General features: G+C 42.0%; 1 protein-coding gene across 1 annotated transcript; it reads right to left on the bottom strand.

Moving 5' to 3' along the window:
• Positions 1–37,255: 37,255 nt before the first annotated feature.
• NBDY (negative regulator of P-body association) lies at positions 37,256–53,652 on the bottom strand. Its single transcript, XM_061179232.1, has 3 exons — positions 53,412–53,652; positions 51,551–51,685; positions 37,256–37,270 (listed from the first exon to the last, which is right to left on the bottom strand). Exon 1 carries the CDS (start codon positions 53,645–53,647, stop codon positions 53,441–53,443), a length of 207 nt encoding a protein of 68 aa, XP_061035215.1. The 5' UTR covers positions 53,648–53,652; the 3' UTR covers positions 37,256–37,270; positions 51,551–51,685; positions 53,412–53,440.
• Between the last annotated feature and the right edge of the window lie 18,437 nt (positions 53,653–72,089).

Here is a 72,089-nt window from a genome sequence, read left to right as displayed (position 1 = left end):
AGGAGGATTCAGAAGATACAAAGAAGAAACTGCAAGCTCACTGGTGGAATCTCTGCAGGGTCGTCGGCAGCGGCGTTCACTGTGAACCAGGGCATCAAGGGAATCAAGAACTGCCTAGCTACACTTCGGGTTTGGTGGAAAGTGGCCAAGTTGGTGAAGAGCCCAGCTGAAGGTGAGATGGGTGGTCTGTGAGCTGGACTATGGATGGGGATGAGGATAATGGGATATTGGTACCTCAGTGGCTGCTGCTGCTGCTGCTGCTGCTGTTGATGATGATGATAATGATGATGGTGATGGGGAGAAGGAGGAGGAGGCGGAGGAGGAGGAGGAAGAGGAGGAGGAGGAGGAGGAGGAGGAGGAGGAGGAGGAGGAAGGTGATCTGATTGTTTCCCAGCCACCACTGCACAGCATCCACTGTGTGGAAGCTACAGGTAGGCGTGGAAGGCTCGGTGGGGGCAGGGAAAGGGATGACTGCCATTTCTGGAGCCACAGTGCCATCCAGCGGATTGCGTTATGTGAAATGCCCAGGCGGCCGAGCTGTGTCTTCTTCCCTGCGCAGGGAAGAGCGAGCCTGTGCTGGGCCGGACGGGTTCTGCGCAAGGCGCAGGAGGTCTACTCCACGGGGTTTCAGAGGCCTCAGAGGGCGCCGTGCCTGCCAGGGCGACACTGTGGGGAAAAGCAGGAGCTCTGGGAGCCCCGGACACAGCAGGCAACTCCCAGACTGTCCAGCCCAGGCAGCAGAGCTTCCCCCGTCAGCCATTTTGGGGGTGGGCCCAGAGGAATTCTGCAACTTTTCCTTCGGTGTCCCTGCTGGGGAGTGCCGGAGTGCCCTGCCTGCGGCCGCACTGGGGTCACGTGGCCCCCTTCCTCACCGGGAGCTGAGGGGCTTAGAGGTTCTGGGGCCGGGGCCATTTGCACCGGACACTCCCAGGGGCGGCCATCTCGTGCTGCCCCTGGGGTTTCTGAGGGCCTTGTCCAGCTGCAGAAGCAGGGTCCGGTCTCCCGCGGAGAGCACACATGAAGGCACGGCCCGGAGCCCATTGCCCATGTGCGCCCTCAGGACAACACACCCACCGCAGTCCCACCCCGTGCCGTCCCCACTGAGCCCGTTGCTTCCAGCCCTGTGGCTGTCTCCATCCCTGGAGACCTGGTAACTGGCTTTGACCGAAACCATCTCCGCTTGGTGGCAGTATGGCTCCATCAATGCCAACTAAGCTCCTAACCCCGCCCCCACCACCCCATCAGGCCTTCGACTTCCTCCCCTTGTTAGGTAAAATCAAAAGCAAAACCAAACCAACACAGACAGTCCCATGAAGGAGGAGAGAAAAGGAAAGAAAGCAGCCAGCCACGGGCACCCACGTGGACCACCAAATGCACAGGACAAAAGGACCAGTGGCCACGAGGCTGGACACCCTGCAGTCCTTTCCACTTCCTTTCCTCCAACCCCTTTTTCTGGACTCCTGCTCTTGGGAGAAGTAAAAGGCAAAGGGTACACCAAGCGACCAGGCTGGGTGACATTGCCTGAGGGTCTAGATCACAGGACTTCTCCTGGACTAGGCGGCGGCGGCCACCATGCTGGTGGCGAAAACCACGCTGGCTTGCAAGTCACATTGTTGCAGGACTCCCGTTTCCCTTTCAAGGCCCGGAGCTTCAGCTTGAGGCCACCACCTCGGGCTGGCCCAACAGTGCAGCCAGAAGTGGCTGGCCCAACCTGGAGGCGCCCCCAACATGGGGTGCCAAGGACTGACTCTGGGCAGGCTGGCCTTGCCCTCACACAGGAACCTGGCAAGGCCAACAGACATCGCCAGTCACAGAGCCCCACACAGGGCCGTGATTCTCTGGAGGATGGGCACAGACTCTGCTCGCACTTGAAGACCCCATTTATCTGGCTGAACAAGGGAGGCTTCAGGTTTACACTGGCAGCTTGGGCCCACCTGCTGACAGACGACTATCTCGTGGAACACAGAATGGCTGCGTGTCCCTTTTTGAGAGCCTCTCTGGGAATGCGTGTTTCAGCCATTCTCAGAGTACTTGCTGCGGGCAGGGGATGGGGGTGGGGCGGGGGGAGACTGGTGCGAGGGTATATAGGAAAGCACAGGTGACGGCGTGTGTCAGGATGTTTGTGGTTGTGTGAGGATGTGCTGTGTGTGGCGGGGTAGGAGATAGGGGGTGTGTGTGTGTGTGTGTGTGTGTGTGTGTGTCACTGTGTGTGTGTGTACACAAGCACGTGCTCTCACACCTGTCTAAGGTCCTTGCCTGACCGTGGGCAAGTGTTGCCGAGGGTATCCGGGTGTGGGTGCTTGAGTGCCTGGTCTCGTGAGCAGCGGCCAGCACCAACCTGCCTGGGCTTGTGGACAGGGAGGCGACCGCTGGTAAGTATACAGTGAAATCTATTCTGTTCCGATCACGCCATTGGATTGGGAACCAACGGCAAGCAGGGAGCAACTTGAGGAGGCTCCTACTGGCTCAAGATTGGACTTGAAGGGCTTCCATAAGGAGAACAACTGCACGGAATGGAAAGTCAAGAGATAATATTGCAAGCCTTGAGTTCATCCTGCTGTTTCATTGCGAAGTAACTCCTGGATCGTCTTTGGTTTTGTTGATGTTTAGTTCTGTGGGTTTTCCCGGAGGATGACAATGACCTCCAGCACTGGAGAAGGGAAAAGATGTCGAGAAGGAAGGGGAAGAGTCCAAACTGAACCACACGACTGCCTTCTCCTACACCTGTGCCTCCCCCTTAACCAAAGAGCAGACGTGCGAGGAGGACGCTGAGGAAACTAGGACAGCTCAGAATAGACAGTGAAAGGAATAGAGGGAAGCAGTAAGTGACCACCACCACCACCACCGTCACCATCACCACCACCTCCACCACCATCGCCACGACAACCTCCAGCGTTGCCGTGGATCCGGTGCAGGGGCGATTCACTGTGTATCTTTCGCCACATGCACAGGGAGTGACAGGGAGACACAAGCTGCCGGGAAAACAAAGGACAGGCCACCAGGCAGGCCCCTGACCTGGGCAGGGTGGCTGGGGTTGGGGGCGGGTCCCTCCTGAGCGCCATCAAGGGCTCCGACTCAGCAGTAGGCCTGCCCGGCATAAAGAAGGCAAAAGGAGAGGTAGAGCCACCTTCTGACATCCTGAATATGTCATAGGTACACTGCAAAGGGCCAAAGAGCCCCGGGATGTACTCAGGGCACGGAAAAGTTAGGTAGAACCCTGGGAACTCTACTTTAATAGGGGGAGGTAAGGGACACGAGAAGGGTGAGGTAATCCCCGATGGCAATTAAGGGATGGCTGTGAGGGAATGCCCCTTACTCTCCCAGTCCACGGAGGCATTTTCCCTTCCACAGGAAAAGTACATGTATTGGCCGGGTTGCGCTTCCCAGGCACGCACCCAGCCCTGCCTTTTGTCCAGAGGGAAGAACTGAAAGTAAGGCAAGTGAGTGGAAGGCAGGACCCGAAAGTGGAGGGCAAACAGAAATCAAAAGAAAGAACCATAATGGAGGTGAAGCATGAAGACCATCTCCAGGGCACTGTGCCCCAAGTGGGCAGATGGAACCAGCCGAGGCCTCCTGGGGCTTCCTGAGGGGAGAGCCATCAGCCAAGGCTAAGTCTCAGCCACTCAGGCAAGGGGCTGAACCGTGTCCAGAGAGAGGCCTGATTGCCGATGCTGTAGTGCCCAACTGGGAAGTGGAAATACCAACAGAAAAGGGCAAGGAGGAAGAGCAGGGAACAAGGAAGGTAGGGCAGTCGTCGGGTCCACGGAGACGGGCAGAGTGGGTACAAGTGCGAGGGCGTGCGCAGGCGTGCTGTCCTGAATGTAACCATGTGCGAGGGGGTGGGGGTGTGCGTGGGCGGGCCCGAGTGATTGCAGTAACATTAAGCACTGGCGCACACAGGCAAAGGTGTGAAGCGATGCTGAGAGTAGGGATTCCACCACTTGCTGCTCCCAATCCCCGCCCTCCTTGCTCCCTGCAGTTTCCCCAAATCAGTGTCCGATGTGCCCTGATGTTCCATGCCTGGGAAACATCCCCCTTCGCCCCTACCTGCCAGGAAGATGGTGACTTTTGTTGTCGCTGGATGTTTTCCGTGTGTTTGTTTTTTGTCACCAATTTCAACGGTGGGCCTACTTCCTGGGACAGCCTGGCCTACAAGATTGTCCCAAACAGCCAGTCCACTCCTCAATTCTAAGAGTCCTTAAGATACTTCAGCGTGTGGGAAATCCCTGGGACGTGGATGTGCTTTCCTTTGGAGCTCCCTCCTGCTCGGTCTACACAGCTAGGAAGAATTTATACGAGCCAAGAAAGGAAACGTTGAGGAAACCGTAAAGAGCCTCACGATCACCTTCCACATTGGTCTCGCGCCAGGCTCTGGGCGGCATGGGCATGACATCCTTAAACACTCACGCCACGGCGACCGCCTGCTTTCCTTTGCATCTGCGGACACAAAATGTCACCAGCCTCGGCAGTAAACAAAGGCTGTCGCCCTGCCATCAGCCCTCAGACACTGCAGCTGCCCCCAAGGGTGGCCCCCGAGGGCCATTCAGGATGGAGAAAAGCAGGATACTAGCCCTGGAAAGTTCAGATGCACATCTAGGAATGATTTCAATGGACCAAGACTCTTGTATCTTCCCAGACTTAGAAAAGCGCTCAAATCTCTGACTTCAGATGTCTGGGAGAGGTTCTGGTGGTGGTGGTGGTGGTGGTGGTGGTGGTGGTGGTGGTGGTGGGGCTGGTGGTGATGGTGCTCTGTTTATTTCATTGTTTTCTGTTTTGTCTTTGTGATTAGCAGCAATCTTTTGCTATTCCCCGACATGTTTCTATTTTTTCCTCTCTTATTCAACGAAAACTCCTAAATAGCCTGGCTCCTTCCTCCCTTACTTCTTCAGAACCTTTCCACAGCACTTTGTGAGTGGCTGTCGTCGTGTCTGTAGTCCTCAGTAAGGTCCCCGAATAAAAGGTTCCTCTCAGCTTTTACGTTGTACCTTTTTCTTCTCTCCACACATCCCAGTCGGCTCTGGATAAAGGCCCTGATCCATCGTTTTGAGGGTCTGCCTGGAAACGCATCATTCCATTAAGGTGTTGAGTGGTTCTTCAGAAGTGGTTGCTGAGATGTGTGCATGTGCGCGTGTGCGTGTCTGTGCGGGAGTGTGTGAATGTGTGTGAGTTTGTGTGTGTGTGTGTGTGTGTGTGTGTGTGTGTGTGTGTACACCGGGGATCCATAATTTCCCCTGAAAGATCTCACGGGTCTTCCAGGGAGAACACTAGGCTAGTGTCAGGGGTTAGGTTGAGAAGCAGAGAGATCTCCATGCCAAACCAACCCCAAAAGCCTCCTTCTTCCACATGACCCTCCAATCCCCAATCCCCACTTCCACTCCCTCCCCCTCCTCCCTGAACTCCCCCTCTCCCCAAGGATAAAAATTCACGGGGGCATCTGGAAAAAATTGAGCATGACATGTGGACGGGCTTTTGGTGCAGAACTGAAGCCTGACAGCCTGGCTAGTGAGGCCTGCGGGAAGAAAGACCCCGGTGGTAGCGAACTTGTGGACAAATGTAGGCGAGGCCAAGTGGCCTTCCCCAAGTAGACCCACCGGTGCGACCCATGCCATCCCCAAATGTACCACCCCTGCGCACACAGGGTGCTCGGGAGTTCCACGCAGGGAGGCAGCGCGGTGGTCTCTTCCGGACCTTCGTGATTCAAATAAAGAAGGGTTCACAACCTTCGGAACCTCCCCAGGATCTGCCTGCCACTGACCCAACGGATCTTTGTCCTAGTGAAGCACTCAACTTGAGCAGAACAGAGGTTGCTCCCTAGGAAGAGATGCGGTGCAGACAAGCCACAGGCCAGGAGGATTCAGAAGATACAAAGAAGAAACTGCAAGCTCACTGGTGGAATCTCTGCAGGGTCGTCGGCAGCGGCGTTCACTGTGAACCAGGGCATCAAGGGAATCAAGAACTGCCTAGCTACACTTCGGGTTTGGTGGAAAGTGGCCAAGTTGGTGAAGAGCCCAGCTGAAGGTGAGATGGGTGGTCTGTGAGCTGGACTATGGATGGGGATGAGGATAATGGGATATTGGTACCTCAGTGGCTGCTGCTGCTGCTGCTGCTGCTGTTGATGATGATGATAATGATGATGGTGATGGGGAGAAGGAGGAGGAGGCGGAGGAGGAGGAGGAAGAGGAGGAGGAGGAGGAGGAGGAGGAGGAGGAGGAGGAGGAGGAGGAAGGTGATCTGATTGTTTCCCAGCCACCACTGCACAGCATCCACTGTGTGGAAGCTACAGGTAGGCGTGGAAGGCTCGGTGGGGGCAGGGAAAGGGATGACTGCCATTTCTGGAGCCACAGTGCCATCCAGCGGATTGCGTTATGTGAAATGCCCAGGCGGCCGAGCTGTGTCTTCTTCCCTGCGCAGGGAAGAGCGAGCCTGTGCTGGGCCGGACGGGTTCTGCGCAAGGCGCAGGAGGTCTACTCCACGGGGTTTCAGAGGCCTCAGAGGGCGCCGTGCCTGCCAGGGCGACACTGTGGGGAAAAGCAGGAGCTCTGGGAGCCCCGGACACAGCAGGCAACTCCCAGACTGTCCAGCCCAGGCAGCAGAGCTTCCCCCGTCAGCCATTTTGGGGGTGGGCCCAGAGGAATTCTGCAACTTTTCCTTCGGTGTCCCTGCTGGGGAGTGCCGGAGTGCCCTGCCTGCGGCCGCACTGGGGTCACGTGGCCCCCTTCCTCACCGGGAGCTGAGGGGCTTAGAGGTTCTGGGGCCGGGGCCATTTGCACCGGACACTCCCAGGGGCGGCCATCTCGTGCTGCCCCTGGGGTTTCTGAGGGCCTTGTCCAGCTGCAGAAGCAGGGTCCGGTCTCCCGCGGAGAGCACACATGAAGGCACGGCCCGGAGCCCATTGCCCATGTGCGCCCTCAGGACAACACACCCACCGCAGTCCCACCCCGTGCCGTCCCCACTGAGCCCGTTGCTTCCAGCCCTGTGGCTGTCTCCATCCCTGGAGACCTGGTAACTGGCTTTGACCGAAACCATCTCCGCTTGGTGGCAGTATGGCTCCATCAATGCCAACTAAGCTCCTAACCCCGCCCCCACCACCCCATCAGGCCTTCGACTTCCTCCCCTTGTTAGGTAAAATCAAAAGCAAAACCAAACCAACACAGACAGTCCCATGAAGGAGGAGAGAAAAGGAAAGAAAGCAGCCAGCCACGGGCACCCACGTGGACCACCAAATGCACAGGACAAAAGGACCAGTGGCCACGAGGCTGGACACCCTGCAGTCCTTTCCACTTCCTTTCCTCCAACCCCTTTTTCTGGACTCCTGCTCTTGGGAGAAGTAAAAGGCAAAGGGTACACCAAGCGACCAGGCTGGGTGACATTGCCTGAGGGTCTAGATCACAGGACTTCTCCTGGACTAGGCGGCGGCGGCCACCATGCTGGTGGCGAAAACCACGCTGGCTTGCAAGTCACATTGTTGCAGGACTCCCGTTTCCCTTTCAAGGCCCGGAGCTTCAGCTTGAGGCCACCACCTCGGGCTGGCCCAACAGTGCAGCCAGAAGTGGCTGGCCCAACCTGGAGGCGCCCCCAACATGGGGTGCCAAGGACTGACTCTGGGCAGGCTGGCCTTGCCCTCACACAGGAACCTGGCAAGGCCAACAGACATCGCCAGTCACAGAGCCCCACACAGGGCCGTGATTCTCTGGAGGATGGGCACAGACTCTGCTCGCACTTGAAGACCCCATTTATCTGGCTGAACAAGGGAGGCTTCAGGTTTACACTGGCAGCTTGGGCCCACCTGCTGACAGACGACTATCTCGTGGAACACAGAATGGCTGCGTGTCCCTTTTTGAGAGCCTCTCTGGGAATGCGTGTTTCAGCCATTCTCAGAGTACTTGCTGCGGGCAGGGGATGGGGGTGGGGCGGGGGGAGACTGGTGCGAGGGTATATAGGAAAGCACAGGTGACGGCGTGTGTCAGGATGTTTGTGGTTGTGTGAGGATGTGCTGTGTGTGGCGGGGTAGGAGATAGGGGGTGTGTGTGTGTGTGTGTGTGTGTGTGTGTGTCACTGTGTGTGTGTGTACACAAGCACGTGCTCTCACACCTGTCTAAGGTCCTTGCCTGACCGTGGGCAAGTGTTGCCGAGGGTATCCGGGTGTGGGTGCTTGAGTGCCTGGTCTCGTGAGCAGCGGCCAGCACCAACCTGCCTGGGCTTGTGGACAGGGAGGCGACCGCTGGTAAGTATACAGTGAAATCTATTCTGTTCCGATCACGCCATTGGATTGGGAACCAACGGCAAGCAGGGAGCAACTTGAGGAGGCTCCTACTGGCTCAAGATTGGACTTGAAGGGCTTCCATAAGGAGAACAACTGCACGGAATGGAAAGTCAAGAGATAATATTGCAAGCCTTGAGTTCATCCTGCTGTTTCATTGCGAAGTAACTCCTGGATCGTCTTTGGTTTTGTTGATGTTTAGTTCTGTGGGTTTTCCCGGAGGATGACAATGACCTCCAGCACTGGAGAAGGGAAAAGATGTCGAGAAGGAAGGGGAAGAGTCCAAACTGAACCACACGACTGCCTTCTCCTACACCTGTGCCTCCCCCTTAACCAAAGAGCAGACGTGCGAGGAGGACGCTGAGGAAACTAGGACAGCTCAGAATAGACAGTGAAAGGAATAGAGGGAAGCAGTAAGTGACCACCACCACCACCACCGTCACCATCACCACCACCTCCACCACCATCGCCACGACAACCTCCAGCGTTGCCGTGGATCCGGTGCAGGGGCGATTCACTGTGTATCTTTCGCCACATGCACAGGGAGTGACAGGGAGACACAAGCTGCCGGGAAAACAAAGGACAGGCCACCAGGCAGGCCCCTGACCTGGGCAGGGTGGCTGGGGTTGGGGGCGGGTCCCTCCTGAGCGCCATCAAGGGCTCCGACTCAGCAGTAGGCCTGCCCGGCATAAAGAAGGCAAAAGGAGAGGTAGAGCCACCTTCTGACATCCTGAATATGTCATAGGTACACTGCAAAGGGCCAAAGAGCCCCGGGATGTACTCAGGGCACGGAAAAGTTAGGTAGAACCCTGGGAACTCTACTTTAATAGGGGGAGGTAAGGGACACGAGAGGGGTGAGGTAATCCCCGATGGCAATTAAGGGATGGCTGTGAGGGAATGCCCCTTACTCTCCCAGTCCACGGAGGCATTTTCCCTTCCACAGGAAAAGTACATGTATTGGCCGGGTTGCGCTTCCCAGGCACGCACCCAGCCCTGCCTTTTGTCCAGAGGGAAGAACTGAAAGTAAGGCAGTGAGTGGAAGGCAGGACCCGAAAGTGGAGGGCAAACAGAAATCAAAAGAAAGAACCATAATGGAGGTGAAGCATGAAGACCATCTCCAGGGCACTGTGCCCCAAGTGGGCAGATGGAACCAGCCGAGGCCTCCTGGGGCTTCCTGAGGGGAGAGCCATCAGCCAAGGCTAAGTCTCAGCCACTCAGGCAAGGGGCTGAACCGTGTCCAGAGAGAGGCCTGATTGCCGATGCTGTAGTGCCCAACTGGGAAGTGGAAATACCAACAGAAAAGGGCAAGGAGGAAGAGCAGGGAACAAGGAAGGTAGGGCAGTCGTCGGGTCCACGGAGACGGGCAGAGTGGGTACAAGTGCGAGGGCGTGCGCAGGCGTGCTGTCCTGAATGTAACCATGTGCGAGGGGGTGGGGGTGTGCGTGGGCGGGCCCGAGTGATTGCAGTAACATTAAGCACTGGCGCACACAGGCAAAGGTGTGAAGCGATGCTGAGAGTAGGGATTCCACCACTTGCTGCTCCCAATCCCCGCCCTCCTTGCTCCCTGCAGTTTCCCCAAATCAGTGTCCGATGTGCCCTGATGTTCCATGCCTGGGAAACATCCCCCTTCGCCCCTACCTGCCAGGAAGATGGTGACTTTTGTTGTCGCTGGATGTTTTCCGTGTGTTTGTTTTTTGTCACCAATTTCAACGGTGGGCCTACTTCCTGGGACAGCCTGGCCTACAAGATTGTCCCAAACAGCCAGTCCACTCCTCAATTCTAAGAGTCCTTAAGATACTTCAGCGTGTGGGAAATCCCTGGGACGTGGATGTGCTTTCCTTTGGAGCTCCCTCCTGCTCGGTCTACACAGCTAGGAAGAATTTATACGAGCCAAGAAAGGAAACGTTGAGGAAACCGTAAAGAGCCTCACGATCACCTTCCACATTGGTCTCGCGCCAGGCTCTGGGCGGCATGGGCATGACATCCTTAAACACTCACGCCACGGCGACCGCCTGCTTTCCTTTGCATCTGCGGACACAAAATGTCACCAGCCTCGGCAGTAAACAAAGGCTGTCGCCCTGCCATCAGCCCTCAGACACTGCAGCTGCCCCCAAGGGTGGCCCCCGAGGGCCATTCAGGATGGAGAAAAGCAGGATACTAGCCCTGGAAAGTTCAGATGCACATCTAGGAATGATTTCAATGGACCAAGACTCTTGTATCTTCCCAGACTTAGAAAAGCGCTCAAATCTCTGACTTCAGATGTCTGGGAGAGGTTCTGGTGGTGGTGGTGGTGGTGGTGGTGGTGGTGGGGCTGGTGGTGATGGTGCTCTGTTTATTTCATTGTTTTCTGTTTTGTCTTTGTGATTAGCAGCAATCTTTTGCTATTCCCCGACATGTTTCTATTTTTTCCTCTCTTATTCAACGAAAACTCCTAAATAGCCTGGCTCCTTCCTCCCTTACTTCTTCAGAACCTTTCCACAGCACTTTGTGAGTGGCTGTCGTCGTGTCTGTAGTCCTCAGTAAGGTCCCCGAATAAAAGGTTCCTCTCAGCTTTTACGTTGTACCTTTTTCTTCTCTCCACACATCCCAGTCGGCTCTGGATAAAGGCCCTGATCCATCGTTTTGAGGGTCTGCCTGGAAACGCATCATTCCATTAAGGTGTTGAGTGGTTCTTCAGAAGTGGTTGCTGAGATGTGTGCATGTGCGCGTGTGCGTGTCTGTGCGGGAGTGTGTGAATGTGTGTGAGTTTGTGTGTGTGTGTGTGTGTGTGTGTGTGTGTGTGTGTGTACACCGGGGATCCATAATTTCCCCTGAAAGATCTCACGGGTCTTCCAGGGAGAACACTAGGCTAGTGTCAGGGGTTAGGTTGAGAAGCAGAGAGATCTCCATGCCAAACCAACCCCAAAAGCCTCCTTCTTCCACATGACCCTCCAATCCCCAATCCCCACTTCCACTCCCTCCCCCTCCTCCCTGAACTCCCCCTCTCCCCAAGGATAAAAATTCACGGGGGCATCTGGAAAAAATTGAGCATGACATGTGGACGGGCTTTTGGTGCAGAACTGAAGCCTGACAGCCTGGCTAGTGAGGCCTGCGGGAAGAAAGACCCCGGTGGTAGCGAACTTGTGGACAAATGTAGGCGAGGCCAAGTGGCCTTCCCCAAGTAGACCCACCGGTGCGACCCATGCCATCCCCAAATGTACCACCCCTGCGCACACAGGGTGCTCGGGAGTTCCACGCAGGGAGGCAGCGCGGTGGTCTCTTCCGGACCTTCGTGATTCAAATAAAGAAGGGTTCACAACCTTCGGAACCTCCCCAGGATCTGCCTGCCACTGACCCAACGGATCTTTGTCCTAGTGAAGCACTCAACTTGAGCAGAACAGAGGTTGCTCCCTAGGAAGAGATGCGGTGCAGACAAGCCACAGGCCAGGAGGATTCAGAAGATACAAAGAAGAAACTGCAAGCTCACTGGTGGAATCTCTGCAGGGTCGTCGGCAGCGGCGTTCACTGTGAACCAGGGCATCAAGGGAATCAAGAACTGCCTAGCTACACTTCGGGTTTGGTGGAAAGTGGCCAAGTTGGTGAAGAGCCCAGCTGAAGGTGAGATGGGTGGTCTGTGAGCTGGACTATGGATGGGGATGAGGATAATGGGATATTGGTACCTCAGTGGCTGCTGCTGCTGCTGCTGCTGCTGTTGATGATGATGATAATGATGATGGTGATGGGGAGAAGGAGGAGGAGGCGGAGGAGGAGGAGGAAGAGGAGGAGGAGGAGGAGGAGGAGGAGGAGGAGGAGGAAGGTGATCTGATTGTTTCCCAGCCACCACTGCACAGCATCCACTGTGTGGAAGCTACAGGTAGGCGTGGAAGGCTCGGTGGGGGCAGGGAAAGGGATGACTGCCATTTCTGGAGCCACAGTGCCATCCAGCGGATTGCGTTATGTGAAATGCCCAGGCGGCCGAGCTGTGTCTTCTTCCCTGCGCAGGGAAGAGCGAGCCTGTGCTGGGCCGGATGGGTTCTGCGCAAGGCGCAGGAGGTCTACTCCACGGGGTTTCAGAGGCCTCAGAGGGCGCCGTGCCTGCCAGGGCGACACTGTGGGGAAAAGCAGGAGCTCTGGGAGCCCCGGACACAGCAGGCAACTCCCAGACTGTCCAGCCCAGGCAGCAGAGCTTCCCCCGTCAGCCATTTTGGGGGTGGGCCCAGAGGAATTCTGCAACTTTTCCTTCGGTGTCCCTGCTGGGGAGTGCCGGAGTGCCCTGCCTGCGGCCGCACTGGGTTCACGTGGCCCCCTTCCTCACCGGGAGCTGAGGGGCTTAGAGGTTCTGGGGCCGGGGCCATTTGCACCGGACACTCCCAGGGGCGGCCATCTCGTGCTGCCCCTGGGGTTTCTGAGGGCCTTGTCCAGCTGCAGAAGCAGGGTCCGGTCTCCCGCGGAGAGCACACATGAAGGCACGGCCCGGAGCCCATTGCCCATGTGCGCCCTCAGGACAACACACCCACCGCAGTCCCACCCCGTGCCGTCCCCACTGAGCCCGTTGCTTCCAGCCCTGTGGCTGTCTCCATCCCTGGAGACCTGGTAACTGGCTTTGACCGAAACCATCTCCGCTTGGTGGCAGTATGGCTCCATCAATGCCAACTAAGCTCCTAACCCCGCCCCCACCACCCCATCAGGCCTTCGACTTCCTCCCCTTGTTAGGTAAAATCAAAAGCAAAACCAAACCAACACAGACAGTCCCATGAAGGAGGAGAGAAAAGGAAAGAAAGCAGCCAGCCACGGGCACCCACGTGGACCACCAAATGCACAGGACAAAAGGACCAGTGGCCACGAGGCTGGACACCCTGCAGTCCTTTCCACTTCCTTTCCTCCAACCCCTTTTTCTGGACTCCTGCTCTTGGGAGAAGTAAAAGGCAAAGGGTACACCAAGCGACCAGGCTGGGTGACATTGCCTGAGGGTCTAGATCACAGGACTTCTCCTGGACTAGGCGGCGGCGGCCACCATGCTGGTGGCGAAAACCACGCTGGCTTGCAAGTCACATTGTTGCAGGACTCCCGTTTCCCTTTCAAGGCCCGGAGCTTCAGCTTGAGGCCACCACCTCGGGCTGGCCCAACAGTGCAGCCAGAAGTGGCTGGCCCAACCTGGAGGCGCCCCCAACATGGGGTGCCAAGGACTGACTCTGGGCAGGCTGGCCTTGCCCTCACACAGGAACCTGGCAAGGCCAACAGACATCGCCAGTCACAGAGCCCCACACAGGGCCGTGATTCTCTGGAGGATGGGCACAGACTCTGCTCGCACTTGAAGACCCCATTTATCTGGCTGAACAAGGGAGGCTTCAGGTTTACACTGGCAGCTTGGGCCCACCTGCTGACAGACGACTATCTCGTGGAACACAGAATGGCTGCGTGTCCCTTTTTGAGAGCCTCTCTGGGAATGCGTGTTTCAGCCATTCTCAGAGTACTTGCTGCGGGCAGGGGATGGGGGTGGGGCGGGGGGAGACTGGTGCGAGGGTATATAGGAAAGCACAGGTGACGGCGTGTGTCAGGATGTTTGTGGTTGTGTGAGGATGTGCTGTGTGTGGCGGGGTAGGAGATAGGGTGTGTGTGTGTGTGTGTGTGTGTGTGTGTGTCACTGTGTGTGTGTGTACACAAGCACGTGCTCTCACACCTGTCTAAGGTCCTTGCCTGACCGTGGGCAAGTGTTGCCGAGGGTATCCGGGTGTGGGTGCTTGAGTGCCTGGTCTCGTGAGCAGCGGCCAGCACCAACCTGCCTGGGCTTGTGGACAGGGAGGCGACCGCTGGTAAGTATACAGTGAAATCTATTCTGTTCCGATCACGCCATTGGATTGGGAACCAACGGCAAGCAGGGAGCAACTTGAGGAGGCTCCTACTGGCTCAAGATTGGACTTGAAGGGCTTCCATAAGGAGAACAACTGCACGGAATGGAAAGTCAAGAGATAATATTGCAAGCCTTGAGTTCATCCTGCTGTTTCATTGCGAAGTAACTCCTGGATCGTCTTTGGTTTTGTTGATGTTTAGTTCTGTGGGTTTTCCCGGAGGATGACAATGACCTCCAGCACTGGAGAAGGGAAAAGATGTCGAGAAGGAAGGGGAAGAGTCCAAACTGAACCACACGACTGCCTTCTCCTACACCTGTGCCTCCCCCTTAACCAAAGAGCAGACGTGCGAGGAGGACGCTGAGGAAACTAGGACAGCTCAGAATAGACAGTGAAAGGAATAGAGGGAAGCAGTAAGTGACCACCACCACCACCACCGTCACCATCACCACCACCTCCACCACCATCGCCACGACAACCTCCAGCGTTGCCGTGGATCCGGTGCAGGGGCGATTCACTGTGTATCTTTCGCCACATGCACAGGGAGTGACAGGGAGACACAAGCTGCCGGGAAAACAAAGGACAGGCCACCAGGCAGGCCCCTGACCTGGGCAGGGTGGCTGGGGTTGGGGGCGGGTCCCTCCTGAGCGCCATCAAGGGCTCCGACTCAGCAGTAGGCCTGCCCGGCATAAAGAAGGCAAAAGGAGAGGTAGAGCCACCTTCTGACATCCTGAATATGTCATAGGTACACTGCAAAGGGCCAAAGAGCCCCGGGATGTACTCAGGGCACGGAAAAGTTAGGTAGAACCCTGGGAACTCTACTTTAATAGGGGGAGGTAAGGGACACGAGAGGGGTGAGGTAATCCCCGATGGCAATTAAGGGATGGCTGTGAGGGAATGCCCCTTACTCTCCCAGTCCACGGAGGCATTTTCCCTTCCACAGGAAAAGTACATGTATTGGCCGGGTTGCGCTTCCCAGGCACGCACCCAGCCCTGCCTTTTGTCCAGAGGGAAGAACTGAAAGTAAGGCAAGTGAGTGGAAGGCAGGACCCGAAAGTGGAGGGCAAACAGAAATCAAAAGAAAGAACCATAATGGAGGTGAAGCATGAAGGCCATCTCCAGGGCACTGTGCCCCAAGTGGGCAGATGGAACCAGCCGAGGCCTCCTGGGGCTTCCTGAGGGGAGAGCCATCAGCCAAGGCTAAGTCTCAGCCACTCAGGCAAGGGGCTGAACCGTGTCCAGAGAGAGGCCTGATTGCCGATGCTGTAGTGCCCAACTGGGAAGTGGAAATACCAACAGAAAAGGGCAAGGAGGAAGAGCAGGGAACAAGGAAGGTAGGGCAGTCGTCGGGTCCACGGAGACGGGCAGAGTGGGTACAAGTGCGAGGGCGTGCGCAGGCGTGCTGTCCTGAATGTAACCATGTGCGAGGGGGTGGGGGTGTGCGTGGGCGGGCCCGAGTGATTGCAGTAACATTAAGCACTGGCGCACACAGGCAAAGGTGTGAAGCGATGCTGAGAGTAGGGATTCCACCACTTGCTGCTCCCAATCCCCGCCCTCCTTGCTCCCTGCAGTTTCCCCAAATCAGTGTCCGATGTGCCCTGATGTTTTATGCTTGGGAAGGATCCCCCTTAGCCCCTACCTGCCAGGAAGGTGACTTTTGTTGTCGCTGGATGTTTTCTGTGTGTTTGTTTTTTCTCACCAATTTCAACGGTGGGCCTACTTCCAGGGACAGCTTGGCCTACAAGAATGTCCCAAAGAGCCAGTCCACTCCTCAATTCTACGAGTCCTTAAGATACTTCAGCGTGTGGGAAATCCCTGGGACGTGGATGTGCTTTCCTTTGGAGCTCCCTCCTGCTCGGTCTACACACCTAGGAAGACTTCAGAGGAGCCAAGAAAGGAAACGTTGAGGAAACCGTAAAGAGCCTCACAATCACCTTCCACATTGGTCTCGCGCCAGGCTCTGGGTGGCATGGGCAAGACATCCTTAAACACTCACGCCATGGTGACCGCCTGCTTTCCTTTGCATCTGCGGACACAAAATGTCACCAGCCTCTTCAGTAAACAAGGGTTGTCGCCCTGCCATCAGCCCTCAGACACTGCAGCTGCCCCCAAGGGTGGCCCCCGAGGGCCATTCAGGATGGAGAAAAGCAGGATACCAGCCCTGGAAAGTTCAGATGCACATCTAGGAATGATTTCAATGGACCAAGACTCTTGTATCTTCCCAGACTTAGAAAAGTGCTCAAATCTCTGACTTGAGATGTCTGGGTGAGGTTCTGTTCTTGTTGGTGGTGGTGGGGGTGGCGGTGCTGGTGGTGGTGGTGCTCTGTTTATTTCATTGTTTAGTTTTTTTGTCTTTGTGATTATCAGCAATCTTTTGATATTCCCCAACATGTTTCTATTTTTTCCTCTTTTATTCAACGAAAACTCCTAAATAGCCTGGCTCCTTCCTCCCTTACTTCTTCAGAACCTTTCCACAGCGCTTTGTGAGTGGCTGTCGCCGTGTCTGTAGTCCTCAGTAAGGTCCTCGAATAAAAGGTTCCTCTCAGCTTTTACGTTGTACCTTTTTCTTCTCTCCACACATCCCAGTCGGCTCTGGATAAAGGCCCTGATCCATCGTTTTGAGGGTCTGCCTGGAAACGCACCCTTAAGGTGTTGAGTGGTTCTTCAGAGTGGTTTCTGAGATGTGTGCATGTGCGTGTGTGCGTGTCTGTGCAGGAGTGTGTGAATGTGTGTGAGTTTGTATGTGTGTGTGTGTGTGTGTGTGTGTGTACACCGGGGATCCATAATTTCCCCTGAAAGATCTCACGGGTCTTCCAGGGAGAACACTAGGCTAGTGTCCGTGGTTAGGTTGAGAAGCAGAGAGATCTCCATGCCAAACCAACCCCAAAAGCCTCCTTCTTCCACATGACCCTCTAATCCCCAATCCCCACTTCCACTCCCTCCCCCTCCTCCCTGAACTCCCCCTCTCCCCAAGGATAAAAATTCACGGGGGCACCTGGAAAAATTTGAGCATGACATGTGGATGGGCTTTTGGTGCAGAACTGAAGCCTGACAGCCTGGCTAGCGAGGCCTGCGGGAAGAAAGACCCCGGTGGTAGCGAACTTGTGGACAAATGTAGGCGAGGCCAAGTGGCCTCCCCCAAGTAGACCCACCGGTGCGACCCATGCCATCCCCAAATGTACCACCCCTGCGCACACAGGGTGCTCGGGAGTTCCACGCAGGGAGGCAGCGCGGTGGTCTCTTCCGGACCTTTGTGATTCAAGTAAAGAAGGGTTCACAACCTTCGGAACCTCCCCGGGATCTGCCTGCACCTGACCCACCGGATCTTTGTCTCAGTGAAGCACTCAACTTGCGCAGAACAGAGGTTGCTCCCTAGGAAGAGATGCGGTGCAGACAAGTCAAAGGCCAGGAGGAGTCGGAAGATATAAAGAAGAAACTGCAAGCTCAGTGCTGGGATCTCTGCAGGGTCGTCGGTGTCAGCGTTTACAGTGAACCAGGGCATCAAGGGAATCAAGAACTGCCTAGCTACACTTGCTGGTTTTGCAGAAAGTGGCCAAGTTGTTGAGGAGCCCAGCTGAAGATGACATGGGTGCTCTGTGAGCTGGACTATGGATGGGGATGAGGATAATGGGATATTGGTGTCTCTGTGGCTGCTGCTGATGCTGCTGGTGCTACTGCTGCTGTTGCTGCTGTTGATGATGATAATGATGATGATGATTTGGAGAAAAAGAAGAGAAGGAGGAGGACGAGGAGCAGGAAGGTGATGATTGTTTCCCCACCAGCACTGCACACAGTCTATTCTCTGGAAGGTAAAGGCAGGGGCGGAAGCCTCGGTGGGGGCAGGGAAAGTGGTGACTGACATTTCTGGAGCCACAGTGCCATCCAGCGGAATGTGTTAAGTGAAAATCCCAGGCTGCCGAGACCTGTCTTCAGACCTGCACATGGATCATCAAGGCTCTGTTGGGCCGCCTGGGCTCTGCCTAAGGCCCAGGAGGTGTCCCCCATGGGGTTTAAGTGGCCCTAGAGGGCCCCGTGCCTGCCAGTAGGACTCTGTGGTGAAAAGCAGGAGCTCTGCGAGTCTGGCACACAGCAGGCAACTCCCAGACAGACCAGCCCAGGGAGCAGAGTCTCCCCTGTCAGCCATTTTGGGGGTGGTCCCAGAGGAATTCTGCAAGTTTTCCTCTGTTGTCCCCACTGTGGTGTACCGGGGTGCCCTGCCTGCTGCCACACTGGAGTCAAGTGGCCCCTTTTCTCACCGGCAGCTGCACAGAATGGAAAGTCTATAGATGTTTTCACTCATGGAACACAGAACTGCTGATGTTCACTTTTGAGCACCCCTGTTGGAATATGTGTTTCCTATTTGTGCTTTTTCAGCTTGTTTATTGTTGTGTGTGAATTTGTGATAGACATTTTGTGTTTTTGAATGTTTGTGTGGGTTTTCAAAAAGTAATTTTTTGTTTTAGTTTTTTAGTGGTATGATATGTTTTGTTTTGTTTGTTTTTTTTGAGTTCATGTGTTCCTGGTTCTTTTTTGCCAAATAGACTGTGTTTAATTGTGGTTCTTTTTGAATGTAGAGGTCTCATTATGAAAGTTTTAAAATGTTTTTTCAGTTCTTCAATTCAGGAATGGTCTTAGAATGTTCATAGTGTAAGTTATGTTTTTCTTTTTTTGTTTCTCCCTTATTCTTATCTCCTTGGTCTCCTTTAGATGTAGGGAAAGAAAGCTTTGATAAAATATTGCGTCAGCTTAAAATTTGTTCAGGGTTTTCTTTAAGATATATCGGAAAATCTGAAGGAACATTCTGGCCAACCCTATAGCTCATATGTTGTTCAAACAATTGAAAGAGAAGTACCATACGATGTAACAATCCCACTTCTAAGTATATATCCAAAACAAATTAAATTAGTGTCTGTAAGATACATCTCAATTCCCAGGTTCATTGTAGTATTATTCACATTCGTCAAGTATGACATAACCCATGTGTCCACTGAATGATTGTTGGATGAAGAAAAGAAAAATTTATATACATTTATAAAATGGAAACTTATTTGTTGGTGAGGGGTAAATACAAGTTTTACTTTTTGGAACTTTGTGGAAATTTTCCCCCCAATATTTTCAGTCCTCAGCTGGTTGAATCCTTGGATGTGGAACCCACCGATACTGAGGGCCGACTGTATCCTAAGTGGACAACAAATTCTAATGTGGGGAAAGTTTTAGCATATTACATCCAATATTTCTTCACCAATGTATTCTCATACTACCCACGTGTGAGAGAGCTATTCCTACTGAAAATTCGTATCATTAATATTTAAAATAATAAATACTCAGTCTTACAGGGGTCATATGATGATCTCCTTTTTTTTTTTTTTGATGATCTCCTTTTTAAATCATTTTTACCACCCAAGCACTAACATGTGTCTAGATACAGTGTAGATTCTTTTAAATTTTAATATCTTACATATGGGCTTCCCTGGTGGCGCACTGGTTAAGAATCTGCCTGCCAATGCAGGGGACACAGGTTCAATCCCTGGTCTGGGAAGATCCCACATGCCACGGAGCAACTAAACCCCTGTGCCACAACTGCTGATCCTGCTCTCTAGAGCCCGTGAGCCACAACTACTGAAGCCTGCGTGCCTAGATCCTGTGCTCTGCAACAAGAGAAGCCACAAGAATGAGAAGCCCACGCACCACAACGAAGAGTAGCTCCCGCTCACTGCAACTAGAGAAAGCCCTTGCACAGCAATGAAGACCCAACACAGCCAAAAATAAAAACAAATAAATAAATTTATTAAAAAAATCTTATATATATTTTAATTTTTCCACTTGTCTGTCGTTTTCTTTTCACAAACTCCACTAATGTATTGGTTTCTCTTTCACTATGAGATTATTTTTGACATATTTTAACTTTTGACATGACTTTAACTCTTTCTTATTAGATGACCTTTTCTTATGGCATTTTGCAGAATAAATATTCTCATATTTTATCTTGTTAAATATGTTATTTTTTGTCTTTTTTGACTTCTGATTTATGTATCAGACTTGAGAGTATTCTTTTCCAAATGAAGAGTTATTATTTCCTCTTTTATTCAACTGTGGTGAAATTCAAGTATCGTAAAATTAACTATTATATTTTATTTAAAAAATTTATGTATTTATTTATAATTTATTTATTTTTGTCTGTGTTAGGTCTTCATTGCTGCGTGTGGGCTTTCTCTAGTTGCAGCGAGCAGGGACTGCTCTTCGTTGTGGTGCACTGGCTTTTCATTGCGGTGCCTTCTCTTGTTGTGGAACACAGGATCTAGGCGCATGGGCTTCAGTAGTTGTGGCTCGTGGGCTCTAGAGTGCAGGCTCAGTAGTTGTGGAGCATGGGCTTAGTTGCCCCGCAGCATGTGAGATCTTCCCGGACCAGGGCTCGAACCCATGTCCCCTGCATTGGCAGCCAGATTCTTTTTTTTTTTAACATCTTTATTGGAGTATAATTGCTTTACAATGGTGTGTTAGTTTCTGCTTTATAACAAAGTGAATCAGCTATACATATACATATATCCCCATATCTCCTCCCTCTTGTGTTTCCCTCCCATCCTCCCTATCCCACCCCTCTAGGTGGTCACAAAGCACAGAGCTGATCTCCCTGTGCTATGCGGCTGCTTCCCACTAGCTATCTATTTTACATTTGGTAGTGTACATATGTCCATGTCACTCTCTCACTTCGTCTCAGCTTACCCTTCCCCTTCCCTTGTCCTCAAGTCCATTCTCTACTTCTGCATCTTTATTCGTGTCCTGCCCCTAGATTCATCAGAACCTTTTTTTTTTTTTTTTTTAGATTCCACATATATGTGTTAGCATGTGGTATTTGTTTTTCTCTTTCTGACTTACTTCACTCAGTATGACAGACTCTGGGTCCATCCACCTCACTACAAATAGCTCAATTTCATTTGTTTTTATGGCTGAGTAATATTCCATTGTATATATGCACCACATCATCTTTATCCATTCATCTGTCAATGGACACTTAGGTTGCTTCCATGTCCTGGCTATTGTAAATAGAGCTGCAATGAACATTGTGGTATATGACTCTTTTTAAATTATGGTTTTCTCAGGGTATATGCTCAGTAGTGGGATTGTTGGGTCGTATGGTAGTTCTATTTTTAGTTTTTTAAGGAACCTCCATACTGTTCTCCATAGTGGCTGTATCAATTTACATTCCCACCAACAGTGCAAGACTGTTCCCTTTTCTCCACACCCTCTCCAGCATTTACTGTTTGTAGATTTTTTGATGATGGCCATTCTGACCAGTGTGAGGTGATACCTCCAAATTAACTATTTTAAAGTGAACGGTGGCATCTATCACTTTCACAATGCTGTGCAACCTCCACCTCTATCAAATTTCAAGACATTTGCAGCAAGCAAAAGGAAATTCTCTACCCATTAAGCAGTTTTCCACTTCCCTATTAACTGCCTGCCTCTGGCTGCTTTTCATCTCTACAGATTTACCCATTCTGGACATCTCATATCAATGGAATTATACAGTATGTGACCTTTTCTGTCTACTTTCTTTCACTTAGAATGTTTTTGAGGTTCATCCATGTTTAGCATGTATCAGAACTTCATTGCTTTCTATGGCTGAATATTATAATAGTTGATTTTATATATATACCACAATTTCTTTATCAATTCGTTCTTTGATTTGGGTTGTTTCCACATTTTAGCTATTGTTAAAAGTGCTGCTATAAACATTAGTGTGTAAGAATTTGTTTCAGTGCCTGTTTCAATTCTTTTGGGTGTATATATAGGAATGGAATTTCTGGGTTGTATGGTAATTCTATGTTAACTTTTTGAGAAACAGCTAAACTCTTTCCATAGCAGCTGCTCCGTTTCACTTTTCTATCAACAATTGTACCAGTATTCCAATTTCTCTACATCCTCACCAACACTTATTTCCTTTATTTGCCCCCAATTATAGCCATCCTCATGGGTTTGTAGAGTTCTGGTTTAGATTTGCATTTCCTTTATGACTAATGATGTTCAGCATGTTTTCAAGTCCTTATTGACATTTGTATATCTTCTTTAGAGAAATGTCTATTCAAGCTTCTCCATCCTTCATGGAAGCAATCTAAGTGTCCATCGACAGATGAATGGATAAAGAAGATGTGGCACATATATACAATGGAATATTACTCAGCCATAAAAAGAAAAAAAAATTGAGTTATTTGTAGTGAGGTGGATGGACCTAGAGTCTGTCATGCTGAGTGAAATAAGTCAGAAAGAGAAAAACAAATACCATATGCTAACACATATATATGGAATCTAAAAAAAAAAAAAAAGGTTCTGAAGAATGTAAGGGCAAGACAGGAATAAAGACATAGATGTAGACAATGGACTTGAGGACATGGGGAGGGGGAGGGGTGGGCTGGGATGAGGTGAAAGAGTGGCATGGATATATATACATTACCAAATGTAGAATGGATGGCTGGTGGGAAGCAGCCGCATAGCACAGGGAGATCAGCTCAGTGCTTTGTGACCACCTAGAGGGGTGGGATAGGGAGGGTGCAAAGGAGAGGCAAGAGGGAGGGGATATGGGGATATATGTATATGTGTGGCTGATTTACTTTGTTATACAGCAGAAGCTAATGCACCATTGTAGAGCAATTGTACTCCAATAAAGATGTTGAAAAAAAAAGTTCCTCCGTCCTTAAATTTGGGCTGTTCGTCTCTTTGTTGTTGAGTTGTAAGAGTTTTTTTCATATTCTGGATATGGGCCCTTACCAGATATATGATTTGCAAATATTTTCTCCCATTCTGTAGGTTGTTTTCCCTTTCTTTATGTCCTTTGCTACCCCAAAGTTCTCAATTTTGATGAAATCCACCTATTTGTTATTTTTCTTTCATTGCTCCTGCTTTTGATGTCATAATCAAACATTCACTATCAAATCCAAAGTAAAGAAGATTTACATTTGCTTCTAAGGGTTTTATGTTTTAGCTCTTGTAATTAGGTCATTGATTCATTTTGAGTTGAATTTCTTATATTATTTTGCACACGTGGATATCCAGTTTTCCCAACACCATTTGTTGAAGAGACTGTCCTTACTCCATTGAGTGGTCTTGGCACCTCTGTTGAAGTTCATTTGACCATATAGGTTTATTTCTGGGCTCACTAGTCTATGCTAGTATTCTATTTGTCTGTCTTCATGCCAATACCACACTGTTTTGATTACTGTAGTTTTGTAATATGTTTTGAAATCAGGAAGTGTGAGTCCTACAATTCTGTTCTTTTCCAAAATTGTTCTAGCTATTTGGGGTTTCTTAAGTATCCATGTAAATTTTAGGATGAGCTTTTTCTATTTCTGCAAAAAAAAAAAAAAAAAAAAAAGCCCAAGTATTTGGATAAGGACTGCATTGAATCTGTATATCATTTTCAGTAGTATGGACATTTTAACAATATTAAGTTTTCCAATCCATGAACATGGAATATATTTCCATTCATTTGTCTTCTTTAATTTCTTTCATCCATATTTTGTAGCTTTCAGTATACAGGTCTTTCACCTACTTGGTTAAATGTATTACTAGGTATTTATTTCTTTTGGATAGTCTTGTAAATAGGACTGTTTTCTTTTTTTTAATTAAAAAAAATTTATTTATTTATTTTAACATCTTTATTGGAGAATAATTGCTTTACAGTGGTGTGTTAGATATGGGGATATGTGTATATGTATAGCTGATTCACTTTGTTATAAAGCAGAAACTAGCAGTGAAGTAAGTCAGAAAGAGAAAAACAAATACCGTATGCTAACACATATATATGGAATCTAAAAAAAAAAAAGTTCTGAAGAACCTAAGGGCAGGACAGGAATAAAGATGCAGATGTAGAGAAGAGACTCTCTTCTTAATTTTCTTTTTGGATTATTCACTGCTGATGTATAGAAACAGCTGAATTTTGTGTGTTGACTTTGTATCTTGCAACTTTACTGAATTCTTTTATTAGCTCTTGTAGGGTTTTTTGGTATGTGGATCCTTTGGGATTTTTAATATATAGGGGATCATGTGATCTGCAAATGGAGATAGTCTTACTTCTTTCTTTCCAATTTGGATGACTTTTATTTTTTTTTCTTCATAACTGCTCTTGTTAAAATTTCCAGTGCAACGTTGAACCACAGTGGTGAAAGCAGGCCTCCTTGCCTTCTTGATCTCAAGAGGAATGCTTTAACTCAGTTATCATTAAGTATTGTGTTAGCTGTTTGTTGTTCATAGATGTCTTTTATTACATTGAGGAAGTTCTCGCTATTCTTAGTTTTCTGATTTTTAAATCATGAAATAGTATTGGATTTTGTCAAATGCTTTTTCTGCATCAATTGAGATTATGTGTTTCCTTCCTTCATTTTATTAGTGTAGTGTATTACATTGATTGATTTTCTTATATAGAACCACCCTTTTTTATTTCTGAGATAAATCCTACTTGGTCATGGTGTACAATCAGTCTATTCCCCCCCCCCCCATATATATAATGCAGTGTTGGATTCACTTTGCTAGTATTTTGTTAAGGATATTTGTGTTTATATTCATAAAGGATATTGGTCTGTATTTTTTTTTCCCTGTGGTTTCTTGTCTGGCATTTATATCAGTGTAATTCTGGCCTCATAAATTAACAGGCAGTGTTCCCTCCTCTTCTATTTTTGGAAGAGTTTGTGAAGGATTGGTGTTAATTCTTCTTTAAATATTTGGTAGAATCTATCAGTGAAGATCAGAGAGATTCTTGATTACTGATTCAGATTTTCGTTTTTTTCTTAAGTAGGTTTCAGTAAGTTGTGTACGTTTAGGAATTTGCCCATTTCATTTAGGTTAACTAACCTGTTTGTATGCAATTGTTCACAGTACTCTCTTATAATACTTTTTTTATTTCTGTAAGGTAGTAATGTCCCCACTCATTTCTGATTTAGTTATTGCTTTAGTTATTTGTGTCTTATCCCTTTTTTCCTTGGTCCAGGGAAAGTTTTCTCAATTTTGTTGATCTTTTCAAAGAACCAACTTTTGATTTTGTTTGTGCTATTGTTTTTTCTATTCTCTATTTTATCTACACTCTAATTTTTGTTATTTCCTTCCTTCTGCTAACTTTGGGTTTGGTTTGTTTTTCTTTTCTTGGTTCCTTAAGTTATAAAGTCAGGTTTTGATATCTTTCTTCTTTTTTAATGTTGACATTTACCAAATGTATACATTTGGTATATTGTGTTTTCATTTTAATTTATCTCACAGTATTATATTTCCCACATGATTTCTTCTTTGACCCATTTGCTGTTTAAGGATGTGCTATTTAATTCCATCTATTTGTAAATTTTCCAGTTTTCCTGTTATTAATTTCTAGCTTCAGTCCATTTTGGTGGGAGAAGATACACTGTATGATTTAAATTTGTGGACTAACACATGGCCTATCCTAGAGAATGTTCCTGGCAATTGAGAGAAATGTGTACACTACTGTTGTTGGATGGAGTGTGGTATACTTGTCTGTTAGATCTACTTGTTTATAGTGTTAAGTCTGCTATTTCTTTATTGGCCTTCTGTCTACATGTCCTATCCATTATTGAAAGTAGAGTATTTGTCTCCAACTATTATTGTCTATTCGTCCCTTCAGTTTCTTTGAAATTCTTGATATTTCATTTTGCATTGTCATAGATAATACATGTGCTACAACATTTTATTTCATTGTGAGGATACCCATCCAAATGGGCATAGACTTTCTGGTTTTTCTGACTGAAGAGTTGTTGAAGTCTTTGTTTCCCTCTTGGAGCATTACCTTCATGGGCTATTTCAGTATCTTATTTCCTCATAGGCACCATTAGGGTGCCCAAGAGTTCTAAGGTTTTTATAAGGCTTCATACAAAAACCTGTCAGTCAAAAGAGCACATACTCTGTGATTCCATTTATACAAAGTTCAAGAACAGGCCAAATTAACCAATGGTGATAGAAGTGACAATAGTGGTTACTTCTTGAGGGTACTGACCTGGAAGGGGCACAAATGGGTCTTCTGAGTTACTGGAAATGTTCTATATTTTGTTTTAAGTGGTGGTAGTTACACAAGTGTATAAATACATATATAAATTCACTGAGCTATATACTTAAGATTTATTACTTTACTATGAGTTATATCTCAATTAATAAGCAAAACGAAGAAAACAAACCAATGAACTTCCGTTGTGTACTTTATTTCTTTTTTAACAATCCTAATCAACCAGATGGAAAGATACTACACTGAGAATTCAATTCAAATCAATGTGCATCTACCAAGTGTGTATATGATATTTGCAGTAATAGACAAATACCAGGCAGAGAAGTAGCAAAGAGGAAGTAGTCACATCTAGAGACTGAGGACAGGAAATGAGGGAATATTTTCCTGAGACTAGGACAACTGAGAAGGGCTTTGAAGAACAAAATTCATGAGGTAGACAAGGGCCTAAAGATATTAGAGGGAGCCAACTGTACAAAGAAATGGGAATGAAATAACAAAGTTCAAGGAAAGCCTAGTGGAATATAAAATATAAGAAGAGGGTTGTAGAAGTCTGGGATGGGGGGTAGGAATTAGAGGCAACAAGCAAGGCTTGAGTAAGAGGATTATCATAGAAAATCTTTTAGGTCATGCTAACATTTTATCATAGAAAACAGGAAGTCATTAAAGGATTTTAAGTAGGGAAAAATATGGTGAGACACTAATTCTAGAGGCTGTACCAAGGGTCAACAGGCAGTAGTGGAAAAAGCTGGAGATCAGTTAGAAAACTATTATTGTCATTTAGGAGAAAAATGGTAAGGGTCCAAACAAGGGTATGGGAATGGAGATTTGGGAATGGAAAAGAAGACAAATTCATGAGATATTTTGAAGGAATAATAATTATGATTTCATGACAGATTAAACTGTGGAAGTGTGAAAGGAGAAATATGACATGATGCCCTAGTTTTTGCCTTGGGAGTATTAATACCAACAAGAAAAAGGTTTGTGGTGCTGCTGGTGGAGCCATGAAAAGTTCAGTTTTAGCTGTGTTCAGTTTGAGGTGCTGGTAAGGCATCCACATAGAAAAAACCAGCAGGCAGTTGGCTTCATGAGTCTGAAGCCTGGCATAAAGACTTGTGTTGGAGATACAGATTTGGGAGTCATCTGCATAATGTTTAATTTAACTCAAAGAAGTGAGTGAGATTGCCAAGCAGAAGTGAGAATCAAAACAAGGAGATTCAGGAACCACCAAATCTAAGGATCCAGATAGAGTATTCAGAAAAGGAAAGTGAGAAAACAATGAAAGAGGAGAACTGGAAGAGAAGAGTGTCATAGAAAGGAAGAGAGGAGATAATTTTAAATGTCACAGAGGGTCAAGATAAGGACTGAAAACAATTCACTAGATTTGTCAATTAGAGTTATGGTAACCTCTACCACAAAGCATAATGCATGGCCATTCTCACAATTTCCTGCATCTCTACATAAAGTTTATTAACATTCTCACCCATTTTTATCTTCTTTCCTCTGGTTAGTTTTCTCAATCCTATCTAGTCCACTTTCTTAAATATTTTAATGCCTATTTTAATATCATGAAATTAAATACACAAAATTTCAAAAATTTGTTATCAATAATATGAAAGAGAAATACAAAGAAAGTAGCTTATAAAGAAATAAGATGTATTTCAATATGTAAATGCTGGGACATAACACTAAAAGACATATGCAGAAAAATATACAGAAAATGCCTGTAAATGTGGCAACTACAAATGATGACTGATACAGGTGTGTTATTACTGTTATTTCAAATATCCAAGAGCAGCATTTTTATATGTGACATGATTTTCCAAAATTATGAACATTCTTGGTAACATCATGAACAAAACAAAGTAAGATCTTAAATTGGTTTACATGGTAGTTGTATTCTGGGAAAAGTCAGTGTATATTAAAACTTTCTTCTTTGTATATAAAATGGAGTTCAATTCAAGCCCTAGATCAACGTAAACATACTTTTCACCTATATGAATATCCAACGGGATATTCAAGTTGTATGGGATATAGAAAAAATAATTTTTGTGTAGGCTGTCCTGCATATTGCAGGACATTTAGGAATCTTGACCCTGCCCATGATATGCCAGGAAGCCCTCCATCATTATGATATTCTGTTTTTGTTTTTTTTTTAATTTTTTGGCCATGCCACGTGGCATGCGGGATCTTAGTTCCCCGACCAGGGATTGAACCCGTGCCCCCCTACAGTGGAAGCACGGAGTGTTAACCACTGGACTGGTAGGGAAGTCCAAATTATGATATTCTAAAATGCTTCTCACAAACTTTCAAACCATCCTTTGGGTTTATACTACCTTCATTGAGAGCCATTACTCTATTCTCGTCCAAAGAAGAAAACAAGTGCTTCCCTTGGCACTGCATCACCCTCTAACAACTAGGCCTATTTCTTTTCCTTCTCAGTTATTATGAATTGTCTTCTCTCCTAGATCATCAATCATCTCTCCCTCTTTTCTTGTTACTTTCAGCCGATACACTTTCTCAAATTTCTACCATTTTCTATATCATCTAATTTTTATCTTCCCCTTCTCATCTAAACATCTCCTATGAGTGGTCTACACCAACTAGCTTCAATTTGGCACCTCCTAGTCACTCCTTAACCCACTGCAATATGACTTTTGCTCTAACAACAACATTGAAACCATTCATGCTAAATTCACTAATGAACTTAATTCACAAATTAATGGTTATATTAATCATGGAATGGATAAAAATTTGGGCTAAAAGTTGTCCAGCTATCTTTAAAAATGGGATCACATGAGCCTGTAGACAAGCCTCTTCAGATCAAAGGCTGAACTGAGGGCCATAATTAAATAATTTCTTAAACCCAGGGAGGATTCCCAAAAGTGTTTTTAAATAGATTACCAAAGTAGTAGGCCACTGGTCTGACTAAACTAACCATACCTGATAGGAAGTTTTGGGGAGGCCCTCTCCCCTAAGCTAAACATTCCAACATAAATAAATGGGTCCTTCAATATCATTGAGGTAGTCACCCAATTCTTTGAAAAAGAAAAAAAAAAACAACTGTCCTTGTTTTACAAATCTAGTCCTTACAGAGCCAGAGGTATGGCTCCAAAAATAATCCAAAGCCCACCAATCGTTTTACCACTCCCCAAACCTTCCCTATTTAATTTAAGAGGCTCTTAAGTATTAAACAAAAGGAGAACAAAGTCATCCCAGGAGGAACTTGCCTTTCTCCTCCCATGCTTTTGAAATGCAAATATTCTACCTGGTTTTCTCCAGGAACCTTTATCTCTGCCATCTTTTTAAAATACAAGTTTTGAAAAAGAGGCAGGTAATCTGGAACTTATCAAGGACAAATAAAAGTCTTAAGTGTCTTCTCCATAAATATTAGTAAGAAAAGATTTAACCATCTAGACAGGTGACCTTGATTTGTATATAAATATTCATAAATATGAAGGAAACTGGCCAGAGTAAATTTCATGTTCACGTGACCTAGAAAATATTCAGTATTAAATTAATGTCTGGTATTATCTCCAGCTTTTTGATTTGATTAATATAGACGTCTTTAAAGTCATCAATGTTAAGTATAATACTTCTCTTGTACTTAGGTTTACTAGAGGTCAAATAAGACCTTTACTTGGTATGATGAAATTTTTATAAGTGAATTAAATGCAAGTGAGATAAGAGCTTCTGGATGAACTTTTTAGGAATAATTATGTTTTAGGAATGTCTACTTAAAAATAATCTCTCCAGGGTGTGGAGAAAAGGGAACCCTCCTACACTGTTGGTGGGAATGTAAATTGGTACAGCCACTATGGAGAACAAAACTAAAAACAGAGCTACCATATGATCCAGTCATCCACTTCTGGGCATATATCTGGAGAAAACCATAATTCAAAAAGATACATGCACCCCAATGTTCACTGCAGCACTATTTACAATAGCCAGGACATGGAAGCAACCTAAATGTCCATCAACAGAGGAATGGATAAAGAAGACGTGGTACATATATACAATGGAATATGACTCAGCCATAAAAAGGAATGAAGTAATGCCATTTGCAGCAACATGGATGGACCTAGAGATTGTCATACTGAGTGAAGTAAGTCAGACAAAGACAAATATCATATGCTATCGCTTATATGTGGAATCTAAAAATATGGTACGAATGAACTTACTTACAAAACAGAAATAGAGTCACAGATATAGAAAACAAACTTATGGTTACCCAGGGGGATGGGGGAGGGATAAATTGGGAGATTGGGATTGACATATACACTACTATAAATAAGATAGATAACCAACAAGGACGTATTGCACAGGGAACTCTACTCAATACTCTGTAATTACCTATATGGGAAAAGAATCTAAAAAAGAATGGATATATATATAACTGATCCATTTTGCTGTACAGCAGAAACTAACACAACATTTTAAATCAACTATACTCCAATAAAAATTAATTTAAAAAATCTCTCCAGATATTTGGAAATTTACTTGATATTTAGAGTTGTTCTAAATTAAGTGATGGAAGTTTATTGGATAGCTAAGTCATTCCCAAATAAAATAAGATACTGAGATATAAATTACTGAACAGAGAAACTAAAGGTATTTAGCACTAATGATAAATATGTTTGGTGCCACCCTGAGCTATTCTCTATAAGAAAGCATATGTTTTTAGAAATCATTAGTATTTATGTTTACCAATCTACAAAAAGTCCTGGTGTAGAACACAGTTTATGGTTGCTTAAGGAAAGTAGGGTGTGTGTTTTAAACAAAAGAAGGTATGAGGAAGGGCATTACATTCTCTTAAGGGAAAAGAGTAATTTTTGTCCTACAGCTGGTTGCTCCTAAATGGAAAGAAAAAGGACAAAGAACATAGATACAAAAAGTTGTAAAAGGTTTGTGGAAAAGGAAAAGGAAATTTAGTTGGGTAAATGGATTTTGTTGGGAGTGGGCTGGGGCAAGAATGGATTTGGTTTCTCCCTCCAAAGTTTTCTTAAAATGCTGCTTTTAATAACAGATTGTATGAGTTTCTTTGCCTTTAAGTGATCTGTATTTGCTTTTGAGATCTCTTTTAACTTTGGTTAAGGAATAAGTATTGTCTCACAGTGACCTATGATCTTATTTGACCAAGTGTTTTGAAACTTTTTCACAAACTTCCCAAGTAACAAATTTTAATTAAATTTCTTTTGACTTCCAGCTAACTTTGGGATGCTTTAGAGGGCCACTGAGGTATCTTAACAAAAAATATTTAACTAGTATTATTTGGTATGTTAAATTACATGGAGAACATTATCACATGAGCAATAAACCTACTTAAAATACACGGTATGGATGAATGGCATTAATATAGACATTCTAAAAATTATATAAAATTTCTGAAATTTGGATATGTCCTGGTATAATGCTATAGTTCTAGTTGTTATCTTAAAATGTTGTATGTCACAACAGTAACCAAGCTTCTTTATCGATTTCACTGTAATCAGATGTTTAACCATGCATGTTAAAGTCTTTTGTCATTTATAAACAGTTATTGTTGTACTGATGCTGTTGCAAAAAGTGCTTCATCTTCAAGAAGATTCATAGGAAGGCTACAGAAGCAGTTACAACAGTTCCACATCAAGATGTTGGCTACATGAGGATTCCAGGATTCCAGTCCTTACTACCCTCTGACTCAAAACAAGAAGCCATCCTGCCACTGGGGCCCCTAGATCAGGCATCCAGAGATTTTTACTCCCTGACAGGCAGGGTTGACACCCCTAGTCAGCTCTGAAACAGCTACAGAAGAGAGACCACCACCCCTCTGCTTCCCGTAAGATTATGGGAGTAAAATCTCTGAGGGGGGAAGGAAACAGGAGAGAAGGAGGCATGGCACAACCTCTAAAAGAATGACATAGCCCTTGAGGATATGATATAAACTGGTTAGAACTACCTAGGTCCAAGATGGTGGAAGATTCAACTTCCAGTAGACCTTGGGCCTCATTATATGCTCATTGTAATACACTAGCATGCTAAAAGACACACCCACAGGTGCCATGGCAGTTCTGAGGCCGACCATAAAAGGTGAAAAAGTGGGCAGTGGCACAATTCTTGAAAATCCCCACCCCTTTGCCAAAATAGTTGGAATAATCCTCCCACTCATTAGCCTATGAAATTACCCATCCCATAAAAAAACTGACCACCCCATATTTCGGGGCCTCTTGCCTTCTGAAATGGCCCACACTCTGTCTATGGAGTGTGTATCTTCCTGAATAAACCTTCTTTCACTTAAAAAAAAAAAACAGAAAACAAACTAACCTCTTCTGGGAGAGAGAAATGGAAAAATCAACCTCTTCTGGGAGAGAGAAATGGACAGACAACCAGCCAGGCTACTAGATAAATGCCCTGAGGAAGGAAAATATTATGGCAGAATAGACATGAGAACTCCCTTTAATGCTGAGCACTTCTATAAACGTAGACAAGGAATACGATGCTATTTATAAACTATAATTCCACCTGTGTCCAAAAAAGTGTGACTATTTCCCAAGGGGAAAGTAAAAAGTACCCACATAGCTATCCGTAAAGTCACTGAAGGGCATCAAAGCCTTACATTCTGAAATCTCCTGAACAGCATTCTGTAACAAGAAATTGAAAGTTAAAGAACAATTTGACATCGTGCACCAACTAATATAAAACACTGAGAAGAAAAAAACCTCATTTCAGTGGTATTCCTTGACAAAAGTACATAAGCTGAATCTAACCATGAGGAAACATTGGAAAACTGAAATCGAAGGAAATTCTATAAAATAACTGTGTTATATCTTCAAAAACATTTTTTTCTTAGACAAAGAAAGTCTAAGAAATTATTGTAGATTAAAGCAAACCAAACAGACATGACAACTAAACGGAACATATGATTCTGGAGTGGATCCTGGACCAGATTTTCTTTTCTTTTTCTTTACCTAAAGGACATTTATTGGCATAATTGGTAAAAAATAAATAAGGTCCTTAGGAAACACATACTGAAGTGTTTTTGAGTCATGAGGCAACTTATTGTCTAATGTTTGAAAAAATATATGTGTATGGGCTTCCCTGGTGGTGCAGTGGTTGAGAATCTGTATGCCAATGCAGGGGACACGGGTTTGAGCCCTGGTCTGGGAAGATCCCACATGCTGTGGAGCAACTAGGCCCGTGAGCCACAATTACTGAGCCTGTGCATCTGGAGCCTGTGCTCCGCAACAAGAGAGACTGCGATAATGAGAGGCCCGCGCACCACGATGAAGAGTGGCCCCCACTTGCCACAACTAGAGAAAGCCCTCGCACAGAAACGAAGACCCAACACAGCCATAATTAAATTAATTAATTAATTAAAAAATATATGTGTACATATAAAAGAAGAAATAAATGTATAAATATAACTATAAATATAAAATATAAAAAAATCATGATTCTTGATGTTTATCCAAAGGAGTTGAAAACTTATATCCACACAAAAACCTGCACATGGCTGTTTATAGCAGCCTCATTCATACTTGCCAAAACTTGGATGCAACCTTCAGTAGATGAATGGATAAATAAACTGGTATATCCAGACAATGGAATGTTATTCAGCATTGAAAATAAATGAGCTATCAGGGCATGAAAAGACATGAAGGAATCATAAATGCATATTACTAAGGGAAAGAGGCCAATCTGAAAAGGCTACATACTGTATGATTCCAACTACACGACATTCTGGAAAAGTTAAAACCATGTAGTCTGTAAAAAGATCAGTGGTTGCCAGGGGTTGAGGGGGTGGGATGAATAGGTGGAGCACAGAAGATTTTCAAGGCACTGGAAATACTCTGTATGATGAATACATGTCATTATACATTTGTCCAAACTCATAGAATGTATAACAGCAAGAATGTACATTGTTCAAGAGTAAAAATATAACTATGGACTTTGGAATATAATGATATGTCAATGTACATTCATCAAATGTGACAAATGTACCACTCTGGTACAAGATGTTAATAATGGAGAAGGCTATGCATGTGTAGGGGCAGTGGGCATATGGGAAATCTCTGTTCCTTCCTCTCAATTTTGTTGTGAACTTAAAACTGCTCTTAAAAAAGTCTTTAAACAAGGTCAACAAACTTAGCATCGTCAATAATGAATGGGACCAAATGGCATTTTGTGCCTCCTGATGTGATGCAATAGCAAGGACACAGCATCACCTATGTAGACTTCTTACTAAAAATGCTCAAATTAGTCTTGGGAAAGCAGACAAGTTTGGATTGTGGGATGAATGTAGGACAACTGCCTGGACTCATCCAAAATGCCAATGTAATGAAAAATTAAAAGAAAAGGATGGGAAGGTGCGATTCAAGATTTTAAAAGACTAAAGGGGCATGACAGCTAAATACAGTGCATGATTCTTGACTGGATCCTGGATCAAAACAAATAAAAAGATATAAAGGATATTGTTAGGACAACTGGGGAACTTTGACATGAATAGTATATTAGATAATTGCATCAATGTTGAATTTTTCTGAGTGTGATAATAGTAATGCACTCGTTCCTAAGAGATACACATCAAAGTGTTTAAGGTTGAAGTGTCACAAGATATGTAAGTTACTTCCAAAAGGTTCAGCAAAAAAAAGTGTATATATATATATATCTACAAAGAGAAAAAAATATGTAGAAAAATAAATAATTGATGTATCTACATGAAGGATGGCTTTTGATGTTCCTGAAGAGTTGAAGTTTCATAAAATAAAAAATTTGTGAAGAAAATAATGTTTGGAGCTATGAAGTTTATCCTTAATTCTAATTATACATCCTACTGGTAAATTCAGAAGTAAACCAATGCATTCAATTTTTTTTGGCAGAACATTTTCTGAAAAATAAAAGAAAGGAAAAAAAGAAATTAAGTAAGTAAAAGGATAGAAAACAGAAATATCATCCAAACAAAGTCTATCAAACAAAATAGACTTTAAATGTAAAAAGGTCAAATGAGTCACTAAAAAAGATAAAAGGTGTATCTATTTTAGACTTGTATGCACATAATAATAAAGCCTTGAATATATAAAGCAAAAACTTACAGAACTACAAGAATTTGACAAATCCACAATTACAGTGGGAGATTTTTAATTGCTGTCAATAATGGATAGATGTAGCAAACAAACAGAATTAATAGTAATATAGAAGACAAACAATACAATTAACAAGTTTAATGGACTTTTATAGAATGCTACATGAAACAATTAGAATATACAAAATATTTTCAGGCACACATGAAACACTTATAAATTCATCATGTTCTCTAGAACATAAAGCAAATCTCAACATATACTAAATAATCAGTATCATGTAAACCATGTTGTCTGTACTAAGTGCAATTAATTGGAAAAGAGTAACAAAATATTAAGCTAAAAAATATCCATGTGACCTTCAAGATGGCAGAGGAGTAAGACGTGGAGATCATCTTTCTCCCCAGAAATACATCAGAAATACATCTACATGTGGAACGACTCCTACAGAACACCTACTGAATGCTGGCAGAAGAACTCAGACTTCCCAAAAGGCAAGAAACTCCCCATGTACCTGTGTAGGGCAAAAGAAAAAAGAAAAAACAGAGACAAAAGAATAGGGACGGGACCTGCACCTCTGGGAGGGAGCTGTGAAGGATGAAAAGCTTCCACACACTAGGAAGTCCCTTCACTGGTGGAGAAGGGGGGTGGCAGGGGGTAGCTTCAGACCAATGGAGGAAAGCACAGCAATAAGGGTGCAGAGGGCAAAGCAGAGAGATTCCCACACAGACGATCAGTGCCGACCAGCACTCACCAGCCTGAGAAAGCCCGCCGGGGCGGGTGGGGGCTGGGAGGTGAGGCTCCAGCTTCAGAGGTCAGATCTCAGGGAGAGGACTGGGGTTGGCTGCGTGAACGCAGCCTGAAGGGAGCTAGTGTGCCACAGCTAGCCAGGAGGGAGTCCGGGAAAAAGTCTGGAACAGCCTATGAGGAAGGAGACCATTGTTTCGGGGTGCGTGAGGAGATGGGATTCAGAGCACTGCGTAAACAAGCTCCAGAGACAGGTGCGAGCTGTGGCTATCAGTGCAGACACCAGAGACGGGCATGAAATGCTAAGGCTGCTGCTGCAGCCACCAAGAAGCCTGTGTGCAAGCACAGGTCACTATCCACACCTCCCCTCCTGAGAGCCTGTGAAGTCCGCCACTGTCAGGGTCCCGTGATCCAGGGACAAATTCCCCAGGAGAACACACGGCATGCCTCAGGCTGTTGCAAGCTCAGGACCCCGCCTCTGCTGATGCAGGCTCATCCCACATTCCGTACCCCTCCCTCTCCACTGGCCTGAGTGAGCCAGAGCTCCCTAGTCAGCTGTTACTTTAACTCCGTCCTGTCTGAGTGAAGAAAAGACACCCTCAAGCAACCTACACACAGAGATGGGGTCAAATCCAAAGCTGAACCCAAGCAGCTGTGTGAACAAAGAAGAGAAAGGGAAATTTCTCCCAGCAGCTTCAGGAGCAGTGGATTAAATTGCCACAATCAACTTGATGTACCCTGCATCTCTGGAATTCCTGAATAGACAAAGAATCATCCCAAAATTGAGGCAGTGGACTTTGGGATCACCTGTAGACTTCGGGTTTGCTTTCTGCATCTAATTTGTTTCTCGTTTTATGTTTATCTTAGTTTAGTATTTAGAGTTTATTATCATTGATAGATTTGTTTATTGATTTGGTTGCTCTCTTGCTTTCTTTTCTTTTCTTTTTATATATATATATATATATTTTTTCCTTTTTCTCTTGTTGTGAGTGTGTATGTGTATGATTCTTGGTGTGATTTTGTCTGTATAGATTTGCTGTTACCATTTGTCCTAGGGTTCTGTCTGTCCATTTTTATTTTTATTTTTTTTTTAGTATAGTTTTCAGTGCTTGTTATCATTGGTGGATTTGTTTTTTGGTTTGGTTGCTCTCTACTTTCTTTTTTTTTCATAACTTTTAAATATTTTAAATTGTAATATTTAAAAAAATTATTTTAATAACTTTATTTTTTTCTTTCTTTCTTTCTTTTCTTCTCTCTTTTCTTCTGAGCTGTGTGGCTGACAGGGTCTTGGTGCTCCATCTGAGTGACAGGCCTGTGCCTCTGAAGGTGGGAGAGCCGAGTTCAGGACACTGGTCCACCAGACACCTCCAGGCTCCACGTACTATCAAACAGCAAAAGATCTCCCAGAGATCTCCATCTCAATGCTAAGACCCAGCTCCACTCAACGACCAGCAAGCTACAGTGCTGGACACCCTATGCCAAACAACTAGCAAGACAGGAATACAACACCACCCATGAGCAGAGAGGCTGCCTAAAATCATAATAATGTCACAGACACGCCAAAACACACCACAAGACATGGTCCTGCCCACCAGAAAGAGAAGATCCAGCCTCGGCCACCAGAACACAGGAACCAGTCCCCTCCACCAGGAAGCCTACACAACCTAATGAACCAACCTTAGTCATTGGGGGACACCAAAAACAACGGGAACTACGAACATGCAGCTTGTGAAAAGGAGACCCAAAAAACAGTAAGTTAAGTAAGATGAGAAGACAGAGAAACACACAGCAGATGAAGGAGGAAGGTAAAAACCCACCAGACCAAACATATGAGGAAATAGGCAGCCTACCTGAAAAAGAATTCAGAGTAATGATAGTAAAGATGATCCAGAATCTCAGAAATAGAATGGAGAAAATACAAGAAATGTTTCACAAAGACCTAGAAGAAATAAAGAGCAAACAAACAATGATGAACAAAACAATAAATGAAATTAAAAATTCTCTAGAAGGAATCAATAGCAGAATAACTGAGGCAGAAGAATGGCTAAGTGACCTGGAAGATAATATAGTGGAAAAACTACCACAGAGCAGAATAAAGAAAAAAGAATGAAAAGAATTGAGTCTCAGAGACTCTGGTACAACATTAAACGCACCAACATTCGAATTATAGGGGTCTATGAAGAAGAAGAAAGAAAGGGTCTGAGAAAATATTTGAAGAGATTATAGTTGAAAACTTCCTTAATATGGGAAAGGAAATGGTCAATCAAGTACAGGAAGCACAGAGAGTCCCATATAGGATAAATCCAAGGAGAAACACACCTAGACACAAATTAATCAAACTATCAAAAATTAAATACAAAGAAAAAGTATTAAAAGCAGCAAGGGAAAAACAACAAATAACATACAACGGAATCCCCAGAAGGTTAACAGCTGATCTTTCAGCAGAAGCTCTGCAAGACACAAGGGAGTGGCAGGACATATTTAAAGTGATGAAAGGGAAAAACCTACAACCAAGATTACAGTAAACAGCAAGGATCTCATTCAGATTTGATGGAGAAATTAAAAGCTTTACAGACAAGCAAAAGCTAAGAGAATTCATCACCACCAAACCAGCTTTACAACAAATGCTAAAGGAACTTCTCTAGGCAGGAAACACAACATAAGGAAAAGACCTACAATAATAAACCCAAAACAATTAAGAAAATGTTAATAGGAACATACATATTGATAACTACCATAAATGCAAATGGATTAAATGCTCCTACCAAAAGACATAGACAGGCTGAATGGATACAAAAACAAGACCCATATATATGTTGTCCACAAGAGACCCACTTCAGATGTAAGGACACATACAGACTGAAAGTGAGGGTATGGAAAAAGATATTCCATGCAAATGGAAATCAAAACAAAGCTGGAGTAGCTATTCTCATATCAGACAAAATAGACTTTAAAATATAGACGATTACAAGAAACAAAGAAGGACACTACATAATGATCAAGAGATCAATCCAAGAAGAAGATATAACAATTGTAAATACTTATGCACCCAACATAGTAGCACATCAATATATGAGGCAAATGCTAACAACCTTAAAAGGGGAAATCGACAGTAACACAATTACAGTAGGGGACTTTAACACGCCACTTTCACCAATGGACAGATCATCCAAAATGAAAGTAAATAAGGAAACACAAGCTTTAAATGATACATTAAACAAGATGGCCTTAATTGATATTTATAGGACATTCTATCCAAAAACAACAGAATACACTTTCTGGTCAAGTGTTCATTGAATATTCTCCAGGATACATCATATCTAGGGTAACAAATCAAGCCTTGGTAAATTTAAGAAAATTGAAATCATATTAACTATCTTCTCTGACCACAACGCTATGAGACGAGATATCAATTACAGGAAAAAATCTGTAAAACTTAAAAACACATAGAGGCTAAACAATACACTACTAAATAACCAAGAGATCACTGAAGAAATCAAAGAGGAAGTCAAAAAATACCGAGAAAAAAATGACCATGAAAACACAATGACTCAAAACCTTTGGAATGGAGGAGGAGGAGAAGATGGCGGAAGAGTAAGATGCGGAGATCACCTTACTCCCCACAGATACATCAGAAATACATCTACACGTGGAACTGCTCCTACAGAACACCCACTGAACACTGGCAGAAGACCTCAGACTTCCCAAAAGGCAAGAAACTCCTCACGTACCTGAGCAGGGCAAAAGAAAAAAGAAAAAACAGAGACAAAAGAATAGGGACAGGACCCGCACCAGTGGGAGGGAGCTGTGAAGGAGGAAAGGTTTCCACACACTAGGAAGCCCCTTTGCAGGCGGAGACTGCGGGTGGCAGAGGGGGCAAGCTTCAGAGCCACAGAGGAGAGCGCAGCAACAGGGGTGCAGAGGGCAAAGCAGAGAGATTCCCGCATAGAGGAGTGGTGCCGACCAGCACTCACCAGCCCGAGAGGCTTGTCTGCTCAGCCGCCGGGGCGGGCGGGGGCTGGGAGCTGAGGCTCGGGCTTCGGTCGGATCACAGGGAGAGGACTGGGGTTGGTGGCGTGAACACAGCCTGAAGGGGTTAGTGCACCACAGCTAGCCGGGAGGGAGTCTGGGAAAAGGTCTGGACCTGCCCAAGAGGCAAGAGACTTTGTCTTGCCTCTTTGTTTCCTGGTGCGCGAGTAGAGGGGATTCAGAGCGCCGCTTAAACGAGCTCCAGAGACGGGCGCGAGCCGCGGCTATCAGAGTGGACCCCAGAGACGGGCATGAGATGCTAAGGCTGCTCCTGCCACCACCAAGAAGCCTGTGTGTGAGCACAGGTCACTATCCACACCTCCCCTCCCGGGAGCCTGTGCAGCCCACCACCGCCAGGGTCCCGTGATCCAGGGACAATTTCCCTGGGATAACACATGGTGCGCATCAGGCTGCTGCAACGTCATGGTGGCCTCTGCCGCCACAGGCTCACCCCGCATCCGTACCCCTCCCTGCCCCCGGCCTGAGTGAACCAGAGCCCCTGAAGCAGCTGCACCTTTAACCCCGTCCAGTCTGAGTGAAGAACAGATGCCCTCAGGCGACCTACATGCAGAGGCGGGGCCAAATCCAAAGCTGAACCCCGGGAGCGGTGCGAACAAAGAAGAGAAAGGGAAATTTCTCCCAGCAGCTTCAGAAGCAGCGGATTAAAGCTCACCATTCAACTTGATGTACCTGCACCTGTGGAATACCTGAATAGACAACAAATCATCCCAAATTAAGGAGGTGGACTTTGGGAGCAAGATATATTATTTTTTCCCCTTTTCCTCTTTTTGTGAGTGTGTATGTGTATGCTTCTGTATAACATTTTCTCTGTATAGATTTGTTTTCACCATTTGTCCCAGGGTTCTGTCTGTCCGTTATTTTTGTTTGTTTCTTTTTGCTTTTTTTACTTAAAAATTTTTTTTTCTTAATAACTATTTTTTATTTGAATAACTTTATCTTATTTTGTCTTACTTTATTTTATTTTATTTTATTTTATCCTCTTTCTTTCTTTCTATTTTTTCTCCCTCTTATTCTGAGCCGTGTGGATAAAAGGCTCTTGGTGCTCCAGCCAGGCATCAGGGATGTGCCTCTGAGGTGAGAGAGCCAACTTCAGGACACTGGTCCACAAGAGACCTCCCAGCTCCACGTAATACAAATGGCAAAAATCTCCCAGAGATCTCCATCTCAACACCAAGACCCAGCTTCACTCAACGACCAGCAAGCTACAGTGCTGGACACCCTATGCCAAACAACTAGCAAGACAGGAACACAGACCCATCCATTAGCAGAGAGGCCGCCTAAAATCATAATAAGGCCACAGACACCCCAAAACACACCAGCAGACGCTGACGTGTCCACCAGAAAGACAAGATCCAGCCTCATCCACCAGAACACAGGCACTAGTCCCCTCCACCAGGAAGCCTACACAACCCACTCAACCAAACTTAGCCACTGGGGACAGATACCAAAAACAACGGGAACTACGAACCTGCAGCCTGCGAAAAGGAGACCCCCAAACACAGTAAAATAAGAAAAATGAGAAGACAGAAAAACACACAGCAGATGAAGGAGCAAGGTAAAAACACACCAGACCTAACAAATGAAGAGGAAATAGGCAGTCTACCTGAAAAAGAATTCAGAATAATGATAGTAAAGATGATCCAAAATCTTGGAAATAGAATAGACAAAATGCAAGAAACATTTAACAAGGACGTAGAAGAACTAAAGAGGAACCAAGAAACGATGAACAACACAATAAATGAAATTAAAAATACTCTAGAAGGGATCAATAGCAGAATAACTGAGGCAGAAGAACGGATAAGTGACCTGGAAGATAAAATAGTGGAAATAACTACTGCAGAGCAGAATAAAGAAAAAAGAATGAAAAGAACTGAGGACAGTCTCAGAGAGGTCTGGGACAACATTAAATGCACCAACATTCGAATTATAGGGGTCCCAGAAGAAGAAGAGAAAAAGAAAGGGACTGAGAAAATATTTGAAGAGATTACAGTTGAAAACTTCCCTAATATGGGAAAGGAAATAGTTAATCAAGTCCTGGAAGCACAGAGAGTCCCATACAGGATAAATCCAAGGAGAAACATGCCAAGACACATATTAAACAAACTATCAAAAATTAAATATAAAGACAACATATTAAAAGCAGCAAGGGAAAAACAACAAATAACACACAAGGGAATCCCCATAAGGTTAACAGCTGATCTTTCAGCAGAAACTCTGCAAGCCAGAAGGGAGTGGCAGGAAATATTTAAAGTGATGAACGAGAAAAACCTACAACCAATATCACTCTACCCAGCAAGAATCTCACTCAGATTTGATGGAGAAATTAAAATCTTTAAAGACAAGCAAAAGCTGAGAGAGTTCAGCACCACCAAACCAGCTTTACAACAAATGCTAAAGGAACTTCTCTAGGCAAGAAACACAAGAGAAGGAAAACACCTACAATAACAAACCCAAAACATTTAAGAAAATGGGAATAGGAACATACATATCGATAATTACCTTAAATGTAAATGGATTAAATGCTCTCACCAAAAGACACAGACTGGCTGAATGGATACAAAAAAAAGACCCATATATATGCTGTCTACACGAGACCCACTTCAGACCTAGGGACACATACAGACTGTAAGTGAGGGGATGGAAAAAGATATTCCATGCAAATGGAAATCAAAAGAAAGCTGGAGTAGCAATTCTCATATCAGACAAAATAGACTTTAAAATAAAGACTATTACAAGAGACAAAGAAGGACACTATATAATGTTCAAGGAATTGATCCAACAAGAAGATATAACAATTGTAAATATTTATGCACCCAACATAGGAGCACCTCAATACATAAGGCAAATACTAACAGCCATAAAATGGGAAATCGACAGTAACACAATCATAGTAGGGGACTTTAACACCCCACTTTCACCAATGGATAGATCATCCAAAATGAAAATAAATAAGGATACACAAGCTTTAAATGATACATTAAACAAGATGGACTTAATTGATATTTATAGGACATTCCACCCAAAAACAACAGAATACACATTTTTCTCAAGTGCTCATGGAACATTCTGCAGGATAGTTCGTATCTTGGGTCACAAATCAAGCCTTGGTAAATTTAAGAAAATTGAAATCGTATCAAGTATCTTTTCCGACCACAACGCTATGAGACTAGATATCAATTACAGGAAAAAAATCTTTAAAAAATACAAACACATGGAGGCTACACAATACACTACTTAATAACGAAGTGATCACTGAAGAATTCAAAGGGGAAATAAAAAAATACCTAGAAACAAATGACAATGGATACAGGACCACCCAAAACCTATGGGATGCAGCAAAAGCAGTTCTAAGAGGGAAGATTATAGCAATACAATCCTACCTCAGCAAACAAGAAACATCTCAAATAAACAACCTAACCTTACACCTAAAGCAATTAGAGAAAGAAGAACAAAAAAACCCCAAAGTTGGCAGTAGGAAAGAAATCATGAAGATCAGATCAGAAATAAATTGAAATAAAATGAAGTAAACAATAGCAAAGATCAATGAAATAAAAGGTGGTTCATTGAGAAGATAAACAAAATTGATAAACCATTAGCCAGACTCATGAAGAAAAAAAGGGAGAAGGCGCAAATCAATAGAATTAGAAATGAAAAAGTAGAAGTAACACCTGACACTGAAGAAACACAAAGGATCATGAGAGATTACTACAAGCAACTATATGCCAATAAATTGGACAACCTGGAAGAAATGGACAAATTCTTAGAAAAGCACAACCTTCCAGGACTGAATCAGGAAGAAATAGAAAATATAAACAGAGCAATTCAAGCACTGAAATTGAGACTTTAATTCAAAATCTTCCAACAAACAAAAGCTGAGGACCAGATGGCTTCACAGGTGAATTCTATCAAACATTTAGAAAAGAGCTACCACCCATCCTTCTCAAACTCTTCTAAAATATAGCAGACGGAAGAACACTCCCAAACTAATTCTATGATGTCATACCACCCTGATACCCAAACCAGACAAAGATGTCACAGAGAAAGAAAACTACAGGCCAATATCACTGATGAACATGGATGCAAAAATCCTCAAAAGAATACTAGCAAACAGAATCCAAAAACACATTAAAAGGATCATGCACCATGATCAACTGGGGTTTATCCCAGGAATGCCAGGGTTCTTCAATATATGCAAATCAATCAATGTGATAAACCATACTAACAAACTGAAGGAGAAAATCCATATGATCATCTCAATAGATGCAGAAAAAGCTTTCGACAAAATTCAACACCCATTTATGATAAGAACCCTTCAGAAAGTAGGTATAGAGGGAGCTTGCTTCAACATAATAAAGGCCATATATGACAAACCCACAGCCAACATCATTCTCAATGGTGAAAAACTGAAACCATTTCCTGTAAGATCAGGACCAAGACAAGGTTTTCCATTCTCACCACTATTATTCAACATAGTTTTGGAAGTTTTAGCCACAGCAATCACAGACAAAAAAGAAATAAAAGGAATCCAAATCAGAAGAGAAGAAGTAAAGCTGTCACTGTTTGCAGGTGACACGATACTGCACATAGAGAATCCTAAAGATGTTACCAGAAAACTACTAGAGCTAATCAGTGAATTTGGTCAAGTAATTAATGCCCAGAAATCTCTTGCATTCCTATACACTAATGATGAAAAATCTGAAAGAGAAATTAAGGAAACACTCCCATTTACCATTGCAACAAAAAGTATAAAATACCTAGGACTAAACCTACTTAGGGAGGCAAAAGACCTGTACTCTGAAAACTGTTAAGACACTGATGAAAGAAATTGAAGACATAAAAATATGGAAAGATATACCATGTCCTTGGATTGGAAAAATCAATATTGTTAAAATGACCATACTACTCAAGGCAATCTACAGATTCATTGCATTCCCTGTCAAAGTACCAGTGGCATTTTCCACAGAACTAGAACAAAATAATCATAAAATTTGTATGGAAACACAAAAGACCCCTAATAACCAAAACAATCTCCAGAAAAAAGAACAGAGGTGGAGGAATCATGCTCCCTGACTTCAGACTATACTACAAAGCTACACTAATCCAAATCGTATGGTAATAGAACAAAAACAGGCATGTAGATGAATGCAACACGATAGAAAGCCCAGAAATAAACCTACACACTCACAGTCAATTAATCAACGACAAAGGAGGCAAGAATACACAGTGGAGAAAAGACAGTCTCTTCAATAAGTGGTGCTAGGAAATCTGGACAGCTACATGTAAAAGAATGAAATTACAACATTCTCTAACACCATATACAAAAACAAACTCAAAATGGATTAAAAACCTAAATGTAAGATTGGATACTATAAAACTCCTAGAGGAAAACACAAGCAGAATACTCTTTGACATAAATCACAGCAATATTTTTTTGGATCTGTCTCCTAAAGTAAAGGAAATAAAAGCAAAATAAACAAATGGGACCTAATCACGTTTAAAAGCTTTTGAAGAGCCAAGGAAACATCGACAAAATGAAAAGACAGCTTAGTGAATGGGAGAAAATATTTGCAAATGGTATGACCTATGAGGGATTAACAACCAACATATATAAACAGCTCATACAGTTGAACATCATAAAAACAACCCAACTAAAAAATGGGCAGAAGAACTGAATAAACATTTATCCAAAGAGGAAATGCAGGTGGCCAACAAGCACATGAAAACATGCTCAAAATCACTAATCATCAGGGAAATGCAAATCAAAACCACAAGATATCACTTCACACCTATCAGAACGGCTATCATTGAAAAGAGCACAAATAAAAAATGTTGGCGAGCATGTGGAAAAAAGGGACCATTTTATACTCGTGTTGGGAATATAAATTGGTGCAGCCACTGTGGAAAACAGTATGGAGGTTTCTCAAAAAACTAAAAATAGATCTACCATATGACCCAGCAATTACACTCTTGGGTATATATCCAGCAAAAACAAAAACAGTCATTCAAAAAGATACATGCAACTCCAATGTTCCTAGCAGCATTATAATTGCCAAGATATGGAAGCAACGTAAGTGTCCATAAACAGATGAATGGATAAAATTGGGTATACACACACACACACACACACACACACACACAATGGAATACGACTCAGCCATAAAAAAGAATGAAATTCTGCAATTTGCAGCAACATGGATGGACCTAGAGGGTATTATGCTTAGTGAAATAAGTCAGACAGAGAAAGACAAATACTGTATGATATCACTTATATGTGGAATCTAAAAAATACAACAAACTAGTGAATATAACAAAAAAGGAGCAGACTCACAGATACAGAGAACAAACTAGTGGTTACCAGTGGGGAGAAGGGGGAGGGGCAGTATAGGGGTGGAGGAGCGGGAGGTACGAACCATTGGGTATAAGATAGGCTCAAAGATGTGTTGTACAACATGGGGAATATAGCCAATATTTTGTAATAACTGTAAATGGAAAGTAACATTTACAATTGTATGAAAAATTTTTAAAAAAGTAAAAAAAAAATCCATGTACCCATGTCTTGGTTTCCAAATACTGTCTCCCACTAAATGATACCAGAGATCCATAGAGAAATGATCAATGAGTCAGGAAATACCAGAAAAACGTGAAAGTAAAAAAGTAAGGAAAAAAAAAAAAGTAAGGAAAGGTTGAAGTCAAAGTATATATCAAAGAATGATGGGAATATGTCAAATAAACAGAGAATCTAGGTTGAATGGGCTGCCACTGGGACAATTTGAGCATTAAAATAAATTATGATAGCAATAGCGTATTCATGAAATAAAGTAAAAAAATCTGTGTGCCAAACTAAGATAAATAAATAAATAGATGGAGGGGGACAAAAAGCTCTTCCTTGAAGTAGAATACAAACTAATGTAGTAAAAATTATGATGTTTGAAAATGACCATTTTGCAGCCTTCATAGTAATAACTGATTTGGTCAAGAATTATCAATGGATATTAAGGCCAGTGGATTTTAGTTTGATGAAGAATAGGATATCTACACAGTTTCAAAGTATCCCCAGGAAAATTATTAACTACAAAGAGGAAAATGGAACTTTAGAGTGGATTAATCTAGCAAACATCATCTGAACCAAGTAATCAAGGTTAACATTTCTTCTAAGGGGTCAAATCAACATTATGTGCCACTGATATGCTGCCCTAAGAACAATATATTACTTCTCTGACATTCCTGCCAAAATGCATAATCTATACATAATAATGAGGAACTGGCATGCAAATTTAAACTTAGGAACAATCTACAAAATAATTGTTCTGTAGTCTTTTAAATTGTCAATGTCATGAGAGACAAAGAAAGGTTGAACTGTTCCAGGTTAATAAAAAAAAAACAACTGAAGAGACATGAGAACTAAATGCAATGCATCATCTTGGATTGAAACTTTGATCAGGAAAAGAAAATAGCTATAAAAGACATTATTGGGATAAATAGGTCAAATTGGAATATGGCCTAGATAATAATATTGGAACACCAATTTCATATACTACAAAGCTATAGTAATCAAAAGAGTATGGTGCTGGCATAAAAACAGACATGCAGACTTTGGAACAGAATCAGGAGCCCAGGATAAAATGCTGCATATACAGTCCACTAATATTTGACAAGGGATCCGAGAGTACTTAATGGAGAAAAGATAGTCTACTTTGTAAATAATGCTGAGGAAACTGAATATTCACATGACAAAGAATAAAACTGGAGCCCAATCTTATACCACTCGCAAAAATTAATTCAAAATAGATTAAAGACTTAAAGGTAAGGATCTGAAACCATAAAATTCCTAGAAGAAAACAGGGAAAAAAGCTTCTTGATATTTGTCTTTGCAATGATTTTATGGATATGACACACCCAAAGCATAAGCAACAAAAGCAAAAAATAAACAAATGGGACTATACCAAACTAAAAAGCTTCTGCACAGCAAAAGAAATGATTGACAAAATGAAAAAGCAAACTATGGAATGGGAGAAAATATTTTTAAAACACATATCTGATAAGAAATTAATATCCAGAATATATAAGGAACACATACAACTCAATACAAAAAAACAAGTAATCTAATTCAAAAAGGTGCAAAAGACCTAAATAGACATTTTTCCAAAGAAGACATATCTGGCTAACAGGCACATGAAAAGGTACTCAACATCACTAATCATCAGGGAAATACAAATCAAAACCACAATGAAATATCTCACACTTTTTAGAATGGCTATTAATGAAAGCAGGAGATAACAAATGCTGGTGATGATATAGAGAAAAGTGAACCCTTGCAGATCCCTTGATGGGAATGTGAACTGAAATATCTACTATGGAAAGCAGTATGGAGGTTCCTCAAAGAATTAAAAATAGAGCTACCATATGATCCAGCAATTCCACTCCTGGGTATATCTGAAGGAAATGAAATCATGATCTCGAGATATCTGCAACCCCTATGTTTACTGCATCATTATTTACAATAACCAAGATGTGGAAACAAACTAAGTGTCCACTGACAGATGAATGGACAAAGAAAAAAAATATATATATACACAATGGAACATTATTCAGCTATAAAAAAAAAAGGAAATCTTGTCATTTCTGGAATAGTGGATAAACCTTGAGGGCATCAGGCTAAGGGAAATAAGTCAGACAGAAAAAGATAAATACTGTATGCTCTCACTTATGCATGGAATCTAAAAAAACTCAACTCATAGAAACAGAGAGTATATTGGTGGTTTCCAGGGGTTGTAGGGTAGGGGAAATGGGTGAAGGTGGTCAAAGCGTATAAACTTTCAGTTGTAACATGAATAAGTTCTGGGGATCTAATATAAAGCATGATGTATATTATACTTTAATCAATACTATAGTTATAGTATATATAGTTATAGAACTATAGTTATAGTATAGTTAATACTATAGTATAATGACTATAGTTAACAATTCTGTATTGTATACTTAAAAGTTGCTAGGAGAGATCTTAAAAGTTCTCACCACACACAAAAAAAATAATAACTATATGAGGTGATTGATGTGTTAACTAATCTTATCGTGGGTAATCATTTTGTAATACATACATGTAGCAAATCATCACACTGTACACTTTAAACTTACAATGTTATATGTCAAATATAACAGTATGGAGGTTCCTTAAAAAACTAAAAATAGAACTACTATATGAGCCAGCAATCCCGTTACTGGGCATATACCCTGAGAAAACCATAATTCAAAAGGACACATGTACCACAATGTTCATTGCAGCGCTATTTAGAATAGCCATGATATGGAAACAAATGTCCAATGACAGATGAATGGATAAAGAAGATGTGGTACATATATACAATGGAATATTACTCAGCCATAAAAAGGAATGAAATTGGGTCATTTGTGGAGATGTGGATGGACCTAGAGTCTGTAATATAGAGTGAAGTAAGCCAGAAAGAAAAAAGAAATATCGTATATTAACGCATATATGTGGAACCTAGAAATATGGTACAGATTAACCTATTTGCAGGGCAGGAATAGAGACGAAGACGTAGAGAAAGGACATGTGGATGGGGGGGTGGGGAAGGAGAGGATGGAACGAATTGGGAGATTAGGTTTGACATAAATACACTACCATGTGTAAAATAGCTAGTGGAAACCTGCTGTATAGCACAGGGAGCTCAGCTCAGTGCTCTGTGATGACCTAGATGGGGTGAGGGGTGGGAGGGAGGTTCAAGAGGGAGGGGATATTGGTATACATATAGCTGATTCACTTCATTGTACAGCAGAAGCTAACACAACATTGTAAAGCAATTATACTCCAATAAAAAAAAATAAATAAAGCTGGGAAGAAAGGAACTATAATAGAGCTTACATTGTCCATTTGAAATACATGTTCTCCCAAACTCATCTCTTTTTCAGTGCGTATGAGTGGATAATCTTGACAATAAAGGTTTATGGAGCAAAAAATTGGAACAATGTCCAATTTCTATTTTGACACATGTACTGAGGTTATGTAAGAGAAAGGCATTATTCTGAGGAAATATACACTGAAGTATTTACAGGTAAAGGAGCATGATGTCTGCAAGTTACTCTCAAATAGTTCAAAGAGAGAGAAGGAGAGAGGGAGGGGGGAGGTTTAAGACAGGGAAGGGAGAGGGGAAGGGAGAGTGAGAGGGAGAAACAGATAGAGAATTATAAAGCAAACATGGCAAAATGGTAATTGGTGAACCTGGGTAAAGGGTGTATGGGAGTTCTTTGTAATATTCTCAGAATTTTTCTTTAAGTGTAGAATTAGATCAAAATAAAAAGTTTAAAAACACAAGTATAAATATCATCAATAACTCCATCACTGAATAGCGTAATCACAGTTTCCCTATGTATTTAATGAAAGAAAAAGTTTTATATTGCTGAAATCTATTGGGATGAGGAGCCAGTGTATAATTTTGCTTTTTGCTACCAGAAGAATAATAAAGATGAAGTTTAACTGTAACTGGATTAATGATTTCACAATATGATTTCTAAAAAAGAGATCCATATGTATGTAAATTTAAAAAAAACAAATAACTCATGAGTCAAAAAAGAAATCATAAGAGCAATTAGATAATAATAATTGAATAATAATAAAAATACTACACATAAAAACCTGTGAAATTCTTCTAAAGTGGTATGTAGTGGAAAACTTCATTATAAATTCTTATTTTAGGAAAGAAGATTTAAAATTACTGAGCTAATGGTCCAAATAAATAAATTAGAAAAAGAGCAAACAAAAAGAAAGTAAAGAAAAAAATAAAGATAAAAGGAAAAATTATAAAAATAGGGGACAAAATATTCAATGGTGAGGCCTGATGAAACCAAAAGCAGGAAATACATTAGAAAACTGAATATTGTAATTTATCACACAGTCACACTGTCATATTAATGGAGGAAAAAACCCCATATGATCATGGCAGTAGATACAAAGTATTTGGAGAAAAAACTCCATACTCATTCAGAATAAAAGCTCTCAGCAAACTAAGAATACAAGGGAATTTCTTTAACCTGAAAAAGAAAATCTACTAAAAATGGTGAAACACGTATAGAATTTCCTTGTAAATTCAGGAGCAAGACAAGGAAATCCTCTGTCACTGCCACTATTTCTCATTGTACCGAAGATCCTAGCTAGCCCAGTAAGACAAATTAAAAAATAAATATTGGAAAGGAAGAAACTGCCATTATTCACAATATAATAAGTTAACAGATAATCCAGAGAACTTACAAATTATTAGAACAGATATAAATCAGAAAGGTTACAGTGTATAAAATCAGTATGTAAAAATATCAATCACATTCCCATTTACGGGCAATAATCTGAAAATGTGGTTTAAAACATACATTTCACAGTAACAGCAGGAACTATAAGGTAATTAGGAATGAATATAGCAAAACAGCTTATAGATAACATTATTATTATATGGTATATATGCTTTCATATAATGCAGAAAATGGTTTCAATTTATCATTTGGTGCTAGCTTTTTGTTTTTTGTTTGGCTAGTTATATTTAATGTGTCATAATCAACTCTTATTCCTCCTCCTTCCTTAAAAAGTTTTTGGTAAAGAGATTACCTTAAAAATCACAACTTCCTGAAGCAGGAGATCAGAAAAGCAGGGTAGCATTGTTAATAATCTTCATTGTCTTCACTGAATAACTATTTTATGGATGCACCAAGGAAATGGAGTCATACTGCAATCCCTCAAAGACTGAAAAATAATAAAATAACGTTAAATCATTTCTTCTGTTACTGTTCATCTCTTTCCCCTGGGCTCCTCAAGTCCTTATGCTTTACCATACCCTCATAGCAGTTATATATTCATGAAAAACAGTTACATAGACTGTATTAGGAGGGATCTATTGCATAGCAATTATGAGCAGAGACTCTAGGAAGCTTTGTAGAACAGTGTCTGGCACATAAAGATGTTCAGTAAATATTTGCTGAATATTTATTATTATAATTTTCAATGATTTGAGACACTGGAGGAAATTATGTAGCTCTTGCACTTTTTGCCCTGTACAACCTTCTTTGTTTTCTGTTTGAGCATTGCTATCCCTATGGTGCCTACCAGCCCCAACTCTACCCCTTTGAACAAAGAGGTAAAGTTGAGGGAAATCAGGCAGTAAGGAATGACTGGGTGATGCTTTCAAGCACAATAGAGCTCATTCTTTTTCTATGCACTACCACCAAGCACCAAGTCCAGAACTCCCTTAGTTGCCACTGTTATCCCATCATTCATTGACCTATTTATTCAAATATCTGTTTCACTCCTATGTGCTTTGGTTATCCATCCCCTACAGCTCCCAGCATAATGCCTAGTCCATTGCAAGGGCTCCTTAAAGGTTTGTTGCATGAATGAAGAAAGGATGCCCTGTCTCCTTTGGATTACAAGAATCTGTGAGGTTTGGGTCAGAGTTTATTTTTTGCATTCTATAAGCTCATCTAAATAGAAGATCGTTTTTCTGATAGTAAAAACTGGACTGCTAAAATACAATACTTCCTTGAAAATCTTCAGTGGTTTCCACTGTTTATGGATTAAACTGCATACTCCTCAGCATAACATTTAAGGCCCTGCAGCACTCTATCTCACCTCCTAGTTCTTCTCATACATTCAGAGTTATAGCCAAGTTTTCCTAGAACAAGCCTGCCTTGGGAAAGGTAAGCCAGAAAAGCATTCTCTCCCCCTCCACATGGCAGATGTCACTCACCCTTTAAGGCCCACCCAGAGTTACCCCTTCCTCTTTTATGGCTCAAGATTACTACCAGGCAGAATGATTTGGTCCATCTCGTCCCCCTCTCCCCTCCTCCCCCCACCCCTTGCTTCCTGAATACCTTGAACAAGCAAACATTATGGCACTTGGGTTTGACTTACCATATTGTAACTTTTTCTTTTTACTAATTAAATTCTCCTGCCATACACAGAGAAACACACACCTCTGAAGGCTCACCTTACAATACTCTGTTAGCACAGTGTTAGCCATAGGAATTAGGCCTTCAATATAATGTTATTGATCTTGAACCAATCGTTTTTTGAATGGAAAAGTTTCAAATATACACAAAAGTAGCAAGAACAGTTTAATGAATCCTCATGTAAACATCACTCAGCTTTAACAATTATCAACTCATGAACATTTTGTTTGTACCCCTCACCTGGGCCCTACTGAATTACTTTCAAGCATATCCAAAGATTAAGTCTACTTCTTAAAAATATAACCACGATTGTCATAGCTAATATATTAAAAATAATTACTTAATGTTATTAAATATCCATAAATTCACCCCCACATATTTTGTGAAAGAGCTATTTAATGCCTGCATGTTCTTTCTTCAATTTTGAAATCGTGGAGAGAATAGGGAAAGGGAGAAGGAGATCTGGGAAAATATATAATTAAGTTTCAGAGAGCCTGGATATCCCAAATGAGAAAGAATCTGACCTGGTTTGGGGTGAGAGAAGTATATTGTACTATTTCTCCGGAGAAGGTGGGTGCGACTTCAGGCCCGGTGATGCTGGAGGAGGTGTGGAAGGGAGAGGGGTACTACCTCCGTTGGGGGTTCCTTCTGGATAATCCCAACGTGGAGCTAGGAGGCAGCGCTTTTTTGGAGGCTTGATTTCCCGCGTGTTTCCAGGCTGGAGCGTGGATCTCCAGGAGGTACAAGGTTGGTCCCCCATAAGGATTATAGGACCCGGGTGTCAGCTCTCTCCGGTGGGCCCTGGCGAAGTCAAGAGACCGGAGATGGCGGCGGGTCCCCTCCAGGCACAGAGCTTCCTCCCGGTTTCGCTTTTTCCGTATTTCCTGTATCCTGAGACGTATATCCCTTCTCCGCCTCCGCCCTTGCTCCCTACCCCACCACATTTTAACGTTTCTACAAGGATGGGTCTTAAAAATACGGTGCTCATATTTAATATAATGTTTTCCCCATCCCGCCCCCCAGTGTAACTAAATCTGTGGACAGGCTTATACTATCTATGAAATTCTAAGTTACAAGAAATTCAGGTTTACTCCTAAGTGGTAAACTCTGCATAGATTGTGGAAAGGCGCTTGGTGTGGGGGCGGGGTGGGGGGCGGGGAGGAGAACAAAGAGGTGATTGAAGAGCTAACAGCTTTACGATCTAGTTGCAGAAGCACAACACAGAGCCATGAAACAATCTACGACCATTTAGAAAGCAATATACAAACGTCTTAGTTGACTAAAGTGCAGAATAGCACACCAGCCACCAGCACTGACCGTGGAAATTGAATGTAGAAAACAAATTCATCGTATGTCATAGAATCTAAGATCACTTTCTTCTTCATATTTTAACAAATTAGAAATCTCTGAAGGCTTATCTTTTAAAAAATATTTCAACATCTAGGAGATCTCTGACAATTGATGGTATGTCATACTTTCGTTGTCAATTTTTTATCTTTTCTAGAGTTAAGGAAAATAATGATTCATCCTCCTATGGCTGGTGTATTATATTCTGGGATATACGGTAAGTAACCGGAAGAGGGTGCACTGCGGCTTAGAACAAAAGGCTATTGGAACTTCTTAGACCTTCATCGTTCACATCCATCTCCCTTTGGCTATGGACACACTTTTCCAGCACTGTCCCCAGTGTTTTTTAATGGAGAGAGCTCAATCCTTAATGTCAAAATAGAACCGACTTTTAAAATACTCTGGTATTTACAAGCTCTGTGATATTTAAGTAGTTGATTAAACACTTGAGGCTTTCGTTTCCAGGAGACAATAATTTCTTCCTTGTAAAACTATTGCCATAATCAGGGATAATGCATTTAAAGCACTTACTATGATTACCTCTCATCTCCACCATCACTACCTTCTTCCAAATACTAGTGCTGCCCTTTACACAAACTAGATACTCAGTAAATGTTTGGGAAATAAATGACCCTGTGGTTTTCTACCAGATGCTACTTATAAAGACAAGAAACGTAGCAGTTAATGAAAAGCTGTGAAGGGAAATACAAAGAAACAATGCTCTAGAGCTAGAAGAACAGTTGGGACTAGGCATAAAGATGTGGGAGTTAGCAACATAGATGTGGTAGTTGAAGTCATGAGTAATGTTCCCAAGAGAAAATGTAGAGGAAAAGAGAAGTGGGCTGCTAAAGACAGACTATTGAGCAATTAGAGTCAGAAGAGGAGAAGCCTGCTTCAAAGGCTGAGAAAGAGTGGCCAGATTCAGAAGAGAGGATGCCAACCTGAGGTTTCTCACTCTTGGCACTATTGACATTTGAGGACAGATCACTCTTTCTAGTGGGAGCCCGTCCTGTGCACTGCAGGATGTTTAACAGTATCCCAACCCAGGCCAATAGCATGCCCCCCATGTCCCGCAACTGCCTCCAGGGGTGATAACCAGAAATGTCTCCAGGTACTCCCAAATGTCCCCTGGAGGGGGAAATCATACCTTTTGAGAACAGTTGGTCTAGCCCTAATCCTCCAAACTTGCTCCTTTCCTACTCTTCATTTCAGTGAATGTCACACTTCTACCCAGTTGTACAAGTCAAACCTTGGAGTTGTGTGTGTGTGTGTGTGTGTGTGTGTATACATATATATATGTACATATATATATATATATATCAGACTATTTTATTATTTCCCAAAGTAAATGTAGTAATATTTTCACAATCTTTTTACAGGGGTCTCTAAATCTTGCAAGACGAAAGACTTTAAGAGTAAAAGTGGAAATTAAGTTGTTTTATAGCTATAGATATAGTTATAGTAAATTAAGAGAAATATGTGCCTATTTTAGTAAAATGACTGGAATTAAAAATTGTGTCAAATCCAGGTGGGTTTGATTTATGGGAAACATTTGACTTGAGTTGAAAACAATCCCAACTTAGAGCTGCTGACATCAACCTGAACCGTTTATACTTTAAATGGACTTATTTATTTTTATTTTAATTAATTTATTTTATTTATTTATTTTTGGCTGTGTTGGGTCTTCGTTTCTGTGCGAGGGCTTTCTCTAGTTGTGGCAAGTGGGGGCCACTCTTCATCGCGGTACGTGGACTTCTCACTATCGCGGCCTCTCTTGTTGCGGAGCACAGGCTCCAGACGCGCAGGCTCAGTAGTTGTGGCTCACGGGCCTAGTTGCTCCGTGGCATGTGGGATCTTCTCAGACCAGGGCTCGAACCCGTGTCCTCTGCATTAGCAGGCATATTCTCAACCACTGCGCCACCAGGGAAGCCCCTATTTTTATTTTAAATTGCATTAAAATGCATATAACATAAAATTGACCATCTTAACCTTTTTTAAGTGTACAGTTCAGTCATGCTAAGTATATTCACAGAGTTGTACAACCAAAGTCCAGAATTTTTTATACCCATTAAACAACTTCACATTTTCCCCTCTCCCCAGCCCTGTCAACCACCATTATACTCACAACTGGATTTTTGTTTATTTTTGTTATACTAGAATGGAAAACTAAAGCCTTTTACTTCTAGGTTTCAAAATGATTTTTCCCCATCACTTTTTCCAAGTTCAGCCTTTTTTTTTCAACATTGATGAACTAGCTGCATGTGAAACTTGGAACCAGAAGAAGGCACTGCTAAGGTGAAGGACTATAGATCTGAATTTCTTTCATTATTTCAAGTGCTCAAAGGATGACAACAGAGAACAAAACTGAACCCTCTGGGCGAAAGTAATCTGTTTTCATTTAGGGTTTTTTAATTGAGGAGTTCGTTGATTCATTGTGTTTTTTCTGGAAATTAGTTTTCATCTTTTTAAAATTAATTAATTAATTAATTAATTATTTTTGGCTGTGTTGGGTCTTTGTTTCTGTGCGAGGGCTTTCTCTAGTTGCGGCGAGTGGGGGGGCCACTCTTCATCGCGGTGCACGGGCCTCTCACTATCGTGGCCTCTCTTGTTGTGGAGCACAGGCTCCAGACGCGCAGGCTCAGTAGTTGTGGCTCACGGGCCCAGTTGCTCCGCGGCATGTGGGATCTTCCCAAACCAGGGCTCGAACCCGTGTCCCCTGCATTGGCAGGCAGATTCTCAACCACTGTGCCACCAGAGAAGTCCCAGCTTTCATCTCAAGGCCAAGAATTTTTCTCTTCCTTGAACAAATATAAAGGACTTCTCTGTTAATTGTTTTTAGGTACAAATCTAAGGATAAGAACCATGGAGTCCCTGTAACATTCTCATAAAATGAAAAATAAGAATGATTTGGAGGAAGACTACATGTATTTTTGTGTGTGTGTTTTACTTCAGGTTTTTAATGTAATATTTCACTAAGAATTTTTTAGAATTCTATGAAACACAAAGAAGAAAGTAAGAAGATCTATTATCTCTCTACCTAGATAACCTCTATAAACATTCAAAAGATTAAATAAGTAAAAGAGATAAAATAGTGTAAGGTTAGAAAAAATTAATACTGCAGAAAGATCAAATGAAAAGTAAAAATATCCAAAGTTGGCCATTATAGTCATGATTCAATAATTAATAGCGTGGAGAAGAGCAGAATATAAATTTGTATATGTTTGCACAAACACACACACATACACACAGGCATGTATGTGAGAGTTGCATCTACCTGCATATGTGTTGTTTTTCATTTCACAAAGGTGATCATACATTCACCATTTTGGTAGGGTTTTTTTTTAAGTTAACCATGTAGCTTGGTCATTTTTCCATATAACATGTTCTTTATTCTCATTTTTAAAGGTCCTTTTAATTGCTGCACACAAACCCATTGTATGGACTTACCATAATTTTTTATTTAACTAATTATCTATTCATGGATGTTTGTGGATACTTTGGTTGTTTCCAGTTTTTAAAACTGAAATTTGATCAATATACCATAAATTCACCTTTTTATAGTATACAATTCAACATCTTAAAGTATGCACAAAATTGTGCATCCATTACCACTATCTAATTCCAGAATATCTTCATCACTTCAAAAAGAAAACATGTACCCATTAGCAGTCACTCCCAATCCTCCATCCCACAGCCACTGGAAACCACTAATCTATTTTCTGTCTCTATGGATTTGTCTATTCTGGATATTTCATATAAATGGAATCATAGAAATCACAAGATGGTGGAGTAGAAAGACGTGCGCTTACTCCATCTTATGAGAGCACCGGAATCACAACTAACTGCTGAACAGTCATCAACAGGAAGACACTGGAACTCACCAAAAAAGATACCCCACATCCAAAGACAAAGGAGGAGCCACAATGAGATGGTAGGAGGGGCGCAATCACAATAAAATCAACTCCCATAACTACTGGGTGGGTGACTCACAAAGAACACATATAGCACAGAAGTTCACCCACTGGAGTGAAAGTTCTGAGCCCCACATCAGGCTTCCCAACCTGGGGGTCTGGCAATGGGAGGAGGAATTGCTAGAGAATCAGACTTTGAAGGTTAGCGGGATTTGATTGCACGACTTTGACAGGACTGGGGGAAACAGAGACTCCACTATTGGAGGACACACACAAAGTAGTGTGTTCATCGGGACCAGGGGAAGGAACAGTGACCCCATAGAGACTGAACCAGACCTACCTGCTAGTGTTGGAGGCTCTCCTGCAGAGGCTGGGGGTGGCTGTGGCTCAACATGAGGATGAGAACACTGGCAGCAGAAGTTCTGGGAAGTACTCCTTGGGGTGAGCCCTCCCAGAGTCGGCCATTAGCCCCACCGAGGAGTCCGGGTAGGCTCCAGTGTTGGGTCGACTCAGGCTAAACAACCAACAGGGAGAGAACCCAGCCCCACCCATTAGCAGACAAGCGGATTAAAGTTTTACTGAGCTCTGCCCACCAGAGCAACACCCAGCTCTACCCACCACCAGTCCCTCCCATCAGGAAACTTGCACAAGCCTCTTAGATAGCCTCATTCACCAGAGGGCAGAGCGCAGAAGCAAGAAGAACTAGAATCCTGCAGCCTGTGGAACAAAAACCACATTCACAGAAAGATAGAAAAGATGAAAAGACAGAGGGCTATGTACCAGATGAAGGAAGAAGATAAAACCCCAGAAAAACAACTAAATGAAGTGTAGGTAGGCAACCTTCCAGAAAAAGAATTCAGAATAATGATAGTGAAGATGATCCAGGACCTCAGAACAAGAATGGAGGCAAAGATCGAGAAGATGCAAAAAGGTTTAACAAAGACCTAGAAGAATTAAAGAACAAACACCTAGAAGAATTAAAGAACAAACAAACAGGGATCAATAATACAATAACTGAAGTGAAAAATAAACTAGAAGGAATCAATAGCAGAATAACTGAGGCAGAAGAACAGATAAATGACCTGGAAGACAGATGGTGGAATTCACTGTCACGGAATAGAATAAAGAGAAAAGAATGAAAAGAAATGAAGACAGCCTTCAGACTTCTGGGACAACATTAAAGTCTTCATTCATTAAAGACTTCATTCAGCCTTCACAGACTTCTGGGACAACATTAAACACAACAACATTTACATTATAGGGGTCCCAGAAGGAGAAGAGAGAGAGAAAGGACCCGAGAAAATATTTGAAGAGATTATAGTAAAAGATTCCCTAACATGGGAAAGGAAATAGTTAATCACGTCCAGGAAGCACAGAGTGTCCCAGGCAGGATAAACTCAAGGAGAAACATGCCGAGACACATAGTAATCAAACTGACAAAAAATTAAAGACAAAGAAAAATTACTGATAGCAACAAGGGAAAAACTACAAAAAAAATACAAAGGAACTCCCATAAGGTTAACAGCTGATTTCTCAGCAGAAACTCTACAAGCCAGAAGGGAGGGACATGACATATTTAAAGTGATGAAAGGGAAGAACCTACAACCAAGATTACTCTACCTGGCAAGGATCTCATTCAGATTGGATGGAGAAATCAAAAGCTTTACAGACAAGCAAAAGCTAAGAGAATTCAGCACCACCAAACCAGCTCTACAACAAATGCTAAAGGAACTTATCTAAGTTGGAAACACAAGAGATGAACAGAACCTACAAAAAAAAAACCCCATAACAATTAAGAAAATGGTCATAGGAACATGCATATGGATAATTACCTTAAACGTGAATGGATTAAATGCTCCACCCAAAACACACAGACTCATTGAATGGATACAAAAACAAGACCCATATATATGCTGTCTACAAGAGACCCACTTCAGACCTAGGGACACATAGAGACTGAAAATGAGGGGATGGGAAAAGATATTCCATGCAAATGGAAATCAAAAGAGAGCTGGAGTAGCAATACTCATATCAGATAAAATGAGTTTAAAATAAAGACTGTTAAAAGACACAAGGAAGGACACTGCATAATGATCAAGGGATCAATCCAAGAAGAAAATATAACAATTATAAATATATATGCACCCAACATAGGAGTACCTCAATGCATAAGGCAACTGCTAACAGCTATAAAAGAGGAAATTGACAGTAACACAATAATAGTGGGGGACATTAACACCTCACTTACACAAATGGACAGATCATCCAAAAGTAAATTAATAAGGAAAAACAGGCTTTAAATGACACAGTAGACCAGATAGGTTTAATTGCTCTTTATAGGAAATTCCATCCAAAACAGCAGATTACACTTTCTTCTCAAGTGCGCACGGAACATTCTCTAGGATAGATCACATCTTGGGGCACAAAACAAGCCTCAGTAAATTTAAGGAAATTGAAATCATATCAAGATTCTTTTCTGACCACAACATTATGAGATTAGAAATCAATTACAGGGAAAAAACGTAAAAAACACAAACAAATGGCTGCTAAACAATATGTTACTAAATAACCAAGAGATCACTGAAGAAATCAAAGAGGAAATCAAAAAAATACCTAGAGCCCCAGGACCAGCGCGGGGTCCTGGGAGAGACACAGGCGCCTCCGGACTGCGGGGCTGCACCAAGGGGATTGCGAGGCCCGCGGGCCGGGGGCGCCGTTCCGCTGGAGCTGAAGGAGGAGGCTGCCTGGAGCGGAGAATGGCATGAGAGAGGATGGTCATGTCCCAGGCCTCAGAGTATTACCACTCCACCTGAAGAGGTAATTGAGGACAAAGGAATGGCTGAAACGGACCAGGGGAGAGTAGAGAAACTCCGCCATGCAAGTCTTTCCAGATATCTTCAGATCAACCCTTCTTGATTGTCAGATCCATGAAACTTGCAGAGCAGAGAAATTTGTTCTAAGGAAGAGAGCTCATTTGGGGTTACAGTGAATACAGAAGAAAGGAAATGAATTTAGGCTTGAAGAATAAGATTCCGGTAGAAGAGAAGGAGGAGGACATTATTAGTAGGTTGAGTGGATTCTTAAAACTTCTTTGGAGAGGCACCATCTAAGTTAATTCTGTAATGATCAAGTTACAAATATTTTATTAATTTGAAGATAGACAATATGGCATTGATGTAAGCACCTATGACTCTCAAAGGAGAGCAATACGATCCTGGGATGACTAATTCTGGGTGCTCATGTAATGCTAGAACCTGTTGGTGTGATTAAAAAGTCCATGGGGGGCCTTCCCTGGTGGCACAGTGGTTAAGAATCCACCTGCCAATGCTGGGGACATGGGTTTGAGCCCTGGTCTGGGAAGATCCCACATGCCGTGGAGCAACTAAGCCCATGCGTCAAAACTACTGAAGCCTATATGCCTAGAGCCTGTGCTCTGCAACAAGAGAAGTCACCGCAATGAGAAGCCTGTGCATCGCAACGAACAGTAGCCCCCGCTCGCCGCAACTAGAGAAAGCCTGCATGCAGCAACAAAGACCCAACACAGCCAAAAAAAAAAAAAAAAAAAAAGAAAGTTCACACGTGACCATGCTTTTGATCACGGTGGTGGTAGGTGAAGCTTCCTTGCCCAGTCAAGATTTCTTTTGGGCTGCATGATTTTCTACAGTGACTGATTTCTGTTATTTGGACTCATATTTGCAAACAAGCACTATATGTTATGTTTCAACTTTAAATTTTAAAATATATCATATGGTCCAGAACAAAAGCAACGTTCTTAAGTACCTCTGAAAGGTCAAAGGTAGATGATCTATGTAAATTCAGTTAGGGATCAAAATAGCCAGACTTGTTCCAGTGAGAAAAATTGAACTGACAGTCTTTGAAAATCTTTCTCTGGAGACTTCTTACAGTAACAGGGAAAAATGTGGGTTCTTGGTCAGTTTCTCAATAAATATAATTTTCTGAAATATCAAAAAAAAAATACCTAGAGACAAATTACAATGAAAGCACGACGATCCTAAACCTAAGGGATGCAGCAAAAGCAGTTTGGTATAAAGAGGCAAGTTTATAGCAATACAAGCCTACGTCAATAAACAAGAAAAATAAATAAAAATTTTAACATTTCACCATAAGGAACTAGAGAAAGAAGAACAAACAAAACCCAAAGTTAGTAGAAGGAAAGAAATCATAAATATCAGAGCAGAAATAAATGAAATAGAAACAAAGCAAACAATAACAAAGATCAATAAACCTAAAAGCTGGCTCTTTGAGAAGATGAACAAAATTAATAAACCATTAGGCCGAGATATCAAGAAAAAGAGGGAGAGGACTCAAATCAATAAAATTAGAAAGGAAAAAGGAGAAGTTACAATGGACACTGCAGAAATACAAGGCATCATAAGGGACTACTACAAGCAACTCTATGCCAAAAAAATGGACAACCTGGAAGAAATGGACAAATTCTTAGAAAAGCACAACCTTCCTGAACCAGGAAGAAATAGAAAATATAAACGGACCAATCCCAAGTAATGAAATTGAAACTGTGGCTAAAAGTCTTCCAACAAACAAAAGTCCAGGACCCGATGGCTTCACAGGTGAAGTCTATCAAATATTTAGAGAAGAGTTAACACCCATCCTTCTGAAATTCTTCCAAAAAATTTCAGAGAAAGGAACACTCCCAAACTCATTCTATGAAGCCACCATCACCCTGATACCAAAACCAGACAAAGATACTACAAAAAAAGAAAATTACAGACCAACATCACTGATGAATATAGATGCAAAAATCCTCAACAAAATACTAGCAAACAGAATCCAACAACACATTAAAAGGATTATACACCATGATCAAGTGGGATTTATCCCAGGGATGCAAGCATTCTTAAATATATGCAAATCAATCAATGTGATACACCATATTAACAAATTGAATAAGAACAACCATATGATCATCTCAATAGATGCAGAAAAAGCTTTTGACAAAATTCAACACCTATTTATGATAAAAAACTCTCCAGAAAGTGGGCATAGAGGGAACCAACCTCAACATAATATAGGCCATATATGACAAACCCACAGGAAACATCATTCTGAATGGTGAAAAACTGAAAGCATTTCCTCTAAGATCAGGAACAAGACAAGGATGTCCACTCTCGCCACTTGTATTTAACATAGTTTGGAAGTCCTAGCCACGGCAATCAGAGAAGAAAAAGAAATAAATGGATACAAATTGGAAAAGAAGAAGAAAAACTGTCACTGTTTGCAGATGACATGATACTATACATAGAGAATCCAAAAGATGCCACCACAAAACTACTAGAGCTAATCCATGAATTTCGTAAAGCAGCAGGATACAAAACTGATGCACAGAAATCTGTTGAATTCCTATACACTAATGATGAAAAATCTGAAAGAGAAATTAAGGAAACACTCCCATTTACCACTGCAACAAAAAGAATAAAATACCTAGGAATAAATCTACCTAGGGAGACAAAAGAACTCTATACAGAAAATTATAAGACACTGATGAAAGAAATTTAAGATGATACAAACAGATGGAGAGCTATACCATGTTCTTGGATTGGAAGAAACAGTATTGTGAAAATGACTATACTACCCAGAGCAATCTACAGATTCAATGCAATCCCTGTGAAATTACCAAAGGCATTTTCTACAGAACTAGAACAGAAAATCGTAAAATTTGTATGGAGACAGAAAAGACCCTGAATAGCCAAAGCAATCTTGAGAGAGAAAAGCGGAGCTGGAAGAAATAGGCTCCCAGACTTCAGACTATATTACAAAGCTAATGTAATCAAGACAATATGGTAGTGGCACAAAAACAGAAATATAGATCAGTGGAACAGGATAGAAAGCCCAGAGATAAACCCACCCACCTATGGTCAACTAATCTATGACAAAGGAGGCAAGGATATACAATGGAGAAAAGAGAGTCTCTACAATAAGTGGTGCTGGGAAAACTGCACATCTACATGGAAAAGAATGAAATTAGAACACTCCCTAATACCATACACAAAAGTAAACTCAAAATGGATTAGAGACCTAAATAGAAGACCAGACCCTATAAAACGCTTAGAGCAAAACATAGGAGGAACACACTTTGACATAAAACACAGCAAGATCTTTTTTTGTCCATCTCCTAGAGTAATGGAAATAAAAACAAAAATAAACAAATGTAACCTAATGAAACGTAAAAGCTTTTGCACAGCAGAGGAAACCATAAACAAGACGAAAATACAACCCTCAGAATGGGAGAAAATATTTGTAAACAAATCAATGGACAAAGGATTAATCTCCAAAATATATAAACAGCTCATTCAGGTCAATATTAAAAAAGCAAACAACTGAATCAAAAAATGGGCAGAACACCTAAATAATTTCTCCAAAGAAGACATAGAGATGGCCAAGAAGCACATGAAAAGCTGCTCAACATCAAAATTATTAGAGAAATGCAAATCAAAACTACAATGAGGTATCACCTCACACCAGTTAGAATGGGCATCATGAGAAAATCTACAAACAACAAATGCTGGAGAGGGTGTGGAGAAAAGCAACCCCTTGCATTGTTGGTGGGAATGTAAATTGATAATGTCTCTATGGAGAACAGTATGGATGTTAATTAAAAAGCTAAAAATTGAATTACCATATGACCCAGAAATCCCACTACTGGACATATAACCAGAGAAAACTATAACTCAAAAAAACACATGCACCCCAGTGTTCATTGCAGCACTATTTACAATAGCCAGGTCATGGAAGCAACCTAAATGCCCATCGACAGACGAATGGCTAAAGAAGATATGGTACATATATACAATGGAATATTATTCAGCCATAAAAAGGAATGAAATTGGGTCAGTTGTAGAGACGTCGATGGATCTAGAGACTGTCATACAGAGTGAAGTAAATCAGAAGAAGAAAAACAAATATCGTATATTAACGCATATACGTGCAACCTAGAAGAATGGTAGAGATGAACCGGTTTGCAGCACAGAAATGGAGAAACAGTTATAGAGAACAAACGTATGGACACCAAGGGGGAATAGTTGTGGCGGGGTTGGTGGTGTGATGAATTGGGAGATTAGGATTGACATATATACAATAATATGTATAAAATGGATAACTAATAAGAACCTGCTGTATAAAAAAGTAAATAAAATAAAATAAAATAAAAAACACTTTATAAACAAGTAGAAGCTAAGAGAATTTAGCACCACCAAACCAGGTTAACAACAAGTGCTAAAGGAACTTCTCTAGTCAGAAAACACAAGAGAAGGAAAAGACCTAAACGAACAAACCCAAAACAATTAAGAAAATGGAAATAGGAACATACATATTGATAACTATCTTAAAGGTAAGTGGATAAAATGCTCCTACCAAAAGACATAGTCTGGCTGAATGGAAACAAAAACAAGACCCACACATATGCGGTCTACAATAGACAAACTTCAGATGTAGGGACACATACAGACTGAAAGTGAGGGGATGGAAAAAGATATTCCATGCAAATGGAAATCAAAAGAGAGGTAGAGTAGCAATTGTCATATCAGAGAAAATAGACTTTAAAATAAAGACTATTACAAGAGACAAAGAAGGACACTACATAATGATCAAGGGATCCATCCAAGAAGAAGATGTAACAATTGTAAATATTTATGCACCGAACATAGGAGCATCTCAATACATACGGAAAATGCTAACAGCCATAAAAGGGGAAATCGACAGTAACACAATTATAGTAGGGGACTTTAACACCCCACTTTCAGCAGCGAACAGATCATCCAAAATGAAAATATATAAGGAAACACAAACTTTAAATGATACATTAAACAAGACGGACTTAATTGATATTTAAAGGACAGTCCATCAAAAAACAACAGAATACACTTTCTTCTCAAGTGTTCATGGAACATTCTCCACGATAGATCATATCTTCGGTCACAAATCAAGCCTTGGTAAAATTAAGAAAATTGAAATCGTATGAAGTATCTTTTCCGACCACAATGCTATGAGACTAGATATCAATTACAGGAAAAGATCTGTAAAAAATACAAACACATGGAGGCTAAACAATACACTACTTAATAACCAAGAGATCACTGAAGAAATCAAAGAGTAAATCAAAAAATACCTAGAAGCAATTGACAATGAAAACAAGATGACCCAAAACCTATGGGACGCAATAAAAGCAGTTCTAGGAGGGAAGTTTAAAGCAATAAAATCCTACCTCAAGAATCAAGAAACATCTCAAATAAACCACCTAATCTTACACCTTAACAATTAGAGAAGGAAGAACAAAAAAACGCCAACATTAGCAGAAGGAAAGAAATCATGAAGATCAGATCAGAAATAAATGAAAAAGAAATGAGGGAAATGATAGCAAAGATCAATAAAACTAAAACCTGGTTCTTTGAGAAGATAAACAAAATTGATAAACCATTAGACAGACTCATCAAGAAAAAAAGGGAAAAGACTCAAATCAATAGAATTAGAAATGAAAAAGAAGTAACAACTGACACTGCAGAAATACAAAGGATCCTGAGAGATTACTACAAGCAACTCTATGCCAATAAAATGGACAACGTGGAAGAAATGGACAAATTCCTATAAAAGCATAACCTTCTGACTGAACCAAGAGAAATACAAAATATAAACAGACCAATCACAAGCACTGAAATTGAGACTTTGATTAAAAATCTTCGAACAAACAAAAGCCCACGACCACATGGTTTCACAGGTGAATTCTATCAAACATTTAGAGAAGAGCTAACACCTATCCTTCTCAAACTCTTCCAAAATATAGCAGATGGAGGAACACTCCCAAACTCATTCTACGAGGCCACCATCACCCTGATACCAAAACCAGACACAGATGTCACGAAGAAAGAAAACTACAGGCCAATATCACTGATGAACATAGATGCAAAAATCCTCAACAAAATACTACCAAACAGAATCCAACAGCATATTAAAAGGATCACACACTATGATCAAGTGGGGTTTACCCAAGGAATGCAACAATTATTCAATATACGAAAATCAATCAACGTGATACACCATATTAAAAAATTGAAGGAGAAAAACCATATGATCATTTCAATAGATGCAAAGAAAGCTTTTGACAAAATTTAACACCCATTTATGGTAAAAACCCTCCAGAAATTAGGCATAGAGGGAAATTTCCTCAACAAAATAAAGGCAATATATGACAGACCCACAGCCAACATCATCCTCAATGGTGAAAAACTGAAACCATTTCCACTAAGATCAGGAACAAGACAAGGTTGCCCACTCTCACCACTATTATTCAACATAGTTTTGGAAGTGTTAGCCACAGCAACCAGAGAAGAAAAAGAAATAAAAGGAATCCAAATCGGAAAAGAAGAAATAAAGATGTCACTGTTTGCAGATGACATGGTACTATACATAGAGAATCCTAAAGATGCTACCATAAAACTGCTAGAGCTAATCAATGAATTTGGTAAAGTAGCAGGATCCAAAATTAATGCAAAGAAATCTCTTGCATTCCTATACACTAATGATGAAAAATCTGAAAGTGAAATTAAGGAAACACTTCCATTTACCATTGCAACAAAAAGAGTAAAATACCTAGCAGTAAACCTACCTAAGGAGTCAAAAGACCTGTATGCAGAAAATTACAAGACACTGATGAAAGAAATCAAAGATGATACAAATAGATGGAGAGATATACCATGCTCTTGAAAAGACAGCCTCTTCAATAAGTGGTGCTGGGAAAACTGGACAGCTGCATGTAAAAGAATGAAATTATAACACTCCCTAACACGATACACAAAAATAAACTCAAAATGGATTAAAGACCTAAGTTTAAGGCCAGACATTATCAAACTCATAGAGGAAAACATAGTCAGAACACTGTATGATATAAATCACAGCAAGATCCTTTTTGATCCACCTCCTAGAGAAATGGAAAGAAAAACAAATGGGAACTAATGAAATTAAAATCTTTTGCACAGGAATGGAAACCATAAACGAGGCGAAAAGACAACCGTTAGAATCAGAGAAAATATTTGCAAATGAAGCAAGTGACAGAGGATTAATCTCCAAAATTTACAAGCAGCTCATGCAGCTCAATATCAAAAAAACAAACAACCCAATCCAGAAATTGGCAGAAAACCTAAATAGACATTTCTTCAGAGAAGATAAACATATTGCCTTCAATCACATGAAAGAATGCTCACCATTTAGTAATGTTTTTCTCTTTCTGAATTACTTCACTCTGTATGACAGACTCTAACTCCATCCACCTCATTACAAATACCTCCATTTCATTTTTTTTATGGCTGAGTAATATTCCATTGTATATATGTGCCACATCTTCTTTATCCATTCATCTGTTGATGGACACTGAGGTTGCTTCCAGGTCCTGGCTATTGTAAATAGAGCTGCAATGAACATTTTGGTACATGACTCTTTTTGAATTATGGTTTTCTCAGGGTATATGCCCAGTAGTGGGATTGCTGGGTCGTATGGTAGTTCTATTTGTAGTTTTTTAAGGAACCTCCATACTGTTCTCCATAGTGGCTGTATCAATTTACATTCCCACCAACAGTGCAAGAGTGTTCCCTTTTCTCCACACCCTCTCCAGCATTTATTGTTTCTAGATTTTTTGATGATGGCCATTCTGACAGGTGTGAGATGATATCTCATTGTAGTTTTGATTTGAATTTCTCTAATGATTAATGATGTTGAGCATTCTTTCATGTGTCTGTTGGCCATCTGTATATCTACTTTGGAGAAATGTCTATTTAGGTCTTTTGCACATTTTTGGATTGGGTTGTTTGTTTTTTTGTTATTGAGCTGCATGAGCTGCTTGTAAATCTTGGAGATTAATCCTTTGTCAGTTGCTTCATTTGCAAATATTTTCTCCCATTCTGAGGGTTGTCTTTTGGTCTTGTTTATGGTTTCCTTTGCTGTGCAAAAGCTTTTAAGTTTCATTAGGTCCCATTTGTTTATTTGTGTTTTTATTTCCATTTCTCTAGGAGCTGGGTCAAAAAGGATCTTGCTGTGATTTATGCCATAGAGTGTTCTGCCTATGTTTTCCTCTAAGAGTTTGATAGTGTCTGGCCTTACACTTAGGTCTTTAATCCATTTTGAGTTTATTTTTGTGTATGGTGTCAGGGAGTGTTCTAATTTCATACTTTTACATGTACCTGTCCAATTTTCCCAGCACCACTTATTGAAGAGACTGTCTTTCCTCCACTGTATATGCTTGCCTCCTTTATCAAAGATAAGGTGACCATATGTGCGTGGGTTTATCTCTGGGCTTTCTATCCTGTTCCATTGATCTATATTTCTGTTTTTGTGCCAGTACCAAACTGTCTTGATTACCGTAGCTTTGTAATATAGTCTGAAGTCAGGGAGCCTGATTCCTCCAGCTCCATTTTTCGTTCTCAAGATTGCTTTGGCTATTCGGGGTCTTTTGTGTTTCCATACAAATTGTGAAATTTTTTGTTCTAGTTCTGTGAAAACTGCCAGTGGTAGTTTGATAGGGATTGCATTGAATCTGTAGATTGCTTTGGGTAGTAGAGTCATTTTCACAATGTTGATTCTTCCAATCCAAGAACATGGTATCTCTCTCCATCTATTTGTATCATCTTTAATTTCTTTCATCAGTGTCTTATAATTTTCTGCATACAGTTCTTTGGTCTCCTTAGGTAGGTTTATTCCTAGATATTTTATTCTTTTTGTTGCAATGGTAAACGGGAGTGTTTCCTTAATTTCACTTTCAGATTTTTCGTCATTAGTGTATAGAAATGCAAGAGATTTCTGTGCATTAATTTTGTATCCTGCTACTTTACCAAATTCATTGATTAGCTCTAGTAGTTTTCTGGTAGCATCTTTAGGATTCTCTATGTATAGTATCATGTCATCTGCAAACAGTGACAGCTTTACTTCTTCTTTTCCGATTTGGATTCCTTTTATTTCTTTTTCTTCTCTGGTTGCTGTGGCTAACACTTCCAAAACTATGTTGAATAATAGTGGTGAGAGTGGGCAACCTTGTCTTGTTCCTGATCTTAGTGGAAATGGTTTCAGTTTTTCACCATTGAGGACAATATTGGCTGTGGGTTTGTCATATATGGCCTTTATTATGTTGAGGAAATTTCCCTCTATGCCTACTTTCTGCAGGGCTTTTATCATAAATAGGTGTTGAATTTTGTCGAAAGCTTTCTCTGCATCTATTGAGATGATCATATGGTTTTTCTCTTTCAATTTGGTAATATGGTGTATCACGTTGATTGATTTGCGTATATTGAAGAATCCTTGCATTCCTGGGATAAACCCCACTTGATCATGGTGTATGATCCTTTTAATGTGCTGTTGGATTCTGTTTGCTAGTATTTTGTTGAGGATTTTTGCATCTATGTTCATCAGTGATATTGGCCTGTAGTTTTCTTTCTTTGTGACATCTTTGTCTGGTTTTGGTATCAGGCTGATGGTGGCCTCGTAGAATGAGTTGGGGAGTGTTCCTCTCTCTGCAATATTTTGGAAGAGTTTGAGAAGGATAGGTGTTAGCTCTTCTCTAAATGTTTGATAGAATTCGCCTGTGAAGCCATCTGGTCCTGGGCTTTTGTGTGTTGGAAGATTTTTAATCACAGTTTCAATATCAGTGCTTGTGATTGGTCTGTTCATATTTTCTATTTCTTCCTGGTTCAGTCTCGGCAGGTTGTGCATTTCTAAGAATTTGTCCATTTCTTCCAGGTTGTCCATTTTATTGGCATAGAGTTGCTTGCAGTAATCTCTCATGATCGTTTGTATTTCTGCAGTGTCAGTGGTTACTTCTCTTTTTTCATTTCTAATTCTATTGATTTGAGTCTTCTCCCTTTTTCTCTTGATGAGTCTGGCTAATGGTTTATCAATTTTGTTTATCTTCTCAAAGAACCAGCTTTTAGTTTCATTGATTTTTGCTATTGTTTCCTTCATTTCTTTTTCATTTATTTCTGATCTGATCTTTATGATTTCTTTCCTTCTGCTAGCTTTGGGGTTTTTTTGTTCTTCTTTCTCTAATTGCTTCAGGTGCAAGGTTACGTTGTTTATTCGAGATGTTTCCTGTTTCTTGAGGTAGGCTTGTATTGCTATAAACTTCCCTCTTAGCACTGCTTTTGCTGTGTCCCATAGATTTTGGGTCATCGTGTCTCCATTGTCATTTGTTTCTAGGTATTTTTTGATTTCCCCTTTGATTTCTTCAGTGATCACTTCGTTATTAAGTAGTGTATTGTGTCGCCTCCATGTGTTTGTATTTTTTACAGATCTTTTCCTGTAATTGATATCTAGTCTCATAGCGTTGTGGTCGGAAAAGATACTTGATACGATTTCAATTTTCCTAAATTTACCAAGGCTTGATTTGTGACCCAAGGTATGATCTATCCTGGAGAATGTTCCATGAGCACTTGAGAAGAATGTGTATTCTGTTGTTTTTGGGTGGAATGTCCTATAAATATCAAATAAGTCCATCTTGTTTAATGTATCATTTAAAGCTTGTGTTTCCTTATTTATTTTCATTTTGGATGATCTGTCCATTGGTGAAAGTGGGGTGTTAAAGTCCCCTACTATGATTGTGTTGCTGTCAATTTCCCCTTTTATGGCTGTTAGTATTTGCCTTATGTATTGAGGTGCTCCTATGTTGGGTGCATAAATATTTACAATTGTTATACCTTCCTCTTGGATCGATCCCTTGATCATGAAGTAGTGTCCTTCTTTGTCTCTTGTAATAGTCTTTGTTTTAAAGTCATTTTGTCTGATATGAGAATTGCTACTCCAGCTTTCTTTTGATTTCCATTTGCATGGAATATCTTTTTCCATCCCCTCACTTTTAGTCTGTATGTGTCTCTAGGTCTGAAGTGGGTCTCTTGTAGACAGCATATATACGGGTCTTGTTTTTGTATCCATTCA

This window comes from Eubalaena glacialis, chromosome X (genome assembly GCF_028564815.1).
Source record: "Eubalaena glacialis isolate mEubGla1 chromosome X, mEubGla1.1.hap2.+ XY, whole genome shotgun sequence".
In the NCBI taxonomy this organism is placed as follows: domain Eukaryota; kingdom Metazoa; phylum Chordata; class Mammalia; order Artiodactyla; family Balaenidae; genus Eubalaena; species Eubalaena glacialis.
This window is presented reverse-complemented; position numbering and strand designations above follow the sequence as displayed.

Excerpts from the sequence above, each read along its gene's own strand:
- NBDY (XM_061179232.1), bottom strand. The coding sequence starts at position 53,647 with ATGGGGGACCAACCTTGTACCTCCTGGAGATCCACGCTCCAGCCTGGA.